Genomic DNA, 72,089 nt, shown 5'->3' on the forward strand with positions numbered 1-72,089 from the left:
TGATTATGGCGCTGTTCGGCCCTGGGATAGGATTTCCTTGAATGTCTCTATGACGACATTTATCTTCATTGACCGCTCATTCATATAGTTATAATATATTAAAAAGATTGTTAAAATATGTAGATTTAATATATGTTGATATACGAATTTGCAATTAGAAACTATGCTAAAAATATGAAACGATTTTATTAAAAGAATTAAGATATGAAGGAACTTATAACAAAGCGTTTATTCGTTATTTATGTTTTTAAAATTAAAACAATATTGAGGTAATAATTTAATTAACGTATAAGTAGGTGGAGAATTATAGGACTTAAACCTGTTATATCTGGGAAGTCGCATCTAGTTACTTTAACAATAAGACTATCGTGTTTAAATTCTGTTCAGACTCCAGTTGGTGAGTCTAACTTCTTCTTCTTGTGAGTGAGTATATTTCTATAGCCGTCTTATTGAAGACGAAGGTGCTATTGATTAGATTTTCTCATGAAATCATTTTTAAAATTCTTTTGCTTTGCATTACAGAAGAAACATTGTAAAGGTGCCAAATTAGAACAATGTTAATTTTTTGTCCCGGAATAGTTTAAATAAAAAGAGAGAATTATGAACCGCGTCGACGACAGTCGCAGGAGATTAATTAGTAAAACACTAGGGATGTCGCTGTACAAGAAATAGCTGATGAATAACCTTCACGAAGACAGGTTATTTAATAACCATATTTTAATTGAATAAAATTTGAGAAAAAATCAATATTTTCAGTCCTAAATTGTGTAAACATTAAAATACCTAATAGAAGAAAAGTGTTAAGGGATATGAAATCTTTATAATTTTTTAAAATAATAGTATAAGCGAGCATTGATAAACATATAGTACCTGGATTAAGAAAAGATTATAATAAGTCGGTAATTGTCAGATAAAAATTAATATAACCAAGACTAATAGAATAAAAAACTTTTTGGTTGTGACGTTAGCAAACCGAACGGAGAACTGAAAAACTGAATAGATTATGAAGTGAATTGAAATAAAAGTTTAGGTATCATTTAGAAAGATATTAGATTGTTCTGAAGGTAACAGTTTGATACTTACACAACCCGAAGGAGAATCAATAACTTGGGTGTTAGTGTTTTTGTCATGACTGTGGAATAAAAAGAATCTGCACACGTGGACTTCCGTATCCTATAGAATGGAGTTAATGAACAGATCTAAGGTTATCGCGAGTATTCATTGAAATTAAACTAATATTTTTCAGTCGGGCAGACGAGATGTTTGATATCACACATGGTTGCTGCAAAGTAACAGAAACTTCGGGAGTATGTGGTTGAAAAAAATTATGAACGCATATTAAATCCAAAAATATTCGTTTTACTGGAGTTCATGAAATTTTCTTTACATAGTCTAAGATATTTATTACATAACAATGAATTACAGGCACTCTCTGACTTTGTTGTAGGTCTTAAAGTATTTAAATTATTTAAAAAAACTTCAAAGCCAAGCGGTAAATTAATATTTCTTTGCATCAATTAAATTTGACCATCCTGTTAACACTGACTTCACTTAGCTTCATGTGAAAATCTTGTTTTTTAAATTAGTTCTAACAACGGAAAAAAAATCTCGCAGCATTTAACTGTCAATAGTTTCTAATATTATACCTTAATGTAACTGCTTGCTTAATAATCTCTGCCACCTTTCGTAAAGTACCTCACTATAATAACCAACAACGGTTAAACACGTGTTCAGCTTTGTACAAATGCATACTTCCCATTAAGTAAATTCACCAGACTCTGGTTTGTCTTCTCTTAACGAGTCTGAGCTAAATTTAGCCTGAACTAAGTTAGTAAATTGCTTGTGTGGAAATCCGGTAATGGTTCATATGATGTTGTGAGATAGAAATTCCAGTCTCCGAGAGAACGTGTTTCATCTAGTTAGCTGTTAAAGGCGCAGGAATGCTCGAAGATGTGGTATTTGTTTCATTGTAATTCCCAAACACTCAGTGCTAGAGTTATTGAAAATACTTTCGTATATAAATAAATAATAATTAAAACGTTCATGGTTTCTATTTCGGTATTTTATTAATGAAATTTCTGTCCAAATAAATAACGTGATGTATTATTTTAATGAGCCATAACTATATTATTGATAAACGTTACTTCAGCATCCAGCGTTCAATTATTATTGAAGTATATTAAAAGGAGATTTGTCTTCAATAATAATAACATTATACAAAACTAGGATCCCTTGTGATATTTTTATATATTTTATAGATTTATATGTCAGTTGGCATTCAAGCCATTGTTCGGTCTCTCATTATTTCTTGTTAAACAATATTCGCTGTAATAAAAAATTATAATCACAACGTATTGAACAAATAAAACTAGTATTATTCGGATTTACTACTTCCGCGTAGTAAATCCGAATAATACTAGTTTTATTTAAATGAATACTCGCGAAAATCTTAGATCTCATAACGTATTGAACAGTTTAAAAAAATTACAAACATAATTTTAAAATTAAAATCCATAATCTAAATTTAGAGCTGGATTTCAACAAACTACGTAGCAGTATAGTTGTCGTTTGAGACGAAAACTAACCGTCGTATTTTTTTATCATAAAAGCATTTATTTTTAAATTTAATGTGAAACTTTTACTAGGCACCGTCTACAATAACATGTGACGCCATATTCTCAACTTTAATTGATTTTGCAGGCTCGGCATTAACATTTAAGTGCTCGTTTCAATTGGGATTCGCTTTATCGTTACTGCTTTATGGCTTACTAAATATATTGCATTCATTTGGCTTATTAAAGCTCAAAATAAATAACAACTCTGACTCGATTACGTAATTTATTTAATTTTTAGTGTAAGAAGTAAGTATAATAATAATAAATAAAAACCTTAAGGAGATCACGCCATGAATACTGATTGTTCATATCCCACCAATCTTTCTAATTTCCTATAAAAGGCAGTATTTCTCGACTCCTTGTAATTGATATTTATCTGAATGGATTCGATCTACAATGAGAGTCGGAACAGTTCCTGGAGTGTTTACAAAATAGTTTCTAGGTTAATAGCGTACATCGATTTATTAGAGCGGGCGCTTCTCACGCGAACTTTATCTTTTTATGTGGTAACTTAACGGGATATTTAGTAATACCAAAATATTGTTCGTCTCACGCGATAACTTTCTCTATGTTTTCTGTTATAAAACCAATTTCGTTTAGTGATCATGTGGAAAAGTCTTACAAACGTAACTCCGATAACATTTTTTTTCTTTCATTAAATTGCGAACGTAAAAATTTATGAAGACTAAATATATTACGTTCGCGTTTTGTTTATTCTCCAAATTCTAAATTGCTTCTTATTTCATTACATCGCGTCTTCGCATTTTCTAAATTACGAATTGCTTTATTAAAAACCGAGCCTTATTCCTTTTCAGCACTTCTTGACACTCCAATTACTATATTAAATTGAAGTTTTAATATCTGCTTTCTATTGAACTATTTTCGTTGTTTGTGGTACAGTTTTTAATTACAGTAACATTCTGAACGACGATACTTCTCTGTTGATTGGGCTTTATTTTAATGAGTTCCCATAACTTATAATTGACTAATTTACATTTACAAAACCATATAGGGAGTGTTCATCAAACTGGACATGTGCCTGTGAACACCATGTATCAGTGAGTTATTAATTAAATTTGTTTACTCATGGGTTGTTGCAACTCAATTAACTTTTCGATTTCACGTTCAAGTTGCAAATTAGTTCGTTTTGTAACAGTTGTGTTCAAATTTGTTGTAATAACGAAAAATATTTAACAAAATCCTGTACAGGCTGTATGTGGAATGTGGTCTATATTTATCTTTATTGATTTGGCAGGCAAGATAAACGAAATTGTACAATCTAGTACTTATATGTGCATACATAACTGTTATAAGTTTTCATCACAACTTCTTATATTGCAAGTAAAGAGTTATTACATTGATTGGGTCCCGTCTCATCCATCTGTTACACACAAGCTCTAAGGAATACGTATCTATGATATCCCAGTCAAAGGGTAGCTGTGAAATATATTGTTTAATAAACTAAAACAAAGCTTTATGTTTTAAAAATATTCAAAATAAATTACACTTTTATTTATTCTTAGTAGGGCAAGATTCAATAACTGCTTTAAAGACTTGCATTATTACTTTTCTTTTCAACGTCGGAGGAGTCGTTTAAAATAATGGAATCGTGTAAAGAGTATGCTTTGTTGGATAGTCCGTCAAAAGCGTAATTAGCAATAAATGCTACCTTTTCTTTATTAAGTAATTAAGATAATGAGATCTAAGACTTTCGCGAGTATTCATTAAAATGAAACTAATGTTTTTCGGATTACTACGCGTATTTTATTATTTTTAAAAACATTTTACATCTCGTCTATCCGTTATCACTTATTTGCTGCAAAGTAACTGAAACGTCGGGAGTATGTGGTTTTTAAAAATAATGAAATACGCGTAGTAACCCGAAAAATATTAGTTTCATTTAAGTAATTAAGATTTCTGAAAGAAAATTGACTATAGGTATGGTTCCTGAGTTATATTTGATTTGTTGTAATTTGTAACGAGTGGTAGAGCAAGGTCTCTTGACGATAGTGTTGGTATTTACGATACAGTGAACTGTAAAGGGTCGGATTGTTGCTAATTGGAATCGGTTCCATTTTATAGTTAAACAAGACGCGGTTAAACGGATTCCTGATTGTTATTTTAGATTCAATCATCAAATCAGGTCAGCTTTGGAACGGAAAATTGAGGGTTCACATTAATCAATCATACATGTGCGTATAAACATGTTACATGTGTGAGTGTTAAGACATAACGAAAATGATAAATGATTCATAACAATAGATTAAAGGATAGCTCATGCTATCTATACACTAACTTTTAAATATATACAATTAGTACTTAATTAAATTTTTTAAAACAAAAATTACCTCGATTTATAAATACTAACTGTAATGTATATTTCATAAGGAGCAATCGAAGTATGTGAAAATTTGAAAGAAATATGAGGAAAATTATTTGTAAATATAATTTAGTCCCTGTTTGTCCGTATGATACATCTTATTTTACCACAATCCGTCTGTAGTCTCTAAACATCTCCAAGAAAAGTGATACGACACTGAAAACATATTTTTGAAGGCTAACTTGCTTGGGGATAAATATGAATTTCCAAAGAGTATTAAATTATAAAAGGAATGTCTAAGTCGTTTGAAATCATATTATTATAATTAGTAAGTAATAAGTGTGTCTGGACTGAAAAGTATAATTTTTTTTATAGTTTTTCATGGGACAAACGACACAAAATTGAAATTTTTCTAACCTTTAAAAATTCATACCTTTGAAAATATTTACTTTATTGTAAAAAGTGGAATATTTTTTTGATGTTTCAATAAAAATTGGTCAGGTTGAAAAACAACAATTCCTTGTAATTGTTTAAATAATTTCGGTTTAAACAATGTGGCACCAGCTTACCCCATGGCAACATGCATTTATATCATCAGTAGGGTACTTTGAGGAGGATCGCATAAAAATTGAGATGGAATAGTTTTAGGCACTCATGCGACGATTTCTCCTGGACTAATTTTTATGACATGGAAAAAGAATATTAAAAATAATTGAAGGTGTATGAATGACTCAATTGAATTCACTCAATTAAACATATAATGAAATAAAAAACAACGAAAGCTCTTTAAGTTATTGAATGATTATTGCGAAATAAAATACGTAAAGGAAATAAAAAAATTCAAACATCATTAATTCTATCAAGTATACAAGTGAAATTGTTTAGTTTATCAGTTTGTCTTTGAAGTATTGCGTATTTTCATTATATATCTTTTAATTATCGCGTATATACATATTCTAAAATTTGTATATAACACATGTTTTAGAGTTACTTATAAAAGTTTTAAAATTTTGGTTTTAAGCCAACAGTACAGTTATAAGGTTTAAATGTAATTTGTATTGCAAGACTGTCCATTAAATCCGAAAGTCATCACATTTTCAATATTATGGATTATCTGTATATGATTATTTAAATATCAGCTGCACATTGAATTTAATGCAGTTCCACAGAGCAATTTTAACTTTGGTCTGAGGTTTAACTTTAAAATATTAAAGGAAAAGCCAACTGAATTTATTGGAAGTCTGTAAAAGAAATAATGAAATCGCTATTTTGTCCAGAAAATCTTAAAAGTTTACAATGAAAAAGTTTTGCATCAAGTTATGTATTAACTTTTCAAATAAAGGTCAGGTTATACTTAAAGTAAAAGGCTCAATACCTTTTCAAAGTTATGTTTTTCTTTCAAATCAAATATAAAATAATTTTTTTTTTGATAAATTAGTATAACAGCAAAAACTAGCATATAGTAATTTTTCTCACATATTTAACTTAACTTATTTTTTTTTTTTATATATTTCTTTTTCTATAGTCAACCCATCAACTATAAAGAAACGGTGGAAATGTTGGTATAACTGGAAAAATGCTACATAGAACATCTTCTTCTCGACGTCGTCGGGCATCAAGAAGTGCTGCAACTTCACCGCAGACCAGGTCCCCAAGACCTTCTGCACAGTCTTCTCGACGAGCGTCTCTTGCAACTACCGAAACAGACGATGAGATTGAACCTCCACCTCCACAGAGGAGTCCTAGAGCCAGTCTTGCTCCAGACACGCCATTTGACTCCTATCATCGAAGTCCAAGACATTCCCTGGTCCCCGAAAGTAGGTCAGCCAGAAATTCAATCACACCTGAAACTGCATTAGTGAGAAATAGTTTGGCACCTTCTAGGAATAATTTAGGAGTAGAACAAGCATATGGATCTCGTTTAAGTCTTAATCCTCAAGATTTTAATCGAAGTCCTAGAAATAGTATAACACCTGACTTAGCAGCTAGAAGTCCAAGGAGAAGTTTAGTCCCAGAAGGATCTTCATGGAATCAGCCAAGAAATTCATTGGTACCAGATGTTGGTAGAAGCCCACGTCATTCTGTTGCAAGTATACAAATTGATCCAGCAAGAAATCAAAAGGAATTAGGTCCAAGTCAACGAACCAGCCCCAGAGGAAGCATAGTTCCAGATTCAACTTTAAGAAAAGATTTTCCAGAAATAAACAGAAGTCCAAGAGGTTCTTTGATACCAGATTCACAAAGAAGTCCGAGAGGCAGTATTGCTCCATCTGAAAGAAGTGCTAGAGGCAGCTTAGTCACGGGTGATATTGACACAGCAAGGATCAGTCCCAGAGGAAGTTTGACGTTAACATTTCAAGAGCCTTTAGTTTCTCGAGAGCGCCGAGCTAGTGAAGATAGTCAATGTGCTGGTAAAAAGAATAATCACTGTTTTAACATTTGGTTATCAAATTATTGTATGTCCATACATATTTTATATGTTATGTATTTATTTAGGTAATCGAGGGCGCAGTGTGTCACCTTACAAAGCGTCTCTTGGTGGCCGACAGAGTGGCACCGGGGCTTTATCTGATACTGGCTCTAGAAGGGCCTCCAGCTCCGTTAGCCAAGTAAGTTTTCATACGTATAATAAAAATAAATGAAATATATTTTCTTTGTCCGATAAGATTCAAGTCTGGTAAAATAAACAAGCTATTTATTTTTAAATCTTCACTAAATAGGTATCTGGCGATGAACAACGCAGACTCTGTGGAGAACAGGCCAAATACAGTGACCGAAGCGGCCTTGGCTTGGGAGTTGGTCTCACCACATACGGTTCCGTCGCTTATCAGCTGAAAGATGCGAACATGGAGGCTTCTGGCACCGTCGACTTTGTTTGCAGAGCCGCTAGGATAATGAATAGAACAAGTGTGTTGAATAGTTTCAAATAACTCATTGCTCTCATGTTTCAATTATAAAAATAAATTGCTTAATTTCAAAAATAATTTTCTAAAGAGTCTACACCTTTTGTTATCTCTATAACGTTTTTATATTTTTCCAGTCAGTTACTGTGAGCTTAAAAATTTCTCACATAAATTTTCTATCACTTGTAATAAAAAAATCTTCCATTCGAAAAGCTTTTTAAAAACGAACCTAGCATAATATATGAAATTCATTACAGTTGTAATGACTGTCTTCTTGGCCTGTCTGTCGTCGCTGCCAGTTATTATGTTAATCATGGGTAAGTTACAACTACCTTCGTAATATATATAACTTTTAAACAATTCGATTGATTTAACTTCAAATTTAAAAATAAAACCTAATATATAACACTGGATATAAATTATTTAATTAAGTGCCTTTCTTTTATCAGATCCATTGTATGTATTCACATAATTTCGTTTATATATTCCCGTTATATTTTTTATTTAATCTAAAAAAAACTATTTTTGTAACCAAGGTATATATCGTTAATATTTAAAACTTAGAATGAATTCGGTGAAACCTCTTAAGTAAATCCTTTAGAGTTCACTAAATTGCGTAAACGGCAGAAATCACTCAATGTCAAGATAATAAATTTCAATCTAGAATAATACGGGAACAGTGAAATATCGTTGATCCTCCAATTTAATGAAAAACTCTTCAAGATCTGTTTTTTATTAACGATTGTATTTAATTCCATTGACATAAAATGGGATCTGAAATTTTAATTTGTACGGAATAGATAAACGGATTGATTGGATTTCATTTTTATAACTTATTTATCATATTTAAATTCATACAAAACCTCTCACATCGTATAATATTTATTTTATATCTCAAAATAATCATCACGGACTGGAAGCTACTGTGGTATATAGAATATTGATATTAAATAAAAACACGCATTGTACAAACAAAGCCTGCTCAACAGTATTGGGTTTCAATCACTGTAACAACTCTCAATACGTAGCGTGTTTATTTTACTGACTGAAAATTGCGTTTATAATACCTATAAACTTTTATAGTACTTTTATAGTAGTATCTTTTCAATAGTTTTTATTTATTAGGTCACACCTTACTTTAAAAACCAATTTTATTGAAGGATGTTATATTTTTAACATTTCATATAGGGATTTTTTATTTGAAGTATTTTGTCAAGGCTTTAGTGTGCTATACTCGGTTTTATGGAAAATCTCCGGTAAAAGACGCCCAGTAGTTACAATTACTGTGTCAGAATTAGGTTCTTTTTTATAAAAAATAAACTTATGATTTGCGTTATATGAGAAGGAATTTAAAGCATAAGTAAGTTTGTGTGGTTTCTCATCTAGGGGTGCAGTACATCCGTGACTGTCCTGCGGAACCTAGGATTCCTGTTTATATGGTGGTGGGTGGGGCCGCTGGAGGTGCAGGTATCTGCTGGTTATTGTGGGCTCAGCTCGCGAGCCGCACCGTCAGTTCCACAGCCAGTGTGCCAGAAAGAATCCTGGCCTATACTCTTGCCGGATTCCTTATGGGATGGTAAGACAAATAAACATTTAATAAAAATCTGTTGATTTAAATTTTTTGTATGTTAATTTATTTCCCAAAAATTTGTATCAAAACCTGTCGATAAAAATTGTCAATCATTAAAAAATATTTATCATTACTTTGTATAAATATACATGCATATAATCCAACTATACGTCTGCATGCCAGTGAAGTCCTCCTAACCGGTCGGCAACAGTTGGTGTATATTTACAAATCATCTCGGCAGTTGGTGCTGCTGTTAGTATCTAGGTTATTTAAAATAAAAAGGCTACAACGTGGTTACTGTATATATATATGTATATGTATTGATTTATGACACTTTATTCATTTCCCTGTGAGCGCAACTCTGATGACAACAAAGTTGGAGTCGCGGTGGATAACTAATATATTTATTTATTAGTTTTCCAAAAGGGATTATATCTCTAATATAATATTTTTTCCAACAATCCATTAAAACTTTAGAGACTAATATAATTTATATATTTAGATTTTCAAGAAAATATTATGAAGGTCAAAAACCTGTTTTTTACTTTGACGGATGTCCTTAACGTAACTAAATAGCCATTTTTCTTTCTCATTTAAACATCTTACAAAAAAGAACAAATTTTACTTTGAAATATATATAAGGAAGTAGATATTAAATACCATTACTTGAATTGTTCAAAACCCGCATTTGTTATGTCGTGCTTTTTGTTTTAAGTCTTGTATTTCAGTGAGGATTTTGTCGCTAATTGGAAAGTTTTCACGAGGACTGTTCAAAGTGTTTTTGTTGAAGAGCCTTTTTGTCTGTAATTAGTCATGCTTTGAGATTTTTTTATATATTATCTTGGTACTTTTATGAAATAAATGAAATTCTTGTATTATGAATTGTGTATTTCATATGCTTGCGGTTCTTAATGATTTTGTATGGTTAGTATTTTATAAATTACTATTAGAGCCTACTGGCATTGTCCAGACATATTAGAGTTATCATTCGACCAGGGACCTGGTACCTAGTGGATTATTGATGCCTTTCTCAAGTTATAGCTTGACTAAGAATAATAGGGGTAATTTTTTATACATATGCCCAATAAAATACATATAAATAATATGATGGAAGAATGCTTAACCTTAACATAATATATAAGGAATAGACTAGCAATTTCTACTTCCTAAATTACAAATCAGTTTCTGTAGGGTAATTATAAGAACTTATTATGTGTTCCGTTTCTTTAAATCATTATTACACTAAATATAACACAGGTTCGCCTTCGGTAACTACTGGACTGTGGGTATCATGTGGCCGGACTACGCACCAACACTGTTTGAGCCTAACCAATGGTGTCACAGGACTCTTTATGTCTTTGCCATAACACAGCTTGGAGTTGTATGGGGTGTCATTGCTCTTATATTATTGCTGTTACTGGCCCTTGTTATTTGCCAAGTAAGTTTTTAGACTTAATTATCTTGGTAGCTTATCATTTTATTTTGGGGTACGATAATTACCAAAGGAAAGAAGTTCTAATTGTTGATACGTCGATATTGGTTTTGTTAGTTTTTGTTTAAATTACTTTAGTACGTTACATATGACATAAAATTTATAACGTATATTTAGGTATTCGGCTGCGGCTGGCTCGGTCCGCCTAGATACAAGTAGCAACGGCGTAGTGTCGTGCTAGAGCTGTGGCACCGCAACATCAACAACACGATGGACGTGGCCGGAGCCCTGCTACCCTTCACGCAAGTTGTTCGACCAGAACTGACTATCCACGTACAGGAGGTCCTCACGCAAGCAGACAAAGACACTGAAACTAAGCTTAAGATACCAGAAATTAACGAACCGGACAACAGTGATGACGTGAATCCAAAAAGTCCCAAAAGTGAGGCAAAAAGTGGATGCGTGAACGGTAAAAACGCTGGCCCGGCCTGATGGTTGTTAGTCGTGCTGCCATCACACGGCAAGAAGCACGTACACTTCGAAGCTGATGATGAGATTTACTACTTCTGAGAGTTGAGTTCGTGTGCAACGCGATCGGACCTTCTCTTTTGTGCCGCTTAAGACATGTCAGTGTAATGTATGTGATAATATTACATTTATATTGTACTAAATTGCTAAGAAACTTCGTTTGCTAACATTAGACTTTATTTGAAAACAACGAATATTTGTAGAATATATGTGCATGTTTGGGCAATGAACTCTATTATTTAAATTGTAAACATATCGACAAAAATATATCGTATTAGATGGAAATGTTATTTTGTATATAATAGTTTGTGATGTGGTTATAGAGATCAATATTTATTATACAATGTATATTTCTGTGTCGTTCAAATTATAGTGAATGTCTATTATCTTAAGCATTGAGATAAGTAATGTTTAAATACAGCGAAAAGTAAGCTGACACATTTTAATAGAGTCAAAATAGTACAGTCCAAAATAAATAAATAAATACAAAGTGCCAAAGATTTAGTACAGATGCTTTAGTGAAAACATTAGTTATCTCAAAGTTCAAAGAGAAAAAAAATTACTGCGCGGAACAGGCTTTAATAGAAATTGAGGAGGAACATTAAATATAGTTTAGAGTATAATTATTGTAATGGAAAGTATTAAATGTGCTTTAGATATTTGCACAATTTATTACGTTCCGTGTACTCTATTAGGGTGCACGATAAAATGTATACTATTTCAATATCTTTAAGATTTTCACTAATAGTACCGTCTTAAATAAAACAATTTTTTTTTCTGACATAAATTACGCGTGTGAATACTGTCATATAAATAACTTTTAAGGACGTGACGAGGATGACAGTTATTGACACACACTAATAAATAAAGGTTATTTAAATTTCTTATTCCTTTCATATTATTGGGAAAAATTTACCTAAATGTATTTCTTTGCCTGAACTTATATCCGTCCATTTTAGTTCTTATTACTTTGTGTTGACGACTTCACTCGCATGACTTACTTTTTTTTTAAATATTGAAATAGTTATTTTAAATAAATTTCAAAATACTATCTACTTTCTTAAGGCAGCCCCCAAATGATTTTATTTTGTATAAATTTATAATAATTTAGAAGACACTAGTGCTGTACTTGTAGGTCTATTAATAGTGAGTAGTATATAGTTTAGTGAAACGGAAATATAACCTGTAGCCTTAAGGATAAAATAAACTATTTAGATTAGATATTGTATATATATTATTTTTAATATTTTACTAAATTATGTGTATTGAATAGTGTTGTAGCATGAAATGATCAATTTATAGAGGCGGCTATCAAATAGAAAAAAAAATAACGGTAAACGCATGTAGTCGAATACGGAAAGACGTTTTCGTGAGAGAAATTACTGTGACCAAAACTGTATAGTATGATAATTAAAAACCATTTTATTTCAAAAATAATTTTCATGTAACACGAGTCAAAATTTCGGATCTATTAAATGTCGTCCCACAGATAGACCAATTTACTAAAGCTTTATGAAATATTTACCCTTTTATATGAAATTCGTACCAAATTATTCAGGGGGTATATGTTATTGGTGCTTTATTGTATTGCTTTGTAAATAAAAAAAAACTTTACTAAAATTATGTAATTTTGTAGTTTTAATAATATCAAGAATATATAGAAATATACATTCGACTTTAAAAAGGCTTCAGTTGGAGATCATTCAATGCTATTTCAAAAAAAAATATTCTCGTAATAACTATGTAGTATTATCATATAATGTTTAAGTATTACAATTTTCTAAGCATCTATCTGAGAGCATGCAACACCAACTATAGGTACGTAATGTAGCGGAGACTTTGAAGATTGTAATATGTTAGTAAGAAACACTTCTCTTATACAGCAGTACTGGAATAGAAGATTTAAATATAACTTACGTCTTGAAATATACGAACATAGGAAATAATCTAGTTTGATATATAATTATTCAAAAATAGTACTTTATATAAACTTTTCGATTGAACTGCCATGTTATAAGTTTTCTAACAGAAATAATATATATAACAGAAACTTATTTTTAATCGAAGTTTATATTGAACAAGTGTTTATTATAAAAAACTATTCACGGCTTAAAAAGAATCTTGTTATGATTTAAAATATTTAGCATTATTTCCTTCTACAATAGATCTTTTTAAGATACATAATTATTTAGTTAGTAGATATAACATTTGTAAACTTAGGAATGTAGTTTTAAAGACTATTAAATGACTATAAAGTCTTCAATGTCTTTGTAATTTATACCATAACTAGGTAAACGGTAAAATATTAATGTATCAAACGTATGTAATGACGCACCTCTTGTATTAAACGAAACAAATAAATGTGTTTTTTTAAATCCGTTTTTTATATACTAACTCACCCCTTAAAAGAAAATTATAATAGTACCTAGCATTATTGTTAATGACTTCATGAAATATGTCACAACTTAATATCTGTAAGCTCATTGACCTTTAAAAGCTTGTTGTCAATTAGTATCACGAACATATGTACTAGTCGTCTTCGTGACAACCACGACAGATCATGACTCGTGCGGCGTTTAAACAGTGTCCTTTATGACATATCATTTTAATAAAATATACATATTTTTTTGATAAAATTTTATGAATAGCTCTTTTAATTTTATCACTTTATATAAATTAAAATCTCAAATTCGTTTAGTTTATTCAAACGAAATTGTTCATTTAAAAATATATATGATCTAGTTAAGAAAATTTATTTAAGACAGCTGTATTGGAAGTCGGTTTATGGGTTGTAAATATTTACAACTCTGTTTATGGGACAGGATTGTTCCCAATTAATACAGATGGAATTTATGATCCAATCTGTAGAGCTGGCCCCTTTATTGTGTATTAAAAAGATATAACCTTTGTTAAATGGGTCTAAATTACAGGCTTCGGATAAAATATTGGTCATTTTTTGTAATTGATATGCCTGGATAAAATTATCTGATTGGACCTTTTGGACTTTTAGTTCCAATAATGAGAATTTAGGCTACATTTAACATATTTATGGCTCATTTGAATTTGGGATCAGTTTGTGCAATAGCTGTTATAGGAGCGATTTGTCTGGCAGATGCTCGGGCAAGGATATCATTATATTAAATTCAGCTATTAAAATTATCAGGTCAAACCAGCATTTCAGTCAGAAGAGCTATTATTTCTTTTTTATACACTAACTTCATTCATAGTGAATGCATACCCAAAAATATTTTATACTTTTTAACTCACTCACGAAATCACAAGAATATTATTGTTTGGAATAACATAAAAGATGAAAAATTTTGGATATTGCTCACGAAACAAATTAATTAAAATATGTATTTTGTCTATTTTGAATGTAATTATCTAACTACTACATTTTTTTCTCAAATTGAGTAAAACTAGTTCATTCAAAACAATGAGTGCAAATAGCATTATTTATATAAGAATATAGTATATGTATTAAAAAATATTAAGATGTATTTATTATATTGAGGAAAACTTTCGTAAAAAATGGAAGACATTCCTTTGAAAGAATTTTCTGCAATTTAAATGTATCAAGATATACACGGTCTAGAAATAACTGCTTGTATCTTAATACCAGCGGATATTAAAGTCGCAAGATTTAATCTTGCAAGAAAATTGTTTCACATTTTCATTAAAATATTATCCTCAGAAAAGGTTTAAAATGTTTGATTTAAATAAGATCTATGTTTTAATTAAAACACGTTCGTCGGTCGTCTTATTAATACTGGATAGTGCTTCACTACTATTTCTCCTGATAAAAGGAAGGGATGCAGGAAGGGATACATGGTAAGCAAATTATCTCAGTAACGGCCCATTCACTTTTGTCTTGAGTACTTCCTCATTACAAGTGGGAGAGATCACGATCGTAATCAAACTACTGCAATCCTTTGGTCTGCGAATGAGAAAGGAGGAAGCGTATACCTCCGTTCCTATTCATTAAAGATCTATAAAGACAGATTGTCTGCTGAATGAACTTCTTTTAGTGATGAAAGGACGCGATTGTTTTTTAGTTGTTTTAAAATTCACAAAATTTTCATCACTCCGGTTTGAAACTATCTGAAGTGTGAAATAAACACTCTGGATGGCTTCCCTGTGTCACCTGTGTTTCCCTGTGTGTGTTTCCCAGTGTCCGGCTCGAGATCTGGATTAATACAACTTCTCCAAAAACAAATAAAAACAACGAAACTTAACCAAAAACTTTCAGTAGACTGTTACATTCACCAGCATTGGATTTGCGAGAGAAAGACCCCTGAGGAACTCCTACATTTATCGCGATTGACTTAGGGGAACAGCCATTACCTCAGTATTAAATGAATACTTGTAGAGTATGGTCCCTTAGAAAGTCAGAAACCCAGTCATCATACCCCTAGGATATGCTATAGCCAGAAAGTTTACTAATAAAGCTATCGTACTAATACTATATAGCAGCAAAAATCTTCATGACGGGCATTTTTAAGGCATCGTAGTTAGGCTATATGAGCAGCCTCACAGAATATTACCATAGAGACACTGATACGGAATATTTTGTCCTCACAAGTATCCACCAGTGTCTCAAGTGTAGAAAATTTGGATTCTCTAAACTGGCAAAAACGCGGATAGCAGTTGTTACTCAGGATGTACATATATACATATATAGAGATATATGTCGAAAGAGGAGCTTGGACGGTGGAGGTGAGCGTTTAACGCGCGTTAGATAGGTGCCCCTTAAACCTACACCTGGGTCGCAAGCCCCAGGCACTGTTGAAGCCTATCTCCCTGCAACGCGATGGACCCGGCACCCGCACGGTCGAATCCATTGAAGGGTAAGAGGTTTCGTTTCTATTTTCGTAGTACAATTATTTTATAAATTTGTCCTGCCGTAAAATAGTAAAACGGGGTTATACTTTTTATTTTATGGGATTATAATTTGTTTTTTAAAAAGTATAAAGTGGTTGAGCAAAAGCTTTTCCATGTTTCATTCAATGGTGGTTTCTCCAATAAAAACCGAGTCCATTTGTCTTTATCTTCATAATGTTAAATGCAATTCAGTCGTCAATTTAGAGTTTTCTCGCGAACAATTCGTCTCTATTTCCTTAAATACAACTAATACAACCACGTTCTTACGTGGATTGGGAAACTGTTATTACAGTTTATGGCAATTAAAGATATCGCTGTTGAAATTTCAAAAAATAAACTCCAATTAGCAAAACAAACACCACTTTCTGTAAAAAAGAACCACGGAAGATTGCTTGTAAGATAAGCTAATAAGTGAAACAAAGTAGGTCACTAGAGTATATAAAGTCTGAACTAAGATGGTTTTGCCACCTCGAACTAGTCGTAATAAATCGACTTCCCACGTTGTAATAATTGTAAACGCGATATATGAGTTGCTGTAGAACGGATGAATCGATATAGATTTAATTTTAATTCTTTGAAAGGAAACTTAATATAGATATTTTTCAATTTATAACAAACTTTTGAAATTTATTTACTCTTATTAGGTAATGAATGTCACAAATAAATACTTAACTTGAGTAGATATGAATCAGGTTTTATGACTTTCTCTAATTTTATTATATTATAATGACAGAAATTATAACGGCACAAAGTCAAAGGCTGTAAGCTAGATAACATTTACTGTTCATAATTTGTTGGTAGTAGGTACGTTTACAGCATAGCTGCTGTTTTATTTATAAAATTCTTAAAATTGTTTTGGATATGAAATCTGTGAAAGTAAAAATTTTGTGGGGGTATACGTACATAGACGAACATGTTTGTAAATTTGTTATGATTTTAATATAATTGACACACGTGCCAGAGATATTTATAAAATTTTCCATGAAGAATAATTATAACCAAGTTGTTTAACATGCCAGCCAGCGTTTTCTTGACGTATTTTATTATTTTTAACGTAAATATAAACCTACAATATGGATGCAATAATATTATTGCTATATTATTTTAGATTCGTGATTAAAGCCTTGCTTGCCATCCACTCCTTTTTCCATTTCAGATTGTTACTTGATCCAGAATGATCAAATAGAAAGAGTTGGTAAAGAAGTGGTCATATATCTCTTAATATTTATATGTATCCCTTTTTGTTATTAAACTTCTTGGAAATTTAAAAATTCTATTTGTAGTATATTATAGCCCTAATATGCTGTCGACCAATTTTTTTTTAACTTCTTAGATAATTACGTTCCACTGAATGATCATACGTTCATCATATGCACTTTATTAAAGACTTTCTTTAAATGCTACCCACAATTTTGCAAATTGCATTACTTTATCTTCAACTAATTAAATTTTCTCCGCGGATCATTTGAAAACATGGCCAATGGCCGCGGATTGTTTTCCTTTGCATGACCTGTTTGTTTTTTAACTGATCAGAGTTATCAGAGTTAGCTTTGCAGACAAGAACTTATCGATTTTTAATATCTAATGAATTAAAAAAAATTTACGATCTCCTTGTTGTACTTCTATTGGACTTATTAAAATTTATCTCCCAGGTCTTCTATGGCTTGGTGAAGAAGTTAAGCAAATTGCAAAACTAGAAAGTTTTAGAAAAGCCTAATTAAAAATAGATAATAGTTATAATAATAAAGAGAAAAGCAGACAAGCCCGAATTCATTTAAGTAGTAATTGTAAGCATAAACAACATTGCCTCATCTACAACGCTAATATTGAAGAAGTTTTTAGAAATCCTCGCTCTTACCATCACGTACATTTTTAATAACTATTTTGATCTTAAAATCTTTCTTTTGTATTGGAAGGACAGCTCTATGATTCTTTCGCCTACAAAATTACAACCCTGTACTTTTAGTGATTTTGGACCTATATCCTATTCTTTACCATCTTTATAAATTCCTCCAGCGTTCATACAGCGATTATACTACTTTCTCCCACCTTTACGCAGACGATTTGAAAATTTACTCGCAGTATTGCACACAAGACCTTCCAGACATTTGAATAACATATCTCGATGGAGTAAATCTTTTGGGGTTGTCCCAAATAACAATTAAAATGATGATCACAAGCAATCCAAAAAATAATATAAAATATTACTGGGAAATATTACCTTGACTTGTATTGGATGGCGTAAAAATTCCCTTTGGTGAGTGCATTTAAATTGTGGACATAATCTTTGACATGGTCCCTTATAGTAAATATTTTTTTTTCCTTTGTAGTAAATATATACGTAGTAATTAAATCATAAATCTATTCATACAAAATAATACTTCATATGTTACTCCGAATAAGATTTAGAGCAGTACAGCAATTTCCTGGTGACTTCCCGCTAACTCGCTTCTACCGGAAACCAACCCATTTTAACTCGGCTTCAAGCTTCCCTCCTAAGGCTTCTTTCTTTTAAAGACATTATTTATAACAGGATATTAGACCAAGCTACAAGTTAAATAAAATTAATTTTATTTTCGCTTAAATAACTCTCTGTACGGTTTGCAATCACTAAAATATTAAACTATGTTTTCTCCTTTATATAAACATATCTAAAAGCAATATAAATAGTATATATAAAATAAGGATAAGCAACGGTTTTAAAATGAAATTGTTCCTGAGTAAATCAATACTCATTTTACTCGTAGAACAAAATAACACACAATATTCTAGGAGTCAAATCAATTTACATAATTGTTTCTACATCATCTTTGAACACATTTGATAGAGACAAAGTATAAATTTTTTTCACTAAAATTGAAATGTTTATTTGAACGCATATAAACAGACTTCTACATAAATAAAAGAAGATCGTAAATTTTGCAATCTCAAGATACCTTTACGATCTCTCAACTTAAACAGCCGTCTCAAAGCTTATTGCTCTACTTTGGATAAACTTTATATTTAGTTCTCAAATAAAGACACTCTGCTAACTTTATTTATATGGGGAATTCTGTTTTAAGTAACGATGTGAAATATTCAAAATCTACAAAATAAATTCATTTTAAATAAATTATATTTCTTTTAATTATTAAATTGAAGGTTATCTTTTTACCAGATTCTGAACGGAATACTTTTAAAGGTAGGACTCAGGTTGCCTGTTCACTTGTCAACATAAATATTTAAATTTATTTATATAACAATTTTTCCGATAAAATGGCGCTTTGATTTAAATTAATATCTTACATTCTGATCGCATTTCTTAGATAAATAAAAACTTCTGAATGTCTGTCAGTCGTTTAGAAGAAATCACACTTCTGCTGGTTTGTTATTAAAAATTGTGAATAAAAAAATTCCTCTGTTGATATTATATGTGTATATCACTAACCTTTAATGTATGGAGTAATATTTTCGATGACTAAGCGCTGATCAATAATTTTAGACCCCGTAGAATATCTCTATAAACTGGTCAGAGAATAGCAAAATTTAGAGAATTTTTATTCAAGATCTTGCACCTAACGATCCTGCAAATTAGAAATGTCGTTTCTATATAACGTTCAGCCAGTCAAAATAGATTAAAATCTAAATACTTCGATTTCATCCAATCTTTTCTATAAATAAATAAAATCCGATAAAAAATAGCCATCAGGCAATACATGTATGTTTTCTGTTAGAAATTTAATTAAAGATACAGCTCTAGATGTTACGAGCAGTTCATTTCAAAACCAAAACAGCCAGACGACAAGTTTAGGAACAGATTCATTCTATTAATATTTGATTTTGCACTTGCGTTTCAGATTTTGTTAATATCGGGCCCCATTGAAAACATATCCGTTTACTATGCATTTAAATCATAATTAACTAACACTTTGTATTAATATAATAATATATCTCATCAAGCATATGTTGATTTCTTGTTAAATAGAATTTTAGTTTATTATATTGAGTGACTTTAAATTGGATAATAATATTATAAAAAAAAAATCCATGATTTGCGGCATGGAGTGTATGAAGTTTGATTACAGCAATCAATATATTTAGTCTTTTCGTAAAGATTACCAAAAGGTTTTTATGGTTACGTAATAATGGCTGTCAATAAATGAGTAACATTCATAGATAGCTGTTTGATTTTTAAGAGCTAAGACAAATAGGATTGAAAGGACTGTGTGATTTTAAAAAATATTCTCTTTTCGCATAAGATTCCGAGTCCTATTTGAATTATACAAAAATAGAGTTAAAGTCAATACAATAAGTGTACTAATACAATATATTTTTCAAATAATAAAAGTTCAACATAGTTAAATGTTATCAGGTCCAATTAGTTTCATCATAACTTTTGGAAGAAACTTGTTGTGAATATCGATGAGAAAACTTTATAATAATCATCTTTATAGAGGGTTATTGAACTCAATTCTATAAAATATATTTTTTATTATAAAGAAATAACTCTTGTAATTAGGTTCGTGAAAAGTAATATCTGAAAATGTTTGTCGGAGATTAAGAATAGTTGTTAAATTTCATGTTTAAATAGGTTGTATGTTATATGATTCCTGGTAGCGTGGAAGCCAGTGATATGAAAACTAATGAGCGTGTTTTATCGTCTGACCCTCGACTGCAGAGAGTGGTTTGGGGGAGACTTCTGATTCATAAGTCGTGACCTATCGTCGTAACTAAGATTAAACATCAAAAACTAATGAGTAACCTTTAATAATATATTTATACTTACATATAAATTTGTTATCCAATGTATATATATTTTTTATGTAAAAAGGCAAAAGAGCAGACGGTCATCCTGATGTGGAGTAGTCACCGTCGATCGTGGACATCTGCAACATAAGGGGTGATGCGTATGTGTTGCCGAATTCCATGCTGTTGAATTTATTAAGTAAATTAAATAAAAAAATACCTAACGGATTCCTATAAAATGTTTGGGGTAAACCTATAAACACTATGTTTGAGTGTGGAGTTCGATGTGTTATGAGTGAATATTATTCAGCACACCTAATAATTTCTTCCATACGAGCTTTATTTTCTGCGGATCAGGAATTCTAGTTAGTTCTATAATCTGGATCAAGTCAAGTTCAAAGACAATATCAAGACAGCGAAATGAATAAATGAATATCAAGATCAATTAAGGTCGGATCCTTCATCAGTTTCATCCTCGAAAATTGGAGTCTCACTCTACAATCTACATCTTAAAGGGATTTTTTAGTTACCAAAACTTTTCCCAAAATAAAAAACACGGTAAGAAAATTTAAGTCTGTAATAAGATTTTATAAAAATCCTATTTTGTTTATGAAACAACTTTAAAGAGGTTTATCGTATTACCAAATTTTTACTCGTGCAATGTTTTTTAAAAGACCGAAGATTATATATTTAAATTAATGTGGAAAGCTGTATAAAGAATAAAAATGCAAAGCATGTTTTTATAAAATTATTATTATTACAAGTTATTATGAACCTATACGTTCTTCGTAACTTATTTTTAGTATAATCAAATTATGATTTACTTTGTATGAGGGTTTCGTCGATGAATAAAATCTCGTATCCACTATCTTTGTCTACTTCATCCAATTCGCTGTTATTGACACTGGGTATTTTTGGACATAACTTAGTTTGGGAGGGCTTCATTAAATGTCTAAACTAATTCGGAATTGTTAATCCTGTGAGCAGTTTTGTCAAGTTAGGCAAGAGAGTGTAATTGAATTCAAGACTTTGTAAAGTTAGTTATGGATCTTTACAAACTGAAAATTGTACGAATGGCCGCTGTTTGGAATTAAAAAAAACAATATTTGTATTAGACTAGTAATAATATAACAGAAATTACGAATTCTGTATCCTTCTTATAGTTCTGAATGTTCACGGTAGTGTCACGTAAAGGTCACGGAGTAACTTTAATCGCCTTGAGATCGTTCTATATCCTTTATCAACTTACTTAATTATTTCCCATTAAGACTTTTTAGCAACACCTTATATTTAAGACTATTATCACCCATTTTTTCTTTTACAAACAGAGGCTCGTCTCGTCCCAGAAGTACTAGGTGAGCTGGGGTTAAACTTTTTTTTTTCTTATAATATGTTAAACGTACGATATGACTACTTACAAAAAGCAGGGTATTTCTGTTATCACGCTTAAAATTTTTATATACAAGAGACAGTATGAAGATAAATTGATGAACTCCCGTAAAAAATATAATCCACTCAAAAGTGGCCCCATAGTTTGTTATGGGTAACGCAATGTTGAATGCCATAAAGAGAACTTAAGTAATTGGCTGGAAAATATTATTATTAAGTTATTAGTACAGATATCTGTGGTCTATTTATAAAAATAAATTCATATAAAATAAATATTGCCTTTTTCTTGTCTTGCAAATGCTTGTTTCATGGAGATCAAAACATTTTTGAGGTGTACATGTTATGAAAAAAATTCTATAATAGATCTGATAACATAAAGAAGCTTCTTAAAATTAAAATGTATAACAATTCAGATAATAACCAAACTTCATGGGCCGTAATTTTTGTTATGTAAAAAGTGACAAACGAGCAGATGGCCTACTTACTTGGCGGGCAGTAGCCATCGACACCCATGAACACCAGCAAGATCTCTTTTGCGGATGCTTTGCCAACCTTGGTTTTTTAGAAATACAGAGGGACAGAAATAAGGAAATGACAGGAAAAGGTAGGAATAGGAAAAGGGCAACCTGATCTCTCACTCATCGGACAAAATGTAGCCAGTAAAGGCTACTTCACGCCGATCTTTTGTGAGAGGGAGGTATTGCCCCGGTCGAGCCCACCCATGTTCGATCTGTAGTTACATGACTACAGCTAGGCTCTATCACCTGATATAATTTTTTTGCAACATAGAACTATTACATATATAAAAAAAGAACTCATCGATTTCCCATGCTTTTAACACTAAGAACAGTGTTCTTTGCTTAGAATAATTCGTGAGACTTTTACTTATATATTTAAGAAATGTAGAAAGATAATTTTAATGACCTTTTTTTTTTAATAAGATTGATGTTGAATTAACTAATTGTATAACATGTATTTGAATGGTTGGTTGATTATAAAGAAAATTTGTAGCCTTACATTTTAGAATATTTATTTTACAGTTTTACAATATCAATTAAAATATGCGATATATAATAACTATTTATAATTGTTATTATTTAAGTGAAAAAGCTCGATTTCTTCACGAAATAATATGACTAACAAAATTATGTCAGTCTTTTATATCTTAGCTGGGAGACATTTACATATCAAACTTTACTTAAAACAATTTCGTACTTAAATGTTCAAGATCGAATTACTTCTCCATCACGGGACCATTCTAGACACTTCTATTGCATCTCGTTTTGCAATATATAGATGAATACTTCGTTAATAATATAAATAAAATATCAAAATATTATTAGCAGATGCTCATGTAAAGGCCTGAAAGTTTCAATTATCATTTGACATAGGTTGGTATTTGCAGGGGTGAAATTAAAATTCTTCCTAACAGTTTAAAAGGAATGTTAATTCCTTTTCCAATATATAGAGCGGTGTTTCCGTGTGAAAGGTATTTAGTTAGTGAGATTCAGCCTGAGCTCTACCCGCGCTGGCAAGTTTCTTTACAAAACCAGTCATGCGCTTAAAAATCGATACCTTTTGTGACTTGGGCAGATAACTATAGTTTTATGTTAACATTAAATGTAGAACCTGAAAAGTTTCAAACATTTTTTTTTGATTTTCTCTATATCTTTATATTCAGATAAGCTTATATATTATTTTCATAGAGTTATGTTCTACAACTACGAAATAATACTATGACTAGGTTGTTGTAAGTAGAAGTGTAATGGATATTGTATCATTGAAGAACATCATCGCTACGGGTACTGACAGATAAGTTAATTATTTTAGTGTAGAAAAAAAATTATTAAGTGAATAAGAATTCAGTTCGGTCACGGTGATTCTTCACATTTGGTCCCTTGGGCTGGTTAAAAATGTACCTTATTTGTATATAATTAAAATTTATTTGTATTTGAATATTTACAATCTCATAACTTTATTAAAATTAAGGACGCTTCATATGGCCCCTGGGGTCTCCGTTAAACTGTTTACCTAAAAAGACTTACTATTCACTTTAAAAAAGTAGATTGAAATGTTTGAAAATATTAGAATTTCATAACAAATAAAACAAAGTATTTTATACGTCTTAAACAAGACACACTACTCCAAACACATAAAATCAATAGTTTTATCTATCTTTATACTGTCCTCCAACGTAACAATTGTTAAACGTAGAGACACACATTAACACGGTAAGCTCTCAGCTTTACTCTTAAGCATCGGAAATAAAGCATTGCTATTTATAAACGAAAACATTATCATATATTATTATCAAAATTAATCGTTTAACATTTTTTGATGATAAATTACATGTGTAATAAATTTGAACAAAATCATAAACAGTGTAAAGATGTTGACGAAACAATTGTAATAGAGCCGACCGACATGAGAACGGTTTATTCATCTGTGAATAACATGCTAATTTTACGAATAGGGACAAATTGAAGGGACCTTGACCTTCGTTCGGATTGAAAGTCGATAAGGATATCCACCCTTATGTTGGTACTAAGGAACCAGTCGAAGGACAATTATACTAGGATACGTATAAAGTAATATTAAAACAATTCTCAATGAATCTGTTATAAAACAAAATGTATCAATTAATTTATAATGAAATATATAGCAATTATAATTTATTAAATAAACTAATTCTTAGAAGTTGCATATTCGAACAATTTTGCAAATGTATTTACAAGATAAGATGAGCTTTCTATTTGACTAAACAGTGTTTTAATTCGCACTTTCTATGAAGTTTGCTGAGTGAAGGATAAGAATATAATTTCATATAATACGATATATACATTTTCTTTTTCTAGTTAGAAAGGAAGTATGAGCCCAAAGTGCTACTAATATATTAAAAATTGTACAAATCGCTTTTATTAATTCAACTAGTTAATAGATCACATATACACAACACGAGAGTTTGGTTAAGTCAAAATAAGGATAGGAAGAAGATTTAGAGTTCATGTGATTGAAAATTACATTATTCTTTAAAATTACAAGAAAAACTTTAAACTTCTCTTGTTATTTCTAAAAATAAAGATAATTTAACTACATAATATTCCTATCAGTTAGAATTGAAAAGAAATTGAAGTTAAATTGTAATATAAATCGTCTACGTTGCCAAATACTATGTCTCGAAAGTCATTGAGGCACGTAATGAGAATTCATTCTAAATTCATGGTGTTGTGTTGATTCGGAGAATTTGGTTGTATCCGTGAATTAGCCAATTGGAATTGCAAATAAGAAATGTAATCAAACCAGAAACAGAATATCCCAAAATTAAAGGTAGATGATGGCTTTTATATATTGACCTATTATGTATTCACAAGTATTTTACTCTTGCTTTAATAAATGCTTTATATTACGCTATAACTGAATTAGGAATATCTCTTAACTTTTCCGTATTCACTGACGGCACACAAAATCTAACTTACAATTTTTCAGTTTGGTTTAAACCCGACATTGTAAACTTGTACTAACTAAATTCGAATTAATGGAGGCCCAAATACGGAACTTTATATTGGCACTGATTGTTAAACCACCACAAGATTTCTCGATCTCAAACTTTAAGTTTTAGATTGCTTGATTGTTAAATCACTTTCCTTTTTATTTAGAAGCAATAAAGAGACATTGTACCATAATTTTACATCAAAGTATGGAGGTATTTTCCTTGGTTTAATGCGCAGATGTTGTCTGATGTTGCATGATGTTGCCTTATCATAGAGGTAACAGTTAAGATCCATACTTTTTTTTATGATAAAGGGAGGAAAACGAGCCGACTACCTACCTGATGGAGGTAGTACCGTCGCCCATGGACATCCGCAAAATAATTTTTCGGATGTGTTGCCACCCTTGTTTGGGGAAAAAAAAGAAGAAAGGTTAAGAAAAGGGAAATGGGAAATGGGAAAGGGTGGGAAAAAAGAAAGGACAACCGGCTCTCTCACTCATCGGACGATACGCAACCATTAAAGACTGCTTCACGCCGCCCTTCTGTGAGAGGGTAGTACTTCCCCGGTTGAGTCAGCTCATGTTCAAGCTGTAGCAATTTGACCACAGCCAGGCTCTACCACCTCAAGAGTAACTTACACTTCTTTGGACTTAGATTACCAGTAACATGTGTTTTAATATTTTTAATATAAATTCTTAATACGTATAAAAGCTTTCTTTTAAAAGGTGATGTGACTTAAACTTATGACCTGTTCCAATGGGAAAGTCGTCATAACTGAGTAAACTTTTGAATATATTTGTATTTAGTATAGTCTTCATTAAGAGTTGTAAAAAAATGTGTATATCACCAAGAAACCTCGAATATACAGTTTCAAAATTTGTTGTAAAGGACTCCACATAACTCATCCACAGTTCTCTTAAATATTAATATCCCCACGGGGTCCATACACAAAGACAATTGTCTCCACAAATATTTTGGGAGTATATTATGAACATAAAAATAACTGAAATAATTTTGATGTCGGTTTATATTCACTAAATAAATGTGGATTTAAAAAGCAAAACTTAATTTTTTTTATTAGTTTATAATATTGAAAGTATTTGTAAAAACATTAATAAAATTTAAATAATCAACAAATTTCACGATCGAACAATGAGTAAATGTAAAACATATTATTCTAGGCACATAACAGAAGAGCATTAAGGTATTAAAGGTTTTGTTATATTTGAGTACAATTTTTAATGTTTATTTAAAACCAAAGTGTGACAGAATAAACGACAAAATGTAAATAGAAATTCTTTTAATAAATACATGTGTTATTTATTAGTCTGATTTAAAATGCCCATCACGTTCGGGTTTATAAACTTTTTCAATGTGAGATTTTTTTTGTTATTTACTCATTAAACTAAATGGAATTACAATAAAATGGATGGATGGACCCGGCAGCCGCGCGGCGAATCCATGGAATGCAGAGGTTTCGTCTTTAATTATTTTATAATTATATTTTATTTTAATCCCATTTAGTATAGCCCAGGAAAATTATTTGCCGAGATTTAGAAGGGTTTCTTTGTTAAATTTCCGTAAAATTTCAATTAAACATATATATATAATTTAAATGTAAATGGAAGAAATTATTATTAAATATTTGTAATTATGAAATAAAGAAGATGTCATAATTAAAATACAACATAGAACACCTACACATATCCATCAAGTGAATAAACATAGCTCTGTACACACACTCGTAACATGATTACTTTGATGAATGGAAAATCGATAAAGGCGACATGCATTGAGTTTGAATTATTGATTTGATGATAGCACACAATCTGCCATTTCCACTCATTATAACAGTTGTACAGTAAAAGTAACTGGGAAACTTTGTAAAGCGATTTTAATATAAATATAACAATATAGAAGAATTAAAGAAAAATATTTATATATTTATTGATAATATGCGACAATATGCAAAATACTGCTTTATATTTCATGAATGGGGTATATTTGGATGACGCTATTGTAAATCCCTAAGCTCGTCAGACAAAAGTGTTGTACGTCAGTGTAACATTCCAAATACAAATACCGATTCTCAAAACGAGTAGCTAAACAAATATTGGAGTCGACAAATAACTGACGCGTACTGTTTTATGTTTTGAGTACCGTAAATACGTAGACATTACAAAAAACTTACCTGAAAATACTGCAGGTTGTGTGGGTACGGTGAAGAAGAAATTATCTTGAAATATTTTCAATCAACAGCTGTGGGATCTCGTAGAGAATATTACATATGTTTAAATAGCTTAGTTTATTTGTTATATTTCTATAACCAAAAACATTATAACCTATATTACAAAAAAAAAAAAGGTATTACAAGCTATTATGTAACTTTTCATCGTTTAACAATTTTAATCTTTTTATGTGCGGCAGCAAGCTAATAAGTCGGCGGTCCACTTGAGTGTAAGCGTTCACCACCGTCCATGGATATTTGCAACACACGTGGTGAAAATACGTTGCAGGCATTGAAGATAAGCGAGTTACTACTTATTACTGAACTTGAGTTTTATGACGAACGTCGTTCACATCTTTCATGTGCGTGAAAAGAATGGTTGCGACGCCTGCACAATATTCTGATGAATGACATCTTCATATATACGTATATTTTTTGTATCGCTTCAATTTGCATTCTTTACAGTTGATTTCATAAAATCAATATTTGAGCCGTTTCGAGCGTGGTACTCGGGCACAGTACTTGTCTCGTAGGGTAATCAGGCACTTTGACAGACTGCAGTCTTAGCTTGAAGGCAGTGGAAGATCTATCAAAGAAGGATTATGGTAATATCATTATCAGAGGTCCTAGTATATCGTAACAAAACTGGAATCAAATTATAAGGCAATGAAAAGGTTATAAGCGGCCATTCCTGTGTGGTCTGTGTTACGCGATCCTAGTAACCTTTTGTTCTTTAAAGTCACCTAGGATCCCTTTAAGGTCATAAGTTTAATTCTAGTTTTTTTTTGTAGGCTAGACAAAATGTACATCTTCAAGGGAACCTATAATAGATCTCTTCAGGGACATAAGGAATTCAATTTATTATAGTAATATTGAATGATTATTATTGATAAATTTCTTTTATAAAGGTTTGATAGTTGATATTCATATTTCGCAGTCTTTTCTTTGTCTGTTTTGCTACAAACTTTATTCAAATCCCACTAAAAGAGCTTTGAATGATTTTAACACAATTTTTTTTTATTATAAGCACGTTATTACACGGCCTTTTTGTACTCAACGTGAGGACTCGAAAACTATTTGAAAGTTCGGTATTATTCTTTCGGGTTCGTACGTGTTCGTACTAGTGAAATTCGGGCAGCAACGTATCCAAAGTGCCCCCGTTATTACTTTCTTTGGTAATCGTAAACGATAGTTCAAACATCGCCGTATGGCGCTATTTATGTTATATTTAAAATACTTCACATTTATATTAAAAAATATAATATTTTATTTTTTTTGTGGAAATGCTAGATTACGTAGTACATGGTATAAATGAGATTGCAAAACATAACGCAATTATTTTTTGGTAGCAAGTGGTATTTGCTACTAAAAATAATTTCAGTGATATATTATGTCAATGGTTATATCACTCTGAGATTAATTTAATTACGGACAAAATAATGAAAATATTTCGAGGTTGTAAAATAGTCGAGTCATGAATATGATAAATATACGATGATATAAAAATCCACTCCTTGGCCTATTACCCTAATAAAGCTTGTGTACACCTAATAAGTATCTATTCTTATCGACTTTCCACTCACCGAAGGTCAAGTCAAAGTCACGTGTAAACTTATTAAATTACAGAGCCATCCTTGGAGCACAAACACATATATTAAGTTAACTTTTGAACACAGAAACATGTTTTATTTGAAGTAATTTTTGTTTCATTCATTCAATGACAATTTTCAACAGTGAAAGAGAAAACAAAATATATAACCAACTTAGTATTTTAAGTAAAATGGTTTTAAATTATTCTTAAAAATATATAATATAAATTAATAAAGCAATTGGATACAAAAAAGGATAATATAAAAAGTATGTTTGTTTGTATAATTCAATAATTTGAACACATTATATTTAAAATCAACATATGACGTTGAGTTAGACTCGTTTCTTCCCATCGTAAATTGTCAAGAGAATGTCAAGAGAAAATTCTCATGTGTTCTATTAAAGAGAAAGATGCGTAGTACACATGGGCATTGAATCATTTTTCGTTCATTCTATAGTTATCTTTAAAGATCTTGTAAGGTATTTAAATTAAAATGTCTAAAAAATAAAAGAAATATTTAGCCAGTCAGTCCCTGCTGTCATACAAGGATTGCCAATAATCGTGATGTGGTAAGATTAACTTTCAACTTTACTTTACGTTTACTCAACTTTTCAATTAAAAACATCGCTGTCAGCTTGCATGCGAGGCCAACACTTGATCTTTGGCTTATTCGTCGTTTACCGGATATCGCCAGTGACATTTAGACGAACTTATCCTAATCCGCTGACTTTAGTCTTTGATCTTTCTTATTTATTTAATATAACATTGCAAGTTGAAAAATCATTCTTCATAGCTTTTATAGAAAACGTAACATTAACATAAGGTAGCGGTAATGTGCCTGAAGGTAAGTAAGGACTCATAATAATAAAAATGTAATTTCTTGTTTTATTTCTCCTATTATAGTAAAAGAGCAAAAATTAAAATGAAACGATTTATGTTTCTGCTGAATTGCTTTTCATACTAGTTGTGTGATTGTGTAATGGTTGTAAGACTGTTTAAGTAGAGTTTTACAGGTTTATAAAAACGAATGGGTCTCACTTCAGTCATTAGAAAAATATATTAATTTTAATGTTATTTTTACTCATTCATAAAAGAAAATCATAGCAAATAATTACTGGTCGTTAACATCAGTAACACATCAACAATATTTCGATAAAATTATCAACAGATTTCATAATACATCACCTTCGGTGGCTCTTATTAATGTAATATTGTAGGTATGTTATGATTTAGAATAGAAAGAAGAAAGAAAGCGTGACGAGTGAAGGAGATGAGGCATGACATCAGATTATTCACATCTTTACAAGGCTGGAAATAGTTGAGATAAAAACAAACCCCCATTGAAGTGAAATTATCTGTATTATTTAAATGAATAACTTTAAATAATAACAATGCATGCCTTTCAGATGTTTAAAGTATTCAAATAATATCCTTCAATGATATTTACAAAAGTAAGTATTTATATTAAAACTGTCTTAATTATGTGACGTCATGATTATAAACGCTAAAAGTGATTCCTGGTAATTGAAAAAAATACTGTTAAAATGTACATTTATATTGTTATAGTAACTTTTGTACAATCAAATGTTTTGTTATGTTACTACATTGCGTTTTCATTATATTTAAGTCGTTATATGAGAAGCCTGTGTTACCAACGACACAGATAATGTCACCGAGCATTGAACCAAAAAAAAATCCCATCTATTTTGTTACATCAACAACGTGGGAGCTTTTTTTATATTCAATTGGATCGAGGCCTATTTCACCAAGGGCCAGGAAATGAGTCGATTCAAAGGTCCATTACGGTGATCATTACACTTGTTCCACCTTAAATAGAGTACACAATCCAGGCAGGCTGAACGGTGGAGGTGTAATCTCTGCAACTTACGATAAACGACAGTTTCATGTGGACCAAGGGCGCGTTAATCTTTTGCGGCCCTTAGTGTTTTAACCGTTTTTTTTTGTTTGACGTACTCTGCCCCATGGGTCTTTAAATTTTTTTTTGTTAAATAGCAATGCCTCTTCAAAATAAGGTGTATAAAATGAAAAAGTATAAAATACATAACATATTATATATAAATGCCATCTATATATACGCTGCCTGATAAACTTAAAAATAAAACACGGCCATGCATAAAAAATATCCGACCTAACGCCGCTTTAATCAAGTTTCAAAGCGAAAATGTCAGCGAATATTTCCTATAAAATAAAATTTGTACATCCGTTTGGGATCGACGGTGACATTGAAACATGTATCCGTGGATCTCATAAAGCAATCCGTACCCACAATAAAAATGTTTTGTCACATTAAAACTTTATATATTTGTTTAAATTATTTTTGTAGAACTCACTGTTTGTCATTCATTGTTTTATAATACAGTATGTTTTTAAGTTGTTTTAGATTCGAGAACCTTTTTATAGTAGAATAATATAAATTTAAATATAATAAGGATAAATTTGAAGTCAAGAGCTTGTGAAGTGTTAAAACAAAATTATTTTTAACTTCGTCTATTTATAAACGATAAAATATTTAACATTTGCACCGTAAGCCATGCCAACTTTCTCACAGATTATAAATTATATAACGAAAAGTATCAGTGTTATAAAAATACAATTTCTATAATGTATTCCAATACTAAAATATCTTAAAATGTTGAGGGCAAGCTGTTTGTGCCTCTGAATAAGTTTCCTTGTGCATGAATGAGATATCCTTAACAAACTGAGATAACGTTACCCCGGGCTACAAGACACTCTCAAACTTTTATTGGATTGGCTGGTGATATAGACGAACATATATTTAGAAGAGAATTTGTGTACATAAAATTTACAATAAATATACTTCTTTATAAATGATCAGAACCAGGAAATTTAATGAGAATAGCTATATTTTTAGAAATATTTATAAGGCATTATTTAAGGTTAATTCTAACGTTTATCTCGGGTAGACTGCGTCCTGGAATTTATTTTATTTTGTATTAATTTTAAGCTCAGTTTTATGTATCATACAAAAATAATTTGTACACTGAAGAAACGAATTACCCTTTTTTTATAAATCTACTTTTTTACATCAAGATAGACTTATAGTATCATCTTAGAATAAGTTGTTTTAATTCTATTAAATTTAACTTTACATTCAACTATCATGAGTTGCCAACTGCTAATAATTTGAAGAGTCTTTAATTAACGTTGTAAGTCTTTAAAAAACAATTTAAGTTAAGCATTATTAAGTTACGTTATTTTATTAAATGGATAAAAATATATATTTTTAGTTAGTTACTGTGAATGTGATGAAACCGATTTTTTACAACATTTTATAAGGACATTATTTAAAATTACGCACGCAATAAAACATGACAAAGACATACTAAAAGTGAAGTTATATGAATAATAAAATTATCTATTTCAGGACTGAAATGCCGAGATGCAGCGAACGGAATTCAGTTCATCTGTGAGCTGTTACAAATTCTTTCCTCCGTTAATTCAATCCTCATATATTTCTACATACCGATACTCATTATGTAATACTTCGTGTCTGTATTCATCAAATCATTCATATGTCGTTGCAAACCGACTTACTTTTTATTTCTTAAAGAGCATCTATACAGAAAATACGTGAAGACGCGAATCATCTTATTTTAAATAAATTCAATAATTTATTCGTCAAGTATTCAGCGATAGTTCTCAGGAAAACGTCTTCTCTAAATAACAGTTGTAAATGACACCAATATAGAAGATGGCACGTAAAAGAAATCCTATCTAACAGGATACTGAGGTGAGACAGCTGACACATTCAATATTAAAACAAATTAAATCAGTATAAAGGGTGTTCTAATGATATAATATATATATAATACAGGTAATATATAACATATCTTACGAAGCTTCTTGCAGAATCACTTAACAAGCTTATAATAAGTAACTCTTTTTAATAGCTATAGTCTTTGACTTACTAAATATTTGAAGTCAATAAATATATAAGTAAACTTAATCTCTTCCTTAAACAAATAATAACAATAAAATGTGTTCCAACACCAGCTTGACCTATATTGTCTCTAGAACTTATCGAGTCGATATATAACTCAGTGGATGCGATACTTTTACTGATTTCAATTATCTCCATATACACGTATAGTGTACTGGTAAACCACTAAGCCTCATTGCATTAACGTGGAGGTCAGAGAACAGTCGTGGGTGGTACATGCTTTGTATTCGTTATTATAAACAACGCTTTAAAATTCACCTGAACATAAATCAAATTACACTGAAAACAAATACGATATTTATTTATTTAAAGCTCAGATTAACATTAAGTATAAGAGGCGAAACCTCTCAGCATTCCATGGATTCACCATGCGGGTGCCGGGTCCGTCGTTGCAGGGATAGGAGCTTCAACAGTGCCTGGGACTTGCGACCCAGGTGTAGGTTTAAGGGGCCCCTAACGCGTTAAACGCTCACCTCCACCGTCCAAGCTCCTCTCTTTGCCCAACCAATTACATATAGATATTTCCGAGTAGTAAATGATGGTACTTCATAAGAGAAACTTAACACAAACAGTTCAAGAAAATGTATTATAGAATACGAGAAATGAACGCGTTGTGTTCATGGTTTTATTTCTATTCATTACAAACAACAAAATAAAAAAATGATATAACGTATTGTAGAAGTTAAATATTTATATTAAAATATAATAAATATCTCAGTTACGACCAACGCTTATACATTTCACTTACTGCACTTAAAATATTATTCAGAGCACTTAATGAGCCATTATATCGTAAGACTGATTGGTCCACCAAAAAATTAATTAAATTTTTTCATAATCATATACGTTTATTATATATTTAATGGATTGGATGGTTCTTGATTCATTTTGTATGTATAAAGTTATTATATTCATATTTCATTGTAGAATTACAAAAAAAAAAAATTTAACAAATTCATTAATTATTTATTAACGATTTAGTCTTAATCGCCATGTCATTTATAGCCCGACCCACATACACAGACGCTCTTTCAATCAATTAGAAGACCTCTTGATATTTTGATTGATGTTGTTTGCATGGAAAAAATATATTGTTGTTGAAGTCAACGTACGTTTAGTAAAAAAGCATATGAAACTTTTACAAAAACAAATTATTGTATTGAAGTAAATTATTACAAAAAAATATCTACATTTCATAACTTATAAAATACTCTGCATATAATCTTATAATGAAGCTATTTTATATTGTGAACTAACAGTTTATTAGCACGTCATATATTTTATTGGCTACAGAACTTGCTTTCCGTTCTTCTCACACTCAGTTAAAACTTTTTTAATTTTGGCTCAAACTCTGAACTAAGTGAGCTCAGGCTGTGAGTAAAGACCATAGCCCAAGAACTCATTAAATATAACTTTGAGTTTAATTCAATTAGTAAGCAATTCATTAAAATAGACATACTGACTATTGTACTGTTTCTATAATTTTGTAAATGGACTGTTAGATATATATACAAACAAAATGCTCTTTTCGCTGTATTATATTAAACGATTTAGTGCTTATGTGTATTTATACACCTCAATTCACTTTCATCTTCTATATGTCCTATACTCAAAAGGTATTCTGGAAGAAATCGTTCATAAGCGATAAGCATAAATTTTCATCTCGTCTCCCCATGGTCTCGGTCGCTACAAGTAACCGAAACGTCGGGAGTATGAAGTTTTAAATAATAAAAAACGGGTAGTGAATCTGAAAATATTCGTTTTATTTAAATGAATACTAGCGAAACTCTTAGATACCATTAAGCGATAAGACCCTATTTTGTACTTAACTCTTACAAGTATTTACTGTTCTATTTTAAAATCCGTGTCACTCTCTCTCTCTTCGCTCCAACCTTAAATTTATGTTATAGTTGATTGTTATTATAGGTGTAGTAAAAGAACTTATGCAAGGAACTGGATAAAATTATAACGAGAAATATTGACAAGCAATAAAATAAAAAGATGTTTACATTATCGTCAAAAAATGGCCATATGTAGGAAAATCCCAATAAGGGTATATATTTTTTATTGTATTCTTCAATCTTGAAACAAAACAGTTTAATCAAATTACTCTTTCTTAAAATTTTCCAGTGACAATTTATGTTATACTATGATTTTTATTTCACAAACAAACGAGAGAAATTTTTTAAATAATAAATATTTAAATCTGTTGAAAATATTTGTTTTCAAATTATAAGTTTGCTCGGTGTAATATTTCAATTCATTCGTCTTTTCGTTTTCCGTATAAAATGAGAAGTCGGTCAAAATGTTTGTGTGAGACGTATTTGTAACAACTTTTCTCTTTATAAGAGAAATGTAATATGAGTTTCAAGAAATAGTTTTATGTCACAAACATAAACGACCATTCTACAAACGTGGAAATGGACTCAGACTGATGGCTTGATGGCTTGCTTAACGCAGTGTTCTTAAGTTTAAATAGAAACTGTTTTGAAAGAATTTTGGGCTTTTACAACCATTTTATTGTCTTAGCTAGTTCATTTCTTTCTGAAAAGTATACAACCATTTTGTTCCCGATATCCAAATTTATGGCGTAATACTATTAAAGTTCTAAGAGGCGATTGCTATGAGGTCAAAAATATTTCATACTATTCATTTAGTTACAAGTATGTGGTGGTGTGTGGTTTGTGGTATGTGGTTTGTGGTGTGTGGTTAGTGGTACTAAGCATTGCTACGTTTTATGATTTCGTTTTCAGATCTGTCGGTTTATTGTTTATACATGTGGAGTAAAATATTTTAATGGTAGGTACCATCTATATCCGGATGTAACAGTTGATCAGACCCAAGTATAAGCAGAGTGGCGCAGTGGAAGCGTGCTGGGCCCATAACCCAGAGGTCCGTGGATCGAAACCACGCTCTGCTAATTACAGTTATAATTTTGATACTTTTGTATACATAAAAAAGTATACCAGCTCTTTATCTTGCTTTTTTTTCAATTATTTTTTTTTCTCATTAAAGTTAGGGACTTATTAATGACAAACAGTATATTTTAGTTTAAGGAAAAACTGTTCTAATAAATAAAGAAGTCAGTAACGTAACGTTGTTGAGAAAACAATAAAGAACATATTTTAACTACAGTTAAAGCAACGACATTTAGCAACAACTCAATCATTCAACTTTCAATAACTTTTTCATTGAAGTATCAAAAAAGCAAATAAATTAATACATATAATTAGATTAATAGTTATTTATTATTGGTAATGACGCAGACATTTTAAAAATTAATGTGTCCAATAACGTCTGTTACTATACTAACTGATACACTTTGCTGTATCAAAGCGTCTTTATAATTTAGTTTCCTGAGCTATTCTCATTAATGAAGTACAGAGGAGTTAAAATTACCTTTCTGTGGACGGCACCAACCTTTTAAATGTTAATAGTCTTCATAATGTAGTCAGTTTAGTTTTCTGAACTCGTAGGAATATTGAAATTTCTTTCCTATTTTCGCTTCACGTATTTATAAAAGTAGTAAGCACATTTACATACACATGGTCAGAGAAATAAGTTGTCACTTAAAATTTTACATTGCAACAGTTGAAAATTTACATTGTAACAGATATGTTAAGGTAGAACTTAGAAACATTTCAGCATAGTTGTTTTATAAAAAAAACCATTAAGGAAGATAATAATTTATTATTGTATTTAAGTGTTTTTTATTTCAAAGGCAGCAAAAGAGCAGACGGCCTACCTGATTGAAGGTAGTCACCGTCACCCATGAACATCTACAACATAACGGATTTTGCAGATTCGCTGTCAACTTTCATTGTGGGAGAGGAAAAGGAAAGGGTAGGAAACGGGAAAGGCCAAGAAAGGGTGGGAAAAGCGTGGTGCAACGGGCTTTCTCACTCATCGGACGAAACGCAGCCATTAAATATGAGAGGATGGTACTTCCCCGTTCGAGCCAGTTATGTTCGAACTGTAGCGACTTGACCCCAGCTAGGTTCGACTACCTACAAAAAATTATATAAAATAATTAAAAACCATAAAGAAATGTATGACGTAGTCACTTACTTTTAATAATAACCTTAACTCAATACAGATTATTATAGCCACTGAATCGGTTCATTTAATGGAGAGGTCAAATTATTTTATCTTGTACCAAAAGTACAGTATTTCAAAATATCCTACTGACTTAGTTTGTTGAACTGGAAAGCAAGAAAAAAAAAATAAAAAAGAGAAATCAAGTAGATTTCATATTTAATTAAATGAAACCACTATTCTTTAACTCTTAATGATTGGCAGAGGAGATGTGAATGACAAATCTCGTCTACCCGTGACCACGGCTGCTGCAAAATAACCGAAACGTCGGGAGTTTGTAGTTTTTAAAGTAATAGAATACGCATAGTAATCTGAAAAATATTAGTTTCATTTAAATAAAGACGTTATATAAGCGTTTAATTTAATCCCGACAAAAATATCTTAATCTAACATGCATGGATAATTTCTAGGTAATAATTTTACTCAACTGGTACGGATTCGCTTCACAGAATCAGTCATATTCAAATCCTTCATAACCATGTAATTTCACTTAGCTACTATATAATATTTTATCATATTACTGGATCTACAAATACCACGTACAAGCGGATAGAAATATGAGCAGATTGAAATAGATACATGGAAAATCTATTATCATCCCACATGGTACGTGTATAATGTATCATGTTAGTGAACCTACCCTCAATATACAACAGATATGAATTTCATTGATTTATCTATTAATATTAATTATTAACTATATAAATTTCAATGTATCATCAATAATTTTGTAAACCCACAAACAAAACAGACGTAGTTCCACTGACAGAGGATAGTTACAAGAATTTTATCTTGATATGGTGTGTCTATAACACCTGTTCTAGTAAAAAACATATTATTCAGAAGTCTTTAACATTCCAGAATAATAGTCATTGTTGTTCACAGTGTCACAGTTTTAATATAAACAGTCTGAATATTGTTCAAACGAGGCTCTGCTCACGAGGCTCTAAGATTGATGACGTCACGAAATCTTTTGAAATTCATGCTTACAATAATGATAAATAACAACGTCAATAAATTGACTACTGAGAATTTATCATTAATGTTCGAGTGATTTATATATGTCACTGTTATATAGAAAGTATTAGCAACATATTGTTTGATATCTTTGAATTTTCTATACACATTCAAGTCCAAGAACTAAGTTATTTCAACGTTTGAAGTTTTTCAATTATATTATTATTATTATTCTCAAAAGCAATGAAAATGAGAAAATTTTCCAAGAACTCTGCGTTCGTTTAAGATTCACATAGCGTATGTAAAATATCACTAGAAAAGGAATTACAAATTCTCTGTGATTTCTTACGACTGTAGAAATATTTTACGAAAATTATAATAACCTTTACGAAGGCCGACAGGTTGTTAGTTACTTCTTTATTTATTTTGAATATTCATGGATTATAAAAAAAACCTAATTCTCCTCTATTTTTATTTTTCCATTCCAGGAGTGTTCATTTGATACAGTCTCTTGCTTTATTCAAGACTGTAACATAGAAAATATATGATCAGTATTTTTAGTAGCTTAGTAAAGTAAAAGATGTTCGGATTCCAATAGGAATCAGTAGCATCTGTCTCTTACAGAGATGCCAATTAACTTTGGAAATGCATTTATCGTTTAAAGAAAAAGAAACTTAAATTGAGTCCTAACACACAAGTTTTTATTTATTTAATTTATATTTTTTGATTGCAAACAAACTGCTTAGACAAACTACTCTAGGTAGATAATACTCTAGATGTATCTTAAAGTGTAGTTGTGTTTATGGACATGGGATTTTATATTGATGAGGGAATCCCGGGGCCGATAACTACTAGCCATAATTTGTACATAAGGTCGTGGTGGCCTGGAGGTTAAAGGACCGCCTCTCGTGCGTGTGGGCTCGGGTTCGAAACTTGGTAAGTACCAATGTGATTTTTCATAGTCATTTGTACTTTCTAACAGTATTTAGACACCACTGACAGACGGTGAAGGAAAACATCGTGAGGAAACCTGGACTTATAATTTCAAATTATAAATTTGAAATCGCTAACCCGTCTTGAGCTAGCGTGGTGAATAATGCTCAAACCTCCTCCATGTGAGAAGAGGCCTTTGCTCAGCAGTGGGCTCTGATAGGCTGATGATGATGATGATGATGATGAATTTGTACTGAAATTGGGATATTTCTTACATATAATAGTTTTGTGGTTTAGTCTCTGTATATATGTACCTGTATTTACGAGCGAGGATCTGTGGTTTGTCAAACCGGATTTAGTGTGTGAACTCACAACGGACAAACAAAATCAGTAGTGACAAGCAATAACAAGGCGAACCGATAGACACTTCCATCTCGTCTGCCTGTGATCACGGTTGTTTTAAAGTAATTGAAACGTCGGAAAGATGTAAAATAAAATAAAATCACTTATTTATCAGAAAAATTTAGTTATGTATCATTTGTGAACTCGCAAAAATTTTAGGCTATTTTTAGAAATTTTATCTGGCGGATATTAAATATCTGTAGAAATTCAAGTGACAAATGTTTTAATTAAGACCGTAATAATGATTTCACAGTAATTATTAGATGATAACAAATTTTCAAACAAGGATATTCGAGCGATTGAAGGTAATAAGGACAAAGTGTTTCACCGCATTTACCTTTCCGGATAAATGGAAACGTAACTTATTACAGTGTAACGCGAGAGAAGTATTTATAGCTACTTTACAAGAAATAGTTTTATGACACAAACATAAAAGGGAATCCGTATAAATGCAGAAAAATTTTCCGTTTGAAATTATGGTTAGAACTTAAAGCTCAAAATATACATAGAAACGTACTCAATATCCTTTGAGATGTTTACGAGGAAAATATGCGTGTGTTAGAATATAGTTAAAATATTTTATGAGAAAGATACATTTACATACATATTTCAAATAAATTCATTAAAATATCTAAAAACATTTTATTTATTTACTGTACCTACATGTTATAATTTTACAGAACATTGTTTTTCATAAAGAATAACTATACAATAAAATATACTTATCTCGTCTATGTAGTCACTATAACCACAAGTTTCCACTTGGAGATCTGTCTGATGTAAAACTGCCTTGCCTCAGTGAAGGGCTATGTTTTATATGTCTTACCCTTAGCAATCGATATTCAAGATGTTTACTTTTTTATTTTAACGAAGTATATATCGAAAATATAACTCTTATAAATAACTCTTAAATAATGATATTTGAAAGTGGATTCCAATTTAACGGTTTACTAAACACATATTTGACACGTTACTGGCGACGAACCTAAGAACCTAAGTCTTACTCTTACTTTTTAATAATAATTCCTACAGTATTTAATCAGATGATATTTTAAATACAATAAAAATATTTTTTTAGTATTATTATTACATATAACAGTTTTATGACAAAGCTGTTTTCAATATAATAGTATACTAAATACTTGTTTTTACATATTACTGACGACGCAACACTTTTGTAAGTCTTACCATCACAATTCGATTATTAATCTTTAAATGATAATTTATATTTTTAAATACAAATAGTATATTTAATAAACATTGTATACATATAGAACAGTATCCTAACACGTACTTATAAAACAGGTTTGATTGTCTACTAAGGGTCAAAGCGTTTAATTGGTAACAAACAGGAACATTACATACCTGGTAATTAGTTAGATATCAGTGGCTTCATAAACGGTTAATAAATAGTAAATAATAAAATAATTTCTTATCAACAACTTATAAACCTTTATGATCCTCAACATAAGCAGAGTGGCGCAGTGGAAGCGTGCTGGGCCCATAACCCAGAGGTCCGTGGATCGAAACCACGCTCTGCTATGTTAAGTTTCTTTTTTGACAGTTTTGTTGGCATTAAAACAGTGCTCATTTATTGACTACAATTATAAAATAAAAATTTACCTGCACCTGCTGTCATGATTATATCTATAGTTCAAACACTTATGCATGTCACTTAAACTTTAACTTAACTGTAGAAAAAAATATCATTAGACTTAGCAATCAGTAGTGTGATAAAATTCATAGCGTTAAGAGTGACCTGGATAACTCTGTTAACATCAACCAAGCAGTGACCTTTACCGATTTTGTATTCTTTCCCCTCCTGGGCTGTTAATGTGTGCAATGACCTCCTGTCCTGTATTACCCTAAGCCTATTTTGAGGTTTTGTATTTCGTTTTCATAGGGTCGAGGAAAACATGATGCAACGGTAGATCGCCAGCTTCCCATCGATGCGTAGGGGAGCCGAAACTAGACTATTCTGGTCTAGGAAGTTTTTCCACCACCAAAGAGAAAAGCTCAACGGTTGTTTGCTGTGCCGGAGTTGGAGACCCGATTTTGATCCAGTTTGCAACCTCGGGTCGGATCGGTGGTCCTTCCATATCCCATACCAGCAACACAAAATCCGCTCCTCAGTTCAAACTATGGGCTTTTTTAGAGGATAGCTGTATAACCATCTGTATCTTTTTCTCAATCCGCCCGTCTGTGTTAATTTCAAGTTATAGTTTGGGTATCTTCAATAAAAGGGTGAATAGGCTGATTCTTAGATAGTGCATTCACCACCTACCACTTTATTTCCATCTTCCAATGGCTGGCATGACAGTCAAGTACTATCCAGTCGAAATTTAAAAAAATCGCTTCTAAAAACTAGGAGTACTGAGTAGAGCGAGGCAATACTTTACACCGTGGCACTTCTGTATATTACACAAAGCACAGGTTCGTCCTCACATGGAGGGTTGTTCTCACCTTCGGTCCGGTGCCCCGTTGTACCAACTTCTCCCACTTGACTCAATACAACTTCGGGCCGTTAGTATTGTCAACGATCCCATGCTCACAGACGAGCTAAAACCCTTAAGCCTCCGAAGATATATAAGCTCCCTCTGTGTGTTCTATCGTCTGCACAAGTGGGAATGTTCCGAAGAATTGTTTGATAAAGTGCCATCGTTACAGTTTTATCAATGCACTACTCCCTGTAGGGACGATTTTACTTTACTGTTGTACTCTCTAAAACCTATCATTGCGATCTAGCCAATGTCAATATTTTAAAAGAGATATTACAATTAAATAACTAGATCTCTTTAGGTATTACAAATAATCAAGCCCAGTGAATTGGTTTATACAATAGTCAAAACAGTTAGTTTTTTGGTTGACAATATCTGAGATTATCAGTTTTTCAGTTTTTTCCTCACATGAATATGATGGTGACCGTTTAGAATTTAATTTTAATTTCAGTTGTAGTTGCTAACCCCCTAGAGTTAAATTGTTTTAAACAGTGAAATCATTTGACGGGAGCTAGAATAGGAGGAGTGGGCAATTTGAAGCCTCCCCACACTCGCACGTCAAGTCTGTGCGTTGGAGTCGGTGAGATAGAACTCTGGTGAGATAGAGATTTTCTTGGTCTCTGAAGATCAAGAAAAATTCTCAATTCTAAATTTTTTTTATATTTAAAGATTACTCAAGACTAAATTCTTATTCTCAAAAGCTAGGTAAACATGAAAATTTTATAAGGACACTTCGTCCGAGATTCACAAAAAGCATTTGTACAATATCTCGTAAAAGGACTCGCAAATTCTCTGTAACGAGTGAATTTTAAGGAATGTGTATAATTTCGTCTTAATTTATTTGAACCCTCTCATTTAACAAGAGCCTACACACTTTAATGTATTTTCTATTATCATTTACTTGAAATACTTATAGATTTCACACATTAAATACAATTAGGTTCCATTGTAATTGGATTATTACACATAATTGTTTTATATGAAATTAATGTAAAAAAATAACTAGTTAATGAAGAAAAATAAGTACATTAAAAATATTAACATCGATTCAATAGGACTATTTAAGAACAATGTGATACAATAACAGACCTAAATAAAATTGTAATGTTCGGAAATACTACCTTTTGCGTTACTTGACAGATATCAGAACGTCGAGTTAAATATAAAATAATATGGTTAATAACATAGAATAACCGAAAATCTTACTTACTTATATATATGTGTTTGCTAAAATCTTAGATATCATAAAATTAACATATCGTAAATTCAAAGAACAACCAGCATCACAGTAAAGGTACATTCCATGTTTAATTATAACTACTTATTTAAGATAAGAATAAATTTTGCGCATAAAAGAATACTGGCGTCTACACAGCCGCAACACTGCTTGTATGCAATGCTAGTTACTATGTCTATAAGATTTACCTTGTATTGATTGTGTTTTTTGTCTCACTGGTTGAATAGATCTTTAAGAGAATAAAGAGTTACGATTGAAACTCCACTAAATTGAAAAGTGTTTTCAAAATTCATACGACTTCTTCTTCTTCCTGGCAATTATCCCAGCATTAGCCAGGGTCTGCCTTCCTGCTCAAACTCCTCCACTTTGCACGGTCTTTAGCATCCGCGGTGGTAAGTCCATTGGCTCTCATATCCTGCTTCACGGTGTCCAGCCATCGCTTTCTTGGGCGTCCTGGGGGTCTTGCTCCAGGGACCGACATGTCAAGGCAAATTTTTCCGACGTAATTCTCAGGCCGGCGTGCAACGTGGCCATACCATCTCAGGCGACTCTCTTGAAGCTTATCCGCTACGTCACGGACTCCAAGACTACCTCGGATAAATGTGTTACGTATACGGTCAGCCCGCGTTACGCCACACATCCACCTCAGCATCTTCATCTCCGTGACGTGAAGCTCCTGAGTGTGCCTGGACAGTGTTGGCCAACATTCGCTTCCATATAAGAGAACCGGTCGGATTATGCCCTTGTATATTATTCCCTTGAGCTTGGTAGGTATTCTGCGATCACAGACCACACCTGTGACCTCACGCCATTTCGCCCAAGCAGCGCTGATCCGGGCTTGGACATCGTGATCGATGCCTCCGGACTCATGCAGAATAGATCCAAGGTACCTGAACTTTTCCGACTTAACGGCTGGTTCAGGACCTATATGGATAGTGCAAGAGTCCGTGCTTCCGCAAGCCATGTACTCGGTCTTCGTCACATTTAGTTTAAGACCACCGTTCTCAAGCGTACCCTTCCAGAGGTTCACTCTTCGCTCTAGCGTCAACCTGCTCTCATCAATGAGCGCTATGTCATCGGCATACATCATCAGCCATGGAGGCTGGTCCTGGATGTTAGCCGAGACAGTGTCCAGCACTACACTGAACAAGAAGGGGCTAAGAGCCGAGCCTTGGTGAACCCCTACTGAGATCGGAAAGGGTTTTGTATCGCCAACAGCAGTCCTAACCATTGAAACGGAATCGCGGTACATGTCTCTGATGATGTCAACATAGGCCTCAGGGATCCCTTTGAATCGCAATGCCCACCAGATACATTGACGAGGCACGCAGTCAAAGGCCTTCTGCAGATCTAGGAATGCGACATGCAGAGCTCTCCTTTTTTCCCTGTATGCCTCCATCAGAGTTCTGATGGCAAAGATGGCGTCCAAGGTGCCCGATCCTGGCTGAAATCCATATTGACATTCCGAGACAGTACACTCTCGGCGGAGCCTGAGGTCGATCATACGCTCAAAGAGCTTCATGGTGTGACTCATGATCTTAACGCCCCTATAACTACCACAATCTTGAACACTGCCCCTGCCTTTGTATATAGGGGTAATGTAACTATAACGCCACTGATGTGGCATAGTCCGAGTGTTCAAGACGCGGTTAAAAAGGTCCGTCAGTATGAGCACACCAAGAGAGCCGAATGATTTCCACGCTTCGATCGGAATATCGTCAGGTCCCACCGTTTTCCGATTCTTCATGCGTCGAAGACAATTCCGAGTTTCGTCAGGTGTTATCGGGGCAATAAGTCCAAGATTAGGAGGTATTTCGGTTGGAAGACTGCACGGGTGCTTAGTATTTAGCAACTCCTTGAAGTAGCATCTCCATCTCTCCTTCACAGAGGCATGATTACACAGCAACGTGCCTTGGGAATCTTTGACGCTAAGACATTTTGCGATATCTTGCGTCGCCTTATCCCGAGCTCGTGCCAATTTGTAAATGAACTTCTGCCCCTCCGCAGTTTCAAGTGTATCATATAATGGTGATAACCTATCACTGCGGGCTCTGGCAACAGCCCTTTTACTGGCACGTTTCGCTACTATGTACTCTAGTCTGTCTTCAGGAGAGTTTGATTGCTGCCACTTCTTAAAGGCAGTCTTCTTTTCACGAATCACCTCCTGCACTTCGTCATTCCACCACCATGTCTCCTTGTCAATGACCCGTCCTCCCTTAGAAAGGCCTAGAACTCGTTTACCTGCTGTGATAATTGCTGACTGGGCTCGATCCCAAACTTCCTGAGCAGTTTCGGTATAAGTCGACAGATTTTGACTCTCAACCTCTGCCCGAAAGCTGGTCTGCATCGTTCCATTCAGCAACCACCACCTGATGCGAGGCTTACGTTTCTCGGCCACTTTCTTTTTCGGGGTAACGACATAGTCCATGACAAGAAGTCGATGTTGGGCCGTCAGGCTTTCACCAGGAATGACTTTACAGTTAGTCACCTTGCTGATATGACACCGTCTGGTCAGCAGATAATCTATTTGGGTTGAGTGGGACCCGCTCTTATACGTGATAAGGTGCTGTGGAGTCTTTTGGAAGAACGTGTTCACGACGGCTAAGTCAGACGCAATACAGGTTCTGAGAATATTTTCTCCCTCTGCATTGCGGCGACCATAACCAAAACCACCGTGTACACGATCAAACGTTTCCGCAGCCCTACCTACGTGGCCATTTAAGTCCCCCCCAACTATGATTACTTCAGCAGCTGGTATAGCACGTAGAACCTCTTCAAATTGCTCCCAGAATGACTCTTTTTCGGACCCGCTTCATCCAGCCTGAGGAGTATAAGCACTGATCAAGTTAGTAATCACTCCCTCGATCAGTACCCGCACCCGCATCAGGCGGTCGCAGCGACGATCAACTTCAAGAAGACCATTCCGAAGCTCTTCGGATAGCACTACCGCTACACCAGCTTTACCTGAAGGCGACCCAGTGTATATCAGCCGGTAACCCTGTCCGATGTTCCGAGACTTATTGCCCTTCCAGCGAGTTTCCTGGAGGAACGCACACTGGACCCGACGTCTCATGAGTACATCTGCGAGTTCTCTGCATCGTCCGGTTAGAGAGCCAATATTCCACGTTGCAAAGCGGAGTTTCCTTTGGGGTACTAACGTCTTTAGCCGTGCCCGTACTTGACACGGTAGCCCTTGCCCACTTATCGCAGGTGTAGGGCGATGTGCCTGCGCGTCGTTTATCGGCGACGCCCTAGCCGTACCCAGTCCATAAACTTTTGCAACCATAAGAGTGGCGGGAGTGGTTTTAACGGAGCGACTGCCGTCTGACCTCCAAAACCCCGTTTTCCGGGTAAAACCAGGAAAGGAAAAGATAGAGAAGGGGGGAAAGAGGTTAGGAAGGGGAATGAGGGGAGGTACGGGACACCACCTTCATGGACTGAGGATAAAGGTATGAAAGTGGTGGCTCGAGGATCCGGGGTCGCGTACCCGTATGCCCAAGGCTAAATATCGGAAAAATACTTAGTAGGACACCCTCTGAATGTCAAGGAATGTCAACGACTAAGGGTTATATTTTGACGCTTAAAGATATTAACAATAATTATGTTAATATTGGTTTCCTTCGATGTAATATTTTAATAATTTTGATTAAGGTACAATTATGTATTGTATTTGCTGGGAGTAATTGTATGTTGTATATTGTCGCTGAATATTATAGACAAAACTTTTAAATAGCAAATGATTTAAAATAAAATCCTAAGAAACGCTAGACTTGAATTCAATAAATCTGATGCGAAAACAAAGTTGACAACTAAGTTTTTTTGTGAACCTAAGTCGTTGCGGAGGTTTATGTTAATAATAGGATCATATTTAATTTGCAAAAAATTTCCAAAAATATTACTTATTAGATCTAAGACTTTCGCAAGTTTTAATCATTTAAATGAAACTAATATTATTCGGCTATACTACGCGTGCTTTATTTTTGTTAAAAACTAAATACTACTATAGTTAAAACATGTCGTCATATTTTTATGATATGTTTCATTGGATTATTGTACAACATCAGAAAAGAAATTGAATTTTTTTATTCTACAGAGTGCAATAGAATTTGAAAACACGGCATTTTGTCATTAACGCTTCGGACCTGGTTTTTTGCTTATCAATTTAAAATGTAAGTATGAAGTTATATAATGACTATCACTACTGAACATTTTCAGGTAAAATATCATTAAAACCAAACCCACAGTCTCAAAAAGTGACAGGTTCTCGTGCTCTCTCGAGCTCTGCGCATTTTTACCGTACAACCTCTAACCTTGCAAGTTGTACACATTAATCAAATTATCTGGCTAGGTCATTTTGTTACTTCTAGAAATATCGTGACAGACAAGTAAAGAACATTGAATGGTCGGTTACATCCATGTCAGTACAGCGTGTGTAGACATAGCTTTAGTGTGTCGTAAATTCTAATAGAACAAAGTTATATTTTGTAAGCTCAATCATGAAACTTTCATAACATCATTAAACTAGATCCAACTGTTAAATATACGATACGTAGGATGTAACGAACACGAACTTTGTTTTATATTACTCGTACGAATTCAAAAAGTCAATAAAAAACATCATTGCTTATAGGACTACATGAAATGTAATGTTTTTAGTCTTAATTCGAAAAATATAAATATTTAAATCTTTAAATTTCAGAGTTCAGTAGGGAATTTATATACAAATAGTGTAAGTCCGGTGGAGTTAGCCATAGTTTTTCTTAAATGTTGTTCTAAAAAAGAACCTTACATGTTTTTATAGAATTTTGTATTTGGAATTAAACGGTAAACATCGAAGTTTAAATTATAATAACGAAAATAAAAATTTCTAACGAGATCACTTTTAAAAATATATATTTTCTTTTAAATCGTGATTGGCCATCTCCCTTAAAGCATCCGAGTATGATGGTATGGCATTAGAGCGAAGATGGGCATATCCTTGTCCATGACAGAGATAAACACATCGAAAAAAATAGCAAATCGCAATACTATGCGAGTCGATTCGACATTAGGAATTTTTTTAGTCATACAGTTTGCAACCAAATCAAAAATAACCTTTATTTTAGGAAACTTATATCACGACAACCTGAAACAAAAACCTTTTGATTATTTTCAACTAAATTTTTTTTGATTTTTGTCTACTAATAATAATCACATACCTTTGTGGTTACACGCCACGAAGCAAACTGAACTATTTACTAGTAATATCTAGCCAACAGTTCAGGAATTCTTCTGAAGGGCCATGTTTCCCTTATAGCCATCTACCCCGGAATCACCCTTTATATATATTTTATACAATTTTACTATTTTAGATGATTTAAGTAAGTAATTTGTAGAAAATTCTCTTATGTTATCAATCATAATGAGAGCTTTAATAGTGGATTAACTTTTTGCACACCCGACCAACATACACACGGACGTGTGTATATTATCTTTATCAGCTGTTTACTTCTCAAATATATTCTCAATCATCCAAATTTATGTAAAACTTCTGAATCACATGTTAACAAAAATCTTTTTTGTTTGAATTTAAGTAATCTTGTATGGAACTAGAAGCTTAAATAAGTCATGTATGCGTCCTCCTAAACAAAGTAGTAGAATTGCAGCGCAGCAATCCAGCTATTTGAAAGACATTGTTATAATTACTTTGTAAGTCGCTTCATATCGTTTTTACCTTGCATCCGACTGTTGGCAATTATTTTTTTTATATTTTTAGGAGATATAAAGCTTTATTTAAATTGCTTGTAGAATTTAATTTAACTTTATTTCTCTTATCAGTACAATGTTATTATTTTAAATTGTCTACCTAATCAATTCGAACTAGCAAAGTGAATCCGTAATTAAAGAGTTTCACTTTTGTTTCTTTTAAAGTGCAATTACATTTATAATCTCTATCTAATGATAGGAATAACTTTTTCTCGTGATACGGATGCATTAAAACGATTACAATTTTTTTCAGTTATAAAATTTATTTAGATTTACAGAAACAGTCAGCTGTGATCATAGATCTAAGACTAATCAAATAACTAGAGTAGATAAGGAGTATGAACTGTTCAGACGTATGTTATCAAAATTGTTGTTGTTTTTCCACTTTGTGTAATATAGAACTGAGTATAGTTTCATCAATATTACCCTAATTAATCGAATGAAGTGCACTAGACACGGTCGATGGCCATACGCCCGTTGTTGTTGGAGGAACATTGTGTGCAGTGAGAATGGGTCTGTCTTTCCTTTCAAATTGAAGAAAAAATATTTTTTGTATAAACAAATATATAGGCTGATAAAGTATTAGCTGAGGTATAGTGGTTCCGTTATTTAGATGACAGTATATTAATTCATATTGTATTTCGTAATCATTTCAAATAACGTTAAATTAAAAGAAATTAGTTTTTGCCGTACCAATATAACAGGAAAAATTACACTTCTTTTCAAGAGTATATAAGATGAGAAAAAAACATTTGTAGGTGGTAGAGCTTAGCTGTGGTCAAGTTACTGCAGCTGGAACATGGGCTGGCTCAAATAGGGAAGTACCACCCTCTCACAGAAGATCGGCGTAAAGTAGTCTTTAATGGCTGCGTTTCGTCTGATGAGTGAGAGAGCCAGTTGCCCTTTCCCTTTTCTCACCCTTTTCTCACCCTTTCCTACCCCTACCCTTTTCCACTTTTTCCTCCCCCTCTTTCTTAAGCGAGGTTGGCAACACATCCACAAATCTATGTTACGGATGTCCATGGGCGACGGTACTACCTCCATCAGGTAGGCCGTCTGCTCGGTTGCGTTTTTAACATAAAAATAAAAAATAAGTCATAGATAAGTATATATGCAAAAAATATAAATCGAGATATGTAAGCCATTACACTTTTATATGGTGAGTGAAGGTGGATACAAAATCTCGTTATAGTCACGACGGTATAACCGAACTGGGCCAATTTGTATTTGCATCTTAAGGATTGCGAAGAAGTAAAGCAATGGAAGTCTTATATCGTAACAAGACGAATTGAGTCACAACGGAAGTCTTATTAGCCCACTGAATGACATATTTGTGTGTACTAAGTTCAGCTATTCTTGTTATGACGGTAACACATACGAACATACGTATTTTCTAAAGTCTTAAGATTGTTTTATATCCCACTAGATATACATATGTATAAAAGGTAAAAGATCTCTTGATAATGAACACTAATGGAATTGAATTTCGGATTAAGTTTATTGAACCACAAATATGACGTTACAGCTGTCTAATCCAATTATTATAATTTAGATATAATTGAAATTGACTGACGTGTTACGTGTCCGGATAGATCTATACGATATATGTATTACAATTTTCTTAATATATGACGACTTCTTCTTCTTCTTAATCGTGCCCTCACTGCTGAGGATCGTGACTCCAGTTTCTGGGTAGGTAAGCTGCTACCATCACACCGTTTAATCGCTTGATGGAGTGCGACGCTGACAGGTATTTCCAGGTGTTCTGGAATTTGGTCTGCCCACCTTTTGGGATTTCGGCCTCTAGGTCGTTTACCGTCCATTTTTCCAGTCACTATCAGGCGTTCAAGGCTGTCCGTAGCTCTGCGAGCAACTTGACCAAAGAATGCCAGTATACACTGCGAGCAGATATTACAATAAAAAAAAATGTATGCATAATTGAATATATGTAATAATTAAAAAATAGACAAATATATTAACAAAGATCACGGACGTTGCGGTAAAAACTAGTTTAATGAAGGGTAATGAAGTATAAAGATATCGGAAAAGGGTAGAGAATTTCTGAAAAATATAAGACTTAGCATAAAATAAAATGAAAAGAAAATATATTAAACATAAAAAATTAATGGTTTATAAATATGAATATCTCCTTACGACTTTGATGCATAATTTATATCATATAAAAGCTTCTTGCTTGTATATTTTAACACTTCACCTTGGCCTCAATGAATATATCTAACTCCTTAAGTGAATTTTAATAAAAATAAAATATTATGTTAAAAGCTGGCGTAGACTTATATTATTTAGTTTGAACATAAAAAATCACTGTCATAACTGAAATCGGTACAGTCCTACATTGTGTGACAGATAAGCAGAATTACCTTCTCAAGGAGAAATTTTCATATTCAAAAAAGCCCTTATCAGTGTTCTACGTGATTAGGTTCTCGAAAGTATATAACTATGAAACACTGTTTTATGCAAGGATTTAGCCTTATTTATTTATTAAAAAACATTTTTTTCTCGAGTTCTATAAGATAGAATTTGTCTGAGCGTTGAATAAATAAGTTTCAAGGAAATCTGAGGCTTGAAGTTTGAAAGTTTTTAAAAAGTCGTAAGTTGTGTTAAATTATATTCCTATTAAAACTCGAGTGTTATAATGGACTTAAGATTCTTCATCTAAGTTTTATAACAGAAATTTGAGAATCATTTGTAACTATACTAATATAAAAAAAAAACAACAACAAACCAACTGAATATTGTAAATAACTTATTGTTTTTATCAATATTAGAATATAGTTATGAGATATAATTACGCCTTTTTACCATTTTCCTTTGTATTGTAGAGTTTTTTAAATCCTAATGAAGTGAAAATTTTGTTTGTGCCTCGTCAAAGGTAATCAGTTCAATAAAATTCTTAAACCAAAAAAAGAATTGGATTCATTCAGAGGTTGTTGCAAAAAGGGTTAAAAGGTTATTTGGAAAATTAAATTAGATTATTTGAATATAATAAATTACTTTTAAATTATGAAGGTATTTATCTGTTAATATTTATTTGTAATAAAAACACTGTAAATTAATTCCGTTTGTTTGCTACAAAATTATTTTAACCTTTTTTTGTTATGATGAGCCAAGCTGTAAATGTCTATAAGCTTTACTAAAAATACAGCCATTATAGACGTTGGCACTAAACTACCCGTAAAAGGTTTATGTTTATTGGCACTCAGAACACTCAGTTGATAAGACTATCTCAGACTTCAGTTACATCAGGTTTATCCATACACATATAACATCTGACAGGCTTGTGTGATTAAAATTATAGTTAAGAATTTAAGGTTATGTTGGTCGTCTGCATATTAAATCATGCTCTACTTACCCTCAGTTTTACCCTCAGATCTTTGGAAGTCTATAAATAGATAGTGATAGTATTATCTTTGACAATTGATAGCACTAGTCCATCTCGTTGGTGGAGGTCCAACGCTGCGCTTTCCGATCCATGGTCTCCATTCGACAACTTTTCGGCCCCATGGGTCATCTGTTCTCAGGGCTATATGGCCTGCCCACTGCCACTTCAAAGAGTTAATCCGTTTAGCTATATTGGTGATTCTCGTTCTTCTACGTATCTCCTCATTTCTAATTCTATCCCGTAGAAGAACTCCGTGCATAGCTCTCTCCATAGCTCTTTGAGCGACTCTGAGTTTGTTCATAAGCCCTTTGGTAAAGCACCGCGTTTCGGATCCGTACGTCATCACTGTCAACAACACCCTGATTAAATACCTTCGTCTTAAGGCACTGAGGTATTTTGGATGAAAAGACGTTGCGGACCCTCTCGACCGCTGCTCATCCGAGCTGGATTCGGCGATTGACCTCTTTCTCGAAGTTGCACCTTCTTAACTATACTGTCTGTCTCAGGTATACATACGCGTCAACAACTTTAAGTACCGAGTTCTCAACTATAACAGGCCGCTTCCGACCGAGCCGCTTGGAAGTCGATGAGGGAGCCGTAGGTCTAGCAGTGGATCTCACAAAGCTGAAGAGAGAGAGATGGAGAGAGAGTACAAAGTCATTCACAAAGAAGATCATTGTTTTCTAGGTATGCCATGAGGTCCCACCCAATACCGCTACCTTGTCGTGCTGTACCTGCAGGTCTTACCATACCGGACAGGCGAGGCGTGGCGGTCAGACTAAGGGCATCGGGTGGTCAGCCTTTCGGTCGCTCCTGATACTATTCTGATTAACAGAGTGGGCTATGTGAGTGATTTTTTTGTTATCATGGGAGTTCACCTGGCGACGTCGTGTTGTTGCTGCAATGTTAGCTTAGACTTATTCTAGAAGTCTCGGGGATCGATAGGACCCGATACCGTTTTATGGGCAAGTGGTTTTTTTGGTCTATTCCGTTAGGCTATGGAGGAATGCAACTTTTGAAAAAAATCACGCTAATAACAATTTTTCGCGCCTGCTAATAGGATGAATGGCTAGAAGGGGCGGCGGAGGACTGGTGACAGAAGCGTCACAAGGGCAGGGGAAACGGGAAATTAACAAAATGAACAGTGTAAAAAGAAATATAAGTACCCAGGAAAGTCCCGACCTAAAGCAACGGAAATTCATTGCTGTCTCGGCACGTATTGTAGCAGTACGTGTGGAGACAGTTTTCCTTTCATATCTATGGAGGTAACTATTTGGGCAAAAGAAGAGACAAATGGCAAACGGAAAACGGATCCAATTTTTGCGAATTGTGACAAAACTGGCGAACATAAAGATAAACAGATTCCAGAGACATTAATAGACTGAAACAAGCGCGAGTCTTATTGAGACATACGGCCAAATGTACGGTCTCTGACTCGCCAGTTTATCCACTGCGAAATCCTCGGTTGAAGTTAGCTCTCAGCGAACTGCGACTTAGCGGAAGAGACGACGTCTGTCTAAGGCGTATGACTCGTATGAGTAAAAGGGGGCCGTGGTTTGCAAGATGGTTCTCCGAAGAAGAGTAGCTCAACTAACCACAGGTCACTACATCGAACTAGCAAAGCCGAAAGCTGAGCACCTTGTATTTCAACGGGATTAGCTCAGGCTGATGGCTGAATAAGAGCTCACCTACGAGGCGTTGAGATCACGGGTGACCTGCAGTCGTCCGCCCTCAACATTTTTTAAACCACGGCTAAGACGGAAGTTGATTTATCTAAAGAGATAACAGGAGCTGTGGCTAATATCACAAAATTCGCTACAAAATCAAGAGGCACATTAGTCTGAGATCTCAATACGCCGCTGCGATCAACACGGAAGCCGCGGCCGAACTGAGTGTCAGAACATCTACGGAGGAGACGAGTAGACTGCAGGCTGCCAACGCACGTCTGCAGCAAGAATCGTCTGAACTCCGTAAGGTGATTAGTGACCTGAGGTCCGAGATACGGATTGTACCCCCAGTCCCGGTGCCTCCACGAAAGGAACCCTCATTGATGGATGAGGTCACAATTTTAGTGGGCAGTCGTCTCCTTCTGCGAAATCATCACGGTACAAAGTAGGCAACGGAACAGTTAACTGAAGACGTCCCAACGTTGACCCAAAGATACCGCAAGAGAGTTGGGTGGAGGCGACTCGTTCACCACCGCCGTTCCTCCTTAAGGAGGATTCGGAACGGTAGCCACGGGAAGTCATCCGTCTCGCTCCGAGAAGATCGTCTAGGTTCATGGTGTGTCGTACCATACTAGCATTCCTCTGAAATCTTCTGTTACAAATCCATCTCGCGTTGGATCCATGTTCAGATAACCAGTACTGAGAGCCAGTGGGCTGGACGGCAACGTTACCGCAGCTTCCCCCGTGCTTTGCGGTGAGGAGGCATAATGTTGGATTTTAGTGGGTAAAAAGGAGGCTTTGAACCCAGGAGTCCTACATAACCACAGTTGTCTAGACCGGGCCGGGTGGTATGCGATAAGTATTTTCCCAACGACACCAAAAAAAAACCCGTGACGTGCCTCTTTAATATACATTCTACAATCATGCATCTAATAAAAGGAGTTGAACTGTAATTAGCAGAATCTTCACGGCTTCTATTTTTTGTATCTATTAAGATCTATTGTTAGGAAAAGATCTGGGCAAATGGCTATATGCTTTTCCCCTGAATCTGGCAACCTTGTAATTTAACAAGTTAGAAAGATTTTGAGATAACGCAAACTTCTCTCCTAGCGTGGTCAGTTCAGACAGAAACAGCAATTTTTTGTGGTGGGCATTGATTTCTCCTAAAAAGACAACCTGTGTTCCAACTGGGTATTTTATTAGCGCTAATTAGTCACAACTTCAAGATTATATTTATACTACAAATATTGTAAATAAAAGGAATATAAAATCGTGGATAACAATATGTTAGTAGCGGTGTTAAAATTTAAATAATCTTTAAAATATATTATTGCATTTACGATTATTGTTTAATATTCATTTTGAGATAATTTCACTTTTTTCTATCAGTCTTCTGAAATCCTTGATTTGATTATGATAACAAAAGATATATTAAAATCGATAAAAATATATCACTTTAAAATCTTTACAGTCTTCAATGTTATCGTTTCGAGTCTCATTAATTAATGTTGTCAGTTTAATTGCAAGTCTAATATCAAGATAATATTGAGCACTTAATCAGATGTTGATATAAAACAGTTTTCAACTAAATCCTGGTCATTGCTACTTTACAAAACGTGTTGCCATGTATAGTCTTTGGTTTATAATTTGTGGATTTCTATTTATTCAGTGCAGTTTTTGTCTGTCAGAACTAGAAGAAAGATGTATTAAGGATTACCCCAAAAATTTTGAAAATGAATTTTTGGTTGGAACTTGGTATCACGTAGTTACTTTTAGTCTTTTTATAAATCCGTTACCAACGTCTCAGTGTTTTTATTATCAAGTAAGCAAAACAAATCAAACGGAAAGAGACAGATACAAAGATGCATACACTCTTGACAATCCATACTCCTTGGATGACAACCCTTATCATGTGGTGAGGTCGACAGAAGATCATTTCGGTGTCATTATGGGCAATAAGCAGACCAAGTTTTATGTCTTCGATCCAAAATCTTTTTACTTCAAAAAGGATTTGTATAAAGTACATATTTTCGAAAGAACGAAATTTGACGAGTTTATTATTTATCATGAATGCAACATGAGAGGTCACACTAAATACTTATGGTCACGAAAGAGACAACCCACTAATGAAGAGGTGAAAGCTATCATAGACTCTGATCCAGATTTGAAAAACAAAGTTGCCAAAAGATTCTGTTTTTAAATATAACAAGCAATGAATGAGTGTTGCAAAAAAATCTTTAATGTAATTTTATTTACAACCTGTAATAACGCTAATAACTACTGTGAATAGAAAATATGAGTGATTGATAATAATATTTTAATAACATTAATTTAACCACAAGAATCAAAACAATGATTTTGTATTTAAAAGAAAATATTTGTGTTTTTTTTTAACAAAATATAATTTCATGAAAATAGCTACACTTTTATTATTTGCACGATTTTTAAAATTTGTTTAGCAATGCTGCGTTATGACGCCGTGCACGTTAGGAAAATTAGATTATGTCTAGCTTTTAAAAAACAAGTCTTCTAGAACATTCTCTTGTAGTTCTTATATTTATTGAAGGAATAATATAAATATAAATACATACATATAGGTATATGTAGATGTTAATAATCTCAGTTAATAGGTTCAACAAACAGAAGCGGTATGTCTCGTTAAAACTAAACAGAAATAATAATGTTTTTCTATATACTGGAAAATTGTGCCGTAACAGAATTTAGGATCTATTTCTGAATACGTTTAAAGGTAATTTTTATTTACATCTGTTTAATAAAGAATGGTCACTTACAATAAGTCTATTTATAATCTCGATATGTGTATATTTTAGGAATTGTTATAGCAGTCTAAGATTTTAAATATTAAAGTTAAAGTAAAAATAATAATATTTAAGTATTATTATATTAATTTATTGGCACTAAAATTTATTCCGAACATTTTTTTGTAGTGCTAATTGTAGTTCAATTAAAGTAATGTTTTTGAATATTTAAAATACAGTTATAAGTTCATTTGTATAATTTATTGTTTATAATCGAAATCATTCACATAAAGTCTTATTTTTCATTCTCTTAATGAGTAGTGTCTAATTGTAAAGTCTAGTAATTTAAATTTTCCGTCCCTGGTCGTGTGTATTAATTTATTTGTTTTCCCGTGTATTTCGTCTATATACTATTACCTAATTTATGTACACAGTTTATCTTGAAGAATCGTTTAGCCTTATTTAAAATGGGGGTCTCGTCGATTTCTTTGTGACGGATGTGATGCGAAAAAAGCGTAATTTTACCTAATCTTGATCTCGTCTTTCATTTCGCGATGCGAATTTAGTAACTTCATTAAAATTTTAAGGTTTTTTTCATAGAAAATTAGTGATCGTTAGGAATTAATATAAAAATAAATGTGAACATATCGATATAATTCTAAACAGATTTTATAGCTGACTAAGATGTTAATTTATTGGCCAACTCGTATAAGGAACTCGGTCGAAGTTTTTATCAAAATAATCCTCAAAGTCCAGGGCGATCCCCATAGAGAAAAGGCTTGTCACCAACATTCGTAAGACATCACATTCAGTAACTTATTCTTTTGTAAAACAACTCAATATTTATAGGTATTAAAATTCAATAAAACTAGGATTCCTTTTAATTTAGACCGAATTTTTGTTTAAGAATCTCCAGAGTCGACAGCAACGTTTAACGTCCGAATCAAGACCTAACGCATATTGAGGATGTGTTCTCAAGGATGCTTGTTTATGACGCTGTCGGAATGTCGTTGATTGATGTCGCTTTCAACCCTTTGAGCAATCACTTGTCAATAATGATGAATCGCAGCTGAAGTACCGACACCTCAGAATTTATTATTGTGTGCTCAATGTTCCCAAATTAGACCGAACTGAGTTGAACAGTGTCATGTAACAGTAGTTTCTGTATTAAGGCAGTCTTTAACTGAGTTACACGGATGATTTTTTGTAATTTTAATGTTATATATAAATGAAATAAAAAGGTAAGGTATACGGTGGGATTAAATAACAAATAAATGCAAGACTAAATATCAAATAAAAGACGCTAACATTATATAAAAATATCATAACATCCGATTGTAATCGTATGAAAATTTCTTATTACACTTCTGCAATGTCAAACCAAAGCAAGGTTATTAAATCAATATTGTTAATATTATTGGTAATTATCTTTACAATGTCCTGTAGCTTAAAAGAATCTTTTAGTAACTTGAAAAAAAAGTTTTAAAAAGTCTTTTAGTAATTTAAAGTAGTTCTAAATTATAAAAGAACATTGTTAGTTTTTTTATGGGAATTTTATAAAGTCAATTAATTGTAAGTCATTCTTATTATATGATGTTGAAAGATACATAATAGTTCTAATATAAAATTTAATTTGATGGAAGTGTTCTTAACAAAATGATCTAAATGATGAGCTTCCTAAGTTTAGTGTGAAATGTAAATTTTTATCCCCTGTAGTATAAGAATAATATTATTAATTCCCACACAATAAGAATGAGATTAAGTCAACATTTATTCGGTTGCAAAAACAGTGGTTCTGACAGAAATATAGTTATGTAAAGTCGAATTTAAAATATACTATACTTTATCTCTCAACTAATCATACTTAACTGTATAATAGATATTGAAATCATCTATTTAATCCTCTTAATAATGTTCTGAAGATTAATGAAGTCAGATGTGATCAGGGCAATCGATTAGACTTATAGAGGCAGATCGAAGGTTCCCGACTCTAACAAGCCGCAGACAGATCCTTTGTTATTTCTTATTAAATTAATTAGTGATTGTTTTACAAAATATATAAGCTGTTAAGTTATATATAATGTTTTATTAAATATTTTTTTGAATAAAATATTACGTATAAGATTATTAACATTCTTGATATGAAAAATATATTAAATAATTATTTTAGCTTATTAATAAAATGAGACGAAATTCATTTTTGAATAACTTAGAACATCTTCTTATAATACTTGTGTGTTTTTCTCTCTCTCTGTATAATTAAATTCAATAAGGATTTATAAAAGAGAAAAGTAAAAATATAATCTCAATACTACTTTTTGTTTTTTTTTTGTGCTCGTTATGGATTCAAAAAATATCAAAAAAGCTTATTTGGTTATCAAATTCGATACTTTGAGATAGAGATAGGATACAAAGTGATATCTGTTATGTTTAAGTGAAACATTCGTAGTAGGGGAAATTTATAGTCTTAGTGGGAAATATATAGTCTTAATATATAGTCCTACATGGAAATGGACTTGTTTGATTCGTCAAAACACATTACAGTGTCACTATTCTGTACTATTCATATTATTTGCTAGCTTTAGGCTTCGCTTAAAAATACATTTAAATACATCGGTTAAAAATACATTTGCCAAATAATTTGCAGTTAAAACTTTTGTTGTTTTATAAATATAATTATCTTATATACTCCGAAGTGTTCTTATTAATAAAAAGCAATATTTTATTTTCATGTCTGGCTATAATTGTCCTACATTAAAGCTTCTTCGTAATAACCACATTAAATATAAGGAGGTAACGACTATCTCACCAGCACAAAAACTGAGTAATTAATTCTTTCTACACGAGATATACGTATATTACGATGACCATATTTAAAACAAAATCAGTCTTCGTCTACTCCTTAAGGATAATTTCCTAGATAGATTTTTTCAATTGTAAAAGAAGGTTTAATATCTCTCTGAAGGCTGACAAGCAACAAACAGCAATTTTCATGGAAAATTAAGTTTTCTTAAAAGATACTCGTGAATGTAATATTTTTAAACGGATTTTTATTTATAATTCACAGAATATTAATTATTCAATGGATTAACTTTTTGCTATAACGACATGATATATATCCTATTATTATTCTATACAACAAATATATATATATATATAATATAATACGGAACATGAGATTTAAATTCTATCGTCTTAGAGTAATTAAAATATACGGCATCACTTTACAACAATAAACTTATTGATTGATTAAATTGTTTCACACTGGTTTGACATTTGATATAAGTTATAACAAAACATAAGCGTACAAAACAAATATATTCAACTATGGTTATGAAGTGTGCATACATTTAATTTCTTTTTTAATCCTATGGCTTCATTCGCACTGAAATCGTGTATTATTCTGCCAATGTCAACGTTTTCATTTGTTGGACGAATTATAACCTTGAGTACTGTGTTGAGAAAACACGAAGGAGTTTGTATAATGGAATAAAGGCATTTACTTAGTTATATATAAAATTATAATTTTCATTAATTCGGACATTCCCGAGCTTTGCGCCTCATTGACGACCGCTCATTTTCGTTATGAGTGGATTTGTAGATTTTTTTAGATTATTTCCTATGACACATTTGTCCCACAAGTCGAAATTAAGATGACTATTTACTTTAATAATGATTTTGGAATCGACATTGTTATTAATTAAATGTCTTTTCCTTTCTTACAGGTTAATAACACTAACTAACTAATTATGTAACTAACTAAGTATTTAATACTTTAAGGTATTTAATAACATAACTGATTCATCCAAATGGATAAAATTATAATGATAAAGTTACAATAACATCTTTCTCACAAAGAAACTTAATGACCTTTTCAGTGATTGTGAAATCCAAATTACTCGAAAGTTAAAACAATGAATACTCCATCAAATAAATCGCATCAAATAGTTTTCAACCACCCTTCTTGGTAGTCTAGATATTTGATAGAATACGTTTAATTATTTGAAGTCAAAAACCATATCTTGGCTAAAGTCAGAAGTATCTGACTTATGGACATAGGCGTCTTTCATAAAACTTGTATCAGGTTTGTTGCGGTCCACGGAACGATAGGACAAGACCTGCAGTTGTAACAGCTATGTTACAGCGAGATTCTGTATGTCATTATAGCCCCTTGGAAGAATCAACCCATGTGCTGCAGTTTCTGCAAGAAATGACGGTCTATGCAAACCACAAATTAACAATACTGAGATGTTTTCGTAACTTATTGCAATTAATCATTGTAATGGGTCCAGTCATAATAAAAATATTTATAAATCGGACATGTTTTGGTTATTTTCTTTCACGAATTTCATCTGTTAAGGTAAAATTGGAAATACTTTGCTTTGATGTAAAATCATGTAACTTTTTCTAAAAATATAAGAAAGTATGTATAATAAATAACTTATTTATTTATCATTTGTGATAAATTTTTACGAAGAAAAAAAATTATAAATGAAGTTTTCTTTTAAAATAAGATAAGTGGAATAACCTTGGTCTTAAAAGTATTTATAAATAACCTGACTAATCTGATAGAAAATAAAATTAATTTACTGATTATAATCATTAAAAAAAAATTAAATAATGTTTATACGATACACTTTATTTAGAGCCAAGAAAATAAACATTTTATTAAAGGAAAAGTAAACAGTACCTATACGAATATACAATTTAAAAAAATTGTTATTTTACAAAAGACAAAATAATATATTGTAATGATTTGAAAACTTTTATGTAGTTTATATACTAAAGTTAAGTTGTATAAGTCGTGGTGGCCTGGAGGTTAAAGGCCCGCCTCTCATACGTGAGGGCGCGGGTTCGAAACCTGGCAAGTACCAATGAGATCTTTTCCGAATCATATGTACTTTCTTGGAGTATTTAAACATCACTGACGGACGGTCAAGGAAAGCATCGTGAGGAAACCTGGTCTTATAATTTCAAATTATAAGATTGAAATCGTTAACCCGCCTTGAGCAAGCGTGGTGATTAATGCACTAACCTTCTCCATGTGACCTTTGCTCAGCAGTGGGCTCCGATAAGCTGATGATGATGATAATGATACTAAAGTTAATATTAAGTTAGTTTTTAGACAAATAACACTTCAAAACATAATAATTTTATGAAATCTAAAACTTTTTAAAAGGAAAAGGAGAAGAAAGTGCCTCTCAGTTAGTCTTGTTTTTGTCACCAACCACCGACGATTACAAAAACAATATGAAGACGAACTGACAGACACATTCATCTCGTCTTCCTTTGGTCACGGTTACTGGAAAGTAGTCGAGACGTCGGGTTAAATGTTGGATAAAAAACTATGCCAAGTAAATTTAAAGAGCATTAAGATTAAAAGACATGAGATATTTGTATTTTTATAATATACTAGTTTTCGCATGTTTCAGAATTATTTTCAGAATTATTAATATATGTATATGTAACTGACCGGGCGAACTCTATTCCGCCCTAGAAGCGATAAAAAACCAGATGTTGGAATTTATTAAGTTTTTTCTTTTTCCATAGATTGGAGTTAAATATCCTTTGTCCGTGTCCTTGTTCTAAGCTATCTCCCTACCAATTTTCAACCATATCCCAACAGCCGTTCTTGAATTATAAAAAGTGTAACTAACATACCTTTCCTTTATATATCTAGATAAATACTCATATATTCCATTTCTTATTAGAATTAATTGTTAAGATTAAATATCAATATGAAAATTATTTCATTGTGATTTATAATAATACATTTGTTAACGCTGCAGGAGCGTTTTAATAATCAGCCCTCAGTATTTTTAAATATTTATAATGTTTTCGAGAGGATGCATCTTGTTTCAGCAAACACTGTCACACGGACTGAGCTTAACGATGGTGTATAAGTTAATTGTTAGATATAAACAGTCTTAAACTCTAATATCTTAATTAAATATTGATAAACTTCACCTTTCAACTCCTATATTTATTTTTAGCCAGAACATATTGCAAAACAACTCTTACAAAGTTGATTTTCAGTTTACAATAAGATGTGTTACCAAATTGACATCTCTGCGAATGCCGATAATTTTCTTTTCTGCTTTTCTCCTGGCTTAATAAGATAAGTAAGACTCTCTTATCTTTAGTATTAATGGTCATTGATTGAAGAAAAAGATATGTCTTATCTCGATCGTGGTATAAAACCCTTTCGACATTCCTTTTTCTGTGGCTAAAGTGCGATAAATTTCGAGTCCTTTCAATGTATACTAATGTATAACGACTAGCTGCAGACCACAGCTAGATTTAACTTCGGTGTTTTATGTATGTGTTATTTATTTTCATTTATTGACAACAACTTTTTTTTTATTTACCAACTAATATACGTTAGAATCACGTTGGCTGGTCAGTATTTACGTTATCTCCGGTGAACGTATTGTGTGGCAAATATTAAGCTGCCCAACTGGTCGTAAGCGCGGTGTTGATCAGTTTACTATGCTTCTGATGAAAAACATTCACGCCTCGTTCTGAAACTAGGTAGTATATTATGATATCTTTGACATACACACATGTTATTTATGTTAGTCCAGAAAATAATTACATAATAGTAATATGTTTTCGTTGCTACGTTATGAAGACTTACCATGGTTTAGGGGCGTGTCGTGGAACTCGGCCCAGCACACCCTCGAGGTGTGCCCGAGATGGGCTGCGCAGCGCCAAGACCTTGTGGCGGCTCTCGGCGGAGTGGACTTGTCGCTTTCGAGTATCGCGGAGAAGATGCTTGAGAGTGACAGGTCCTGGCTGGCGGTGTCCTCCTTCTGTGAGACGGTCATGTCCACGAAGGAGGCATCTGAGCGGGAAAGGGAGGATGCGGCTGATGCACCCTCCCTCCGCAGACGACGGACGGGGGTGCGCCGGAGGCGATATTTGCAACGCCTCCAATAGCGCCCCTGCACTCCGGGCTGGGGTCGGGCTGGTAACCCGGCTCCTGTGAAAGCCCGGCGTCGTCGTGGCGATCCTAATTGCCGGGATCGCCTCCTTTCTCCGAGGGAGTAAGTCCGGTCTTTGCCAGGACCGGCCAGTCGCTGGTGTGCCCTGTCGCTGACAGATCCGGGGTGCACCAACATAGCGGCCGATGGCTTTCGCAGTGGTTTTAGTGAGTAGGGACCTGCCCAGGCCGAGTCTCACACATCCTATCCGGCCCCACCAAGGCCGGTTAGACGGCTCGTAAAAAGAGTTTCCCTGCGTCATCAAAAAAAAAAAAAAAAAAGGGGCGTGTCGTGGAAGAGGCCTACTTTCAGCAGTGGACTTGTTATTGCTAATGTATAATCATTTACGTATTTGAAAATTTACTCTGGAGTTGCATGTATGATAATTAAGAAAGGTTATAATGAAACTAAACTGTAAGGGTTGATATCTCTGAGTGTATTTAAAATGAGTCTTAGCTATGAGCATTCTCTGACATTTGAACGACATCATCTTGTTAAAGATTTTCTAAAGTCTTTCATGTTAATAATTATCGACAGATTGTTAACACAAAAGAAGAATAATCATATCGTTCACTTAATATTAAAAATATTACTTCATTATGTACTAGTTTTAATAATTACAAACTATAGGAACTTTTTATTCTTAGCGAATCTTTCTTATTGCATAAAATAAGTGGTTTCAAAATGAATATACTCAAATGAGATAACGTTGTTTTTTTAAAGGTTTATCTGTTATACCATAATGAAAAGTTGAAAAAGAAAATAAAAATAAATCTAGGAAATTTGCGAAGTTTTGAACATTAAGTAAATTTGTGTTGCTATAAAAATTTTCATAGAAAAGAGAAACAATAAAAATTTATTCAATAGTTCTCTGGAGAAAGGAAGGCGCAAAAAATTATTGCAGTCTTTTTAAAAACTGAATTATGAAAACAAACGCTGTCAGAATGTTACTCGAAGAGTCAAAAACGACGCAACGATAATAATTGTATTCAAAATGAAATAAATGAAAAAAAAAATTAATAATTTATTATATGGTAAAAAAATTTAAATAAAATATATTCATAACAATCAAAAACAACAAATGCGATACAAAATCATATAACTACAGAATACTTAATTTCTATAATTATTCATTACTTTTTTAATTAATACATGAAAAGGTCTAAAATCTATTAATCAGTCTAGAAGTAGGAAAATGTGTATTTTTATGAAGCATTTTATTTTTATCAGATAGTTGAATCATTTATTTAGTACCGCACTAGAGTTGGCTAAACAATAAAGGAAAATCTATATGTAAAGTTTATTTCAAAACTGAGAAAAAAGCTGCTTCATATGACGCTTTTCAATTTATATCGAGGAGCCAGTGCAAGGTTTCCTAACTGATAAAAATGCTCTCTATTGAATTGTATGTTTTCCATTTAAAGTATGGGATGAGCGACATAATATAAAGTATAGCGTACTCACTATAGGAGTATAAACCTTTGAAATGATAAATGAACGAGAGGTGATATAAACTATAACGACTGCCCGTATACAAGACTTTAAGTTGCTCGTGTAAAAAATGAGATCGCTTTCTAAACATAAAGTCTTAAATGAATATTTGTTTGAAAGAAATACTTCCAAGATTCCGATACATATTTAAGTACCATAATCTAATTGTTAAGATTATCAAAAACAAACTCCACAAATATATATAAATAAAATATGCAAATTCTTACAAAGCAATCTCGCTTTATAACTTAATATTACGTAGTTTTTCAGTTGAGTTTATAAGTAATAAATGATATGATTATAATTTTTTTTTACATCGTGAATTGACTTCTATCGAGACAGCATTTTTGTTAGAACTTTGTGTTGATCACATAAACTGTCTTTAGAAATATACGAGGGGTGATCAATAAGTAATGATAATCAATATGAAACAGAACTATAAGATAAAAAAAACTATTTTATTTTTCAACATAGTCTCCTAACAAGTTAATACATTTAGTGTATCTTTTTTCTAAACCCATTATTCCCTTAGAAAAAAATTCTTTGTCTTGACCCTCCAAAAATGCCTCTACTGCGGCCATCACTTCACTATTGTCCTCAAATTTGTTGCCCCGGAGATGTTCTTTGAGCCGAGGAAAGAGGTAGAAGTCACTGGGAGCTAGATCTGGCGAATAGGGAGGGTGTTCGAGCAGTTCGAACCCCATTTCTTCAATGGCAGCCATCGCAACTGCGGCTTTGTGAGCCGGGGCGTTGTCTTGGTGAAACAGCACTCTAGCGCGCAGTTTACCGCGTCTTTTTGACTTAATAGCCTCTCGCAATCTTCTTATTTGGTCTGCGTAGTAAGAGCCTGTTATAGTGGCCCCCTTTTCCAAATATTCCACCATAATAATTCCTTCTGCATCCCAGAAAACAGACGCCATAACCTTTCCCGCTGAACTTGACACTTTGAATTTCTTCGGCGTTGGTGAGGAAGCTCGTTTCCAAGTCATTGATTGTTGTTTGGTTTCGGGATCAAAGTGGTGGATCCAGGTCTCGTCCATGGTCACAAAACGCGACAAAAAATTTTCCTTATCGGCCTGGAACTTTTGAAGATTCACCCTCGAAATGTCGACTCGTTTCTTTTTTTGCTCGTCGGTTAACATTCTCGGCACCCAACGCGCAGAGACCTTTTTCATATGCATTTCGTTGACAATGATTTTTTGAACGCTGCCATAGGAGATCCCTGTGACCTCAGCTACATGCCTTACGGTCACCCTTCGATCGGCCAACACGATATCTTCCACTTTTTTTACGTTTTCTCCAGTAAGGGACGTGGAAGGGCGTCCTTCGCGATGTTCATCTTCAGTGGAGGTTCTGCCCAGCTTAAATTCCTTTGCCCAGCGTGCGACTGTGGAATATGGAGGAGCAGACTCCCCCAATGTTTCCTCTAAGTCGCTGTGTATGTCTTTGGTAGACATTTTTTTCAGGCAGAGGTACTTGATGACAGCTCTTATTTCATTTTTCTCCATTTTGATGTTTTCTCTTCGACAGTTCGTATTCAAATGAATGTATCTTCCGGTAATGGTGTCCTATTTATACAATTTTTTGAAACTGAACTAGTGGATAAATAAGCAAGCAGAAAAAAAATAATTTGGGGTTTTGTGCGTTCTAGAAATACTCGATTATCATTACTTATTGATCACCCCTCGTATAAGGTATCTTCTACATCAAGAATGTACAAATTGATTTTTATAATTGTATAGTTTAAACCTAAAATTCCTAGAACTGAAACGTAATGTGCCAGGAGACACTAGATTAAGCGATCTCTCGCCGACAAGCATTTTACGTAGAACTTACTCATTTTTTTATATTTTTGAAATCTTACAAAAATATAAATGTATTTTTTGTTAACACCTCAATGTTAATGGTTCTATATTAACACAAAACCTTTTTAAGCTTTAAAGCCTTTTGTAATCCTGAAATTAAAATCAAGAAGTAAAGTCCTTCCGACGTTACGTAATCTTTAGTATTAAGTAACAGCTTTAAATCAACGAGCTAATTTAACTCATTTCTATAAGTAAAAATAAAAAATAAAACAAAAGTCCTCACCTTTAAGAGCTGAGCAGTAATGAGAAAAATATGAATACGATATATCTAATAAAAATTCCAGATAAAATACATTTTAAAGTAAGTGATGCGTGTTATATGTAAAGTATAGGTTTTAAGATTTAATACTAAACATATTTCTTTAGCAATATAAAAGTTGCACGTTGATAGAATTTATTAATATCTCTATGAAATGTAATATCACTCGCCGTGTGTAGGAGGAAGAACGAAAATATTAAAGTCGTTTGCTTTCAATATTAGCAGCAGTCTAAAATATCCTCATGTCACTTATATTGAAAACTTTTGACTGGAGATATTTTATATAGTAATAAAATTATATTATTCATATTTACGTGCGTAGAAAATAAACATTGAAAACATTATCAACGCGGGCAAAACTCGACCTTACCATGCTATAAAATACATATATTATACAGAATCTCGACATTGCTTCAAAGTTAAAAACATTTATAAAAATTTCACGTTGTCCTTACTTTAAATTGACCTCACAGATGAAGACATTCCGTTGATTGAGTTGATTAAAGTATTAAATCCCATGTTATAAGCGGATAGTCTTACTTATACATACATACATTCGGATAACCTCAGGCTTCAAGTTAAAATCAGTAATAATAATAACAAATAATCCTTAATCTGTAACGATGTCGGCGTCATCTGTTACGCGGGACGGATCACACCGTAAAATTAACGACGCGTGACGCTGACGACTGCGTGACTCTATATTATAATGTTGTAGATAGTATACATTCAATATGATTTGTTTACAAAATATAAATTATAAGAAGATTTGGTAAATATCTTTGTTTGTTTTTACAAAACTCATCTACACACAAAGTTCAAAGAAAATCTTTTGAGTAGAATGTATTAAAAAATTTTAATTACCGTTTCCTTATATTGGATAATAAAAAATTAAACAGCAGAACTTAATTGTTCTATTTTAGATGTAGTTGATCAGATTTACTTCAATCTTCACATTGCCAGCTGTAACTATAGACACGTAAAACATAATACAAAGCCTTTTAGAATCTTGAATGTTTCGGATCAGATCAACAAGAATATTAACTCCTTATCCTGTCTGACTTATCATATGATTATGCGTCAATTAATCCAAGTATAAAATGTAATTTACTTATTATGAATAATCCTTAATCTATATAAATTATTTCTATTTGGCTTTTCACGTACTTTCCACTCCTGACACAAACATTAATTCCGAACAGGAGTGTGTTTTCCTTTGTTGGTTCAACATAACCCTTTTTTTTTTTTGATGACGCAGGGATACTCTTTTTACGAGCCGTCTAACCGGCCTTGGTGGGGCCGGAGAGGATGTGTGAGACTCGGCCTGGGCAGGCCCCTACTCACTAAAACCACTGCGAAAGCCATCGGCCGCTATGTTGGTGTACCCCGGATCTGTCAGCAACAGGGCACAATGTTCAACATAACCCAGAATGAACGATCGAGTACACATTCAACTATGGACGTTTCAGTAACTTTACCTATGACATCCATGACACAACTGTTTGTTTCATTATGCCGGTACCTCCTATCTATGTCCGGTAAGAATAATCAAAAGAGAACTTTGTCATTTGCTATGATCACCGGGCCATCTTGCTTTTCGTACACAATTGTGCTAGCTAGTTAGGCTAGTTTGGATCACACTAAGTTGGAAAGTAATGTCATGGTACGTCAAGTAAGAGAAATAGTAATTGTTATTTTATTGATTAATCCAAATGCCATCTTCTGTTTCTTTTCTTTCGAACTATTTTATGGAATCCCTATTTCAATAATAGCTAACTATAATATCATCTGAAAAATGTATCGAAGAACAAAACTTCTATTAATTCCCTTTACCGTTTAACAATTAAGATTTGCTCATTATGTATATCATTCTGTCATTTATCGTGAAGAAACATTAATGAGATATTCCTACGTAAATATTATATGTGAGCAGTATAATATAAAGTGAGCAAACGGTACGCTCTAAACAAACATGATTAATCACTCTCTGTGTGTTTGTTTTCCTTCGTATTATTATATCATTATAACTTAAGTATAATGCCAGTACTATATAATTAATGTCTGGAAGTTATCTGATGCTGTTATATAAATAAGGTTTTGTTAATGAAAGATAATAATGAATTCTTGGTAACTAATATAAACTTTAAACACCAAGCGAATACTAAAAACTAGATTTAAATATTTGAATTTTAATATTTTTTTTAGTTAAAAAACATCAATATAAAGAATTTTATTTTATTTTTAACTGTTAAATTCATTCATTTATAAAAATCTTGGTAATTATGGATAATAAATGGTAAATACTAATCTATATTGTCAAACATTCAATGAATATTAAAGTTTTGAATGAAGATAATATGACTTTTAATGGGTATAGTTTATTAAATGTAAACAATAGTCACAATGAGTTTGTTTTCTCACAAGTTATTCCATTTTGTCGTTTCAATTAATCGCAGATTAAATAGAAATGTTTGAATAGATTCAGCATTACAACTATGAAAGTCTGTTTATGAGAGAAAATGTAAATAGAAAACATGTTGCGCTTAATTGAATAAAACACTCATATCAAAAGAATGACGAGATGGACGGACGACTTAATCAAGGCCGCAGGTGCATGGTGCTTGCTGGCCGCTGCCGACCGGAGCGCTTGGAAGTCGATGAGGGAGGCTTATGTCCAGCGGTGGACCTGACGTGGCTGAAATGATGATGATGATCAAAAAACGAATGTTTGGAAAAAACACCTTTAAGAAAACTTTATCGATTAGTTTTCCTCTTGAAATACAAGACTCAATTACGATTAGCAACTCACAAACCACATTGCCATCTAGTTTGGTCAACAATCCGTATGTTATTATTTATTTAGCACCGGCCCTAACTAGGTTTTTATCTAATCAGTAATAAATAAATTATTCCATACAAAGTTAGCGTCACGATGTGATATAGTCTTTTTGAAACTACCTGATAGTTTGTTTATTCAGGAAGTTAAACGTAGTTGAAGTTGTTTAATTTGTTTAGTAATAATATTTTGTTGAACACGACTACAGTTGGTTCAGTTAGTAGTAAATGGGAAAAATATTAGCTGAATTAAATGTTATTCAAACGAAATTCTTTACTTTATCAAAAAATACTATTTATATATATAGATTTAGATTAAACTATTTAAATCTTTTGCTGCGCGTCTGAGGAAGAAGCAAGCTATTAGCTTTCTCCGAATGGGAGAACAGTCTATTAAGAAAGGCGACCTTCATGGCCACCGCGCACCTGATCGTCTGATGATAAAAAAGACTTGCAAACTATTTTGTCCACATCTGTATCCATAAGCATTCACTGGCTAGAAAATTTGGAGTTTTCAAAGTGATGGAGACGCTGACAGTAGATATCATTGAAGAAACACACGTACCTTGAACTGCCTGACACGCTGAATGAAGTTATACTCAAAAATGTAGCCTAGCTCTGTAGGCTATATATGTGAAATATTATATCTGTATCAAAAAAAACAATAGCGGCTTACAGTTCCTATAATGTAGAAAATCAACTTAGTATAAAAATAAACTTATCTTTTAATAAAGTTCATTTAGACCATTAAGACACTTAAGTTTTAAAGAAATATCATTTCAGCAACTTTCAACTTTATATAAACTTATGAACTGTCCACGTCACCTTCCTCTAGAACTTACTTAAAGCTGACAAAAGTTGTCTTGATGAAAATACTTAAGAGAATAATATAAATAAATTAACTTGTCAGGTATTGTATGAGATGATTTTAACTTAAATATTTAGATACCTATAATTATAAGTACGCATATTTGACTAAACATACTTCGTTGATGATTTAAACGAAATCCTTTCGTCAAAGTTAGATGCAGGCATAATCATTGAACTTGTGGCTCGAGCTTAATCAGGGATCTAGCTCTATAAACACCTGAGAGTTTCTAAGAAATATATCCCATGGTGGGGAATCCCATGATGACGTCATTACAGCGTTCCTAAAAGACAAATGCTAAATATGAGATCCATGCAATGAGTTTAGAGATGCAGAACAAGTGGTTAGACATAGGAGATTTTCACATCTCATTAGCACTAAAATCGCTCACCTTTTTTCATAATTCGTCGTCAGCACCCCTAAAATTTTATCTCAATGC

At 32.7% G+C, this 72,089-nt stretch overlaps 2 protein-coding genes and 2 non-coding genes across 4 annotated transcripts; all 4 read left to right on the forward strand.

Annotated features, from left to right (window-relative positions):
- The first annotated feature begins 6,465 nt into the window (after nucleotides 1-6,465).
- On the forward strand, nucleotides 6,466-13,743 carry LOC116769560 (uncharacterized). Its single transcript, XM_032660691.2, has 7 exons — nucleotides 6,466-7,346; nucleotides 7,432-7,544; nucleotides 7,656-7,842; nucleotides 8,096-8,155; nucleotides 9,225-9,414; nucleotides 10,666-10,846; nucleotides 11,018-13,743. Exons 1-7 carry the CDS (start codon nucleotides 6,512-6,514, stop codon nucleotides 11,057-11,059), a joined length of 1,608 nt encoding a protein of 535 aa, XP_032516582.2. The 5' UTR covers nucleotides 6,466-6,511; the 3' UTR covers nucleotides 11,060-13,743.
- A 22,758-nt stretch (nucleotides 13,744-36,501) lies between these two features.
- Trnam-cau (transfer RNA methionine (anticodon CAU)) lies at nucleotides 36,502-36,573 on the forward strand. Its single transcript has one exon. It is a non-coding gene; the product is annotated as a tRNA-Met (tRNA).
- Nucleotides 36,574-41,510: 4,937 nt separating this feature from the next.
- Trnam-cau (transfer RNA methionine (anticodon CAU)) lies at nucleotides 41,511-41,582 on the forward strand. Its single transcript has one exon. It is a non-coding gene; the product is annotated as a tRNA-Met (tRNA).
- A 14,585-nt stretch (nucleotides 41,583-56,167) lies between these two features.
- Nucleotides 56,168-57,009, forward strand: LOC116769756 (uncharacterized). Its single transcript, XM_032660950.2, has one exon. It carries the CDS (start codon nucleotides 56,215-56,217, stop codon nucleotides 56,788-56,790), a length of 576 nt encoding a protein of 191 aa, XP_032516841.2. The 5' UTR covers nucleotides 56,168-56,214; the 3' UTR covers nucleotides 56,791-57,009.
- The last annotated feature ends 15,080 nt before the right edge of the window (nucleotides 57,010-72,089 follow it).

This window comes from Danaus plexippus, chromosome 14 (genome assembly GCF_018135715.1).
Source record: "Danaus plexippus chromosome 14, MEX_DaPlex, whole genome shotgun sequence".
NCBI classification, from domain to species: domain Eukaryota; kingdom Metazoa; phylum Arthropoda; class Insecta; order Lepidoptera; family Nymphalidae; genus Danaus; species Danaus plexippus.

What these genes read in the sequence shown, in the direction of transcription:
- LOC116769560 (XM_032660691.2), top strand. Translation starts at nt 6,512, where the DNA reads ATGCTACATAGAACATCTTCTTCTCGACGTCGTCGGGCATCAAGAAGT. An exon ending in CCTCCAGCTCCGTTAGCCAA is followed by an intron (nt 7,545 to 7,655) that starts GTAAGTTTTCAT and finishes TTCACTAAATAG; the next exon opens with GTATCTGGCGATGAACAACG. An exon ending in AGTTATTATGTTAATCATGG is followed by an intron (nt 8,156 to 9,224) that starts GTAAGTTACAAC and finishes TTTCTCATCTAG; the next exon opens with GGGTGCAGTACATCCGTGAC.
- LOC116769756 (XM_032660950.2), top strand. Translation starts at nt 56,215, where the DNA reads ATGTATAGTCTTTGGTTTATAATTTGTGGATTTCTATTTATTCAGTGC.